Genomic DNA, 72089 nt, shown 5'->3' on the forward strand with positions numbered 1-72089 from the left:
AATTTGGTATTCGTTCGATATTTTGATGAGATGTATGTTGTCTCTCCTCTAGTGGTGTTATGTGAATGTCGACTACATGACACTTCACCATTATTTGGGCCTAGAGGAAGGCATTGGGAAGTAATAAGTAGATGATGGGTTGCTAGAGTGATAGAAGCTTAAACCCTAGTTTATTCGTTGCTTCGTAAGGGGCTGATTTGGATCCATATGTTTCATGCTATGGCTAGGTTTACCTTAATACTTCTTTTGTAGTTGCGGATGCTTGCAATAGGGGTTAATCATAAGTGGGATGCTTGTCCAAGAAAGGGCAGCACCCAAGTGCCGGTCCACCCACATACCAAATTATCAAAGTAACGAACGCGAATCATATGAGCGTGATGAAAACTAGCTTCACAATAATTCCCATGTGTCCTTGGGAGCACTTTTCTCTATATAAGAGTTTGTCCAGGCTTGTCCTTTGCTACAAAAAGGATTGGGCCATCTTGCTGCACCTTGTTTACTTTCATTACTTGTTACCCGTTACAAATTACCTTATCACAAAACTATCTGTTACCGATAATTTCAGTGCTTGCAGAGAGTACCTTGCTGAAAACCGCTTATCATTTCCTTCTGCTCCTCGTTGGGTTCGAACTCTTACTTATTGAAAGGACTACGATAGATCCCCTATACTTGTGGGTCATCAAGACTCTTTTCTGTCACCATTGCCGGGGAGTGAAGCGCCTTTGGTAGGTGGAATTTGGTAAGGAAAAATTTATATAGTGTGCTGTAATTTACTGTCACTTGTTACTATGGAAAGTAATCCTTTGAGGGGCTTGTTCGGGGTATCTTCACCCCGACCAGTAGAGCAAAGAGTTGCTCCTCAACCTATTGAACCTACTGAAAATGTTTACTTTGAAATTCCTTCGGGTATGATAGAGAAACTGCTAGCTAATCCTTTCACAGGTGATGGAACATTGCATCCCGATTTACACCTAATCTATGTGGATGAAGTTTGTGGATTATTTAAGCTTGCAGGTATGACTGAGGATGTTATCAAGAAGAAGGTCTTCCCTTTATATTTGAAGGGAGAGACATTGACATAGTTTAGGCTATGTGATGATATGGGATCATGGAACTACAACCGATTGAAATTGGAATTTCATCAGAAGTTTTATCCTATGCATCTTGTTCATCGTGATCGTAATTATATATATAATTTTTGGCCTCGCGAAGGAGAAATCATCGCTCAAGCTTGGGGGAGGCTTAAGTCAATGTTATATTCATGCCCCAATCATGAGCTCTCAAGAGAAATGATTATTCAAAAAATTTAAGCTCGGCTTTCTCTCAATAATCGCTCCATGCTCGATACTTCTTGTACTGGCTCTTTTATGATGAAGACTATTGAATTCAAATGGGATTTATTGGAAAGAATTAAACACAACTCTGAAGATTGGGATCTCGACGAAGGTAAGGAGTCAGGTATAACACCTAAGTTTGATTGTGTTAAATGTTTTATGGATACCGATGTTTTCCGTGAATTTAGCACTAAATATGGACTTGACTCTGAGATAGTAGCTTCTTTCTGTGAATCATTTGCTACTCATGTTGATCTCCCTAAGGAGAAGTGGTTCAAATATAATCCTCCCATTGAAGTAAAAGTGGTTGCACCTATTAAAGTTGAAGAAAAGACTATCACTTATAATGATCCTATTGTTCCTACTACTTATATTGAGAAACCACCTTTGCATGTTAGAATAAAGGATCATGCTAAAGCTTCAACTGTAGTCAACAAAAGTAATATTAAGACACCCAAACCCCCTGAGCAAATTAAAGTTGAACCTAGTATTGCTATGGTTAAAGATCTCTTGGCTGATAATATTGATGGGCATGTTATTTACTTCTGTGAGGAAACTTCTAGAATTGCTAAACCTGATACTAAAAATAAACATAGACCTGTTGTAGGCATGCCTGTTATTTCTGTTAAAATAGGAGATCGTTGTTATCATGGCTTATGCGATATGGGTGCTAGTGCAAGTGCAATACCTCATTCCTTATACAAAGAAATTATGCATGATATTGCACCTGCTGAGATAGAAGAAATTGATGTTACAATTAAGCTTGCCAATAGAGATACTATTTCACCAGTTGGGATTGTTAGAGATGTTGAAGTATTGTGTGGGAAAGTTAAATATCCTGCTGATTTTCTTGTTCTTGGTTCCCCACAAGATAACTTTTGTCCCATTATATTTGGTAGACCCTTCTTGAATACTGTTAATGCTAGGATAGACTGCGAAAAGGATGTTGTTACTATTGGTTTGGGGGATATGTCTCATGAGTTTAATTTTGCTAAATTTCGTAGACAACCCCGTGACGAGGAATTGCCTAGTAAAGATGAAATTATTGGTCTTGCTTCTATTGTCGTGCCTCCTAATGATCCTTTAGAACAATATTTGCTAGACCATGAAAATGATATGTTTATGAATGAAAGAAGGGAAATAGATGAAGTATTCTTTAAACAAGGACCTATTTTGAAACACAACTTGCCTGTTGAAATCCTAGGGGATTCTCCTCCACCCAAGAGTGATCCCGTGTCTGAGCTTAAACCACTACCTGATACTCTTAAATATGCTTATCTTGATGAAAAGAAGATATATCCTGTTATTATTAGTGCGAACCTTTCAGAGCATGAAGAAAAGAAATTATTGAAAACTCCGAAGAAGCACCATGCTGCTATTGGATATACTCTTGATGATCTTAAGGGCATTAGTCCCACTCTATGCCAGCCCAAATAAAATTGGAGAAAGACGCTAAACCAGTTGTTGATCACCAACGACGGTTAAATCCTAAGATGAAAGAAGTGGTAAGGAAAGAAATACTAAAGCTTCTGGAGGCAGGTATAATTTGTCCCGTTGCTGATAGTCAGTGGGTAAGTCCTGTCCATTATGTCCCCATGAAGGGAGGTATTACTGTTGTTCCTAATGATAAAGATGAATTGATCCCACAAAGAATTATTACAGGTTATAGAATGGTAATTGATTTCCGCAAACTAAATAAAGCTACTAAAAAGGATCTTTACCCTTTACCTTTTATTGATCAAATGCTAGAAAGACTATCCAAACATACACATTTTTGCTTTCTAGATGGTTATTCCGGTTTCTCTCAAATACCCGTGTCAAAAGAGGATCAAGAAAAGACCACTTTTACTTGTCCTTTCGGTACCTTTGCTTATAGACGTATGCCTTCTGGTTTATGTAACACACCTGCTACTTTTCAAAGATGCATGATGGCTATATTCTCTGATTTTTGTGAAAAGATTGTTGAGGTTTTCATGGATGATTTCTCCGTATATGGAACTTCTTTTGATGATTGCTTGAGCAACCTTGATCGAGTTTTGCAGAGATGTGAAGAAACTAATCTTGTCTTGAATTGGGAGAAGTGCCACTTTATGGTTAATGAAGGTATTGTCTTGGGGCATAAAATTTCTGAAAGAGGTATTGAAGTTGACAAAGCTAAAGTTGATGCTATTGAAAGGATGTCGTGTCCCAAGGACATTAAAGGTATAAGAAGTTTCCTTGGTCATGCCGGTTTTTATAGGAGGTTCATTAAGGACTTCTCAAAAATCTCCAGGCCTCTGACTAATCTCTTACAAAAAGATATTCCTTTTGTCTTTGATGATGATTGTGTAGAAGCATTTGAAATACTTAAGAAAGCATTGATTTCTGCACCTATTGTTCAGCCACCTGATTGGAATTTACCCTTTGAAATTATGTGTGATGCTAGTGATTATGATGTAGGTGCTATTCTAGGACAAAGAGTTGATAAGAAATTAAATGTTATCCAATATGCTAGTAAAACTCTAGACAATGCTCAGAGAAATTATGCTACTACTGAAAAAGAATTTTTAGCGGTTGTATTTGCTTGTGATAAGTTCCGACCTTATATTGTTGATTCCAAAGTAACTGTTCACACTGATCATGATGCTATTAAATATATTATGGAAAAGAAAGATGCTAAACCTAGACTCATTAGATGGGTTCTCCTGCTACAAGAATTAGATTTGCATATTATTGATAGAAAGGGAGTTGAGAACCCCATTGCAGACAACTTGTCTAGGTTAGAGAATGTTCTTGATGACCCACTACCTATTGATGATAGCTTTCCTGATGAACAATTGGATGTCATAAATGCTTCTCGCACTGCTCCATGGTATGCTGATTATGCTAATTACACTGTTGCTAAATTTATACCACCTAGTTTCACATACCAGCAAAAGAAAAGGTTTTTCTATGATTTAAGACATTACTTCTGGGATGACCCACATCTTTATAAAGAAGGAGTAGATGGTGTTATTAGACGTTGTATACTTGAGCATGAACATGAACAGATCCTACGCAAGTGTCACTCTGAAGCTTATGGAGGACATCACGCTGGAGATAGAACTGTGCATAAGGTATTGCAATCCGGTTTTTATTGGCCTACTCTCTTCAAAGATGCCCGTAAGTTTGTCTTATCTTGTGATGAATGTCAAAGAATTGGTAATATTAGTAGACGTCAAGAAATGCCTATGAATTATTCAGTCGTTATTGAGCCATTTGATGTCTGGGGCTTTGATTATATGGGACCGTTTCCTTCCTCTAATGGGTATACACATATTTTAGTTGCTATTGATTACGTTACTAAGTGGTTAGAAGCTATTCCAACAAGTAGTGCTGATCATAACACCTCTATTAAGATGATTAAATAAGTTATTTTCCCGAGGTTTGGAGTCCCTAGATATTTAATGACTGATGGTGGTTCACATTTTATTCATGGCGCCTTTCGTAAAATGCTTGCTAAGTATGATGTTAATCATAGAATTGCATCTCCATATCACCCACTGTCTAGTGGTCAAGTAGAATTGAGTAATAGAGAGCTCAAATTAATTTTGCAAAATACTGTTAATAGATCTAGAAAGAATTGGTTCAAGAAACTTGATGATGCATTATGGGCCTATAGAACTGCATACAAAAATCCTATGGGTATGTCTCCGTATAAAATGGTTTATGGAAAAGCATGCCACTTACCTCTCAAACTAGAACATAAGGCATATTGAGCCATTAAGGAGCTCAATTATGATTTCAAACTTGCCGGTGAGAAGAGGCTATTTGACATTAGCTCACTTGATGAATGGAGAACCCAAGCCTATGAGAATGCCAAACTGTTTAAAGAAAAAGTCAAAAGATGGCATGACAAAAGGATACAAAAGAGTGAGTTTAATGTAGGTGATTAGGTGTTGCTATTCAACTCTCGTTTAAGATTTTTTGCAGGAAAACTTCTCTCTAAATGGGAAGGTCCTTACGTTATCGAGGAGGTCTATCGTTCCGGTGCCATAAAAATCAACAACTTCGAAGGCACAAATCCGAAGGTGGTGAATGGTCAAAGAATCAAACGTTATATCTCAGGTAATCCTATAAATGTTGAAACCAATGTTATTGAAACCGTAACCCCGGAGGAATACATAAGGGACACTTTCCAGAACGTTTCAGACTCCGAAAAGGAATAGGTATGTGGTACGGTAAGTAAACCGACTCCAAAACAGTTCTAATGGCAATTTTTCTCCGTTTTGGAATATTTAAGAAAATAGGAAAATAAGAAGTAGTCCGGGAAGGACACGAGGCATCCACGAGGGTGGAGGGCGCGCCCTACCCCCCTGGGCGCGCCCCTGCCTCGTGGGCACCTCGTGTACTCTCCGGACTCCGTTTTCTTGCACGATGCTTCTTTTGGTCGGTAAAAAATCATTATATAATCTCCCGAAGGTTTTGACCACTGTATCATGCAATTATCCTCTGTTCTTGTTTCGAGCTATTTTTCTGACAGATCTAGATCACCATGACGTCTCCAAATGCCCCCAAGGACAAGTTCTTCGAGAAGGTCATCTACCCCTACCTCGCGGAAGTGCTGCAATATCCTCAAACCATTGAGATGCGTGAGGGGTTGCTGCACATCCGCGATGTTGAGGGACCGAGGAGGACCGGAAGCGTGGAGACAAGGCTCAAACAATGGAGCAACAAGTTTTCAAGTGTCAGGAGATGATGGAGCGTGGACTCGACTCCAATCACATAATGATCACGGAGTTCACCAACAACCACAAGATGGACACCAAGGACATTGGGGAGGCCATCTTCAAGCTTCACGAGAAAATCGAGCACCTCCAATCCCAGATCTATGACCTGCAAAACCAAAACTGTGAGTATGAATATAGATTCAAGAGGATGAGTTTGGCTGCAGATTTAAGGATCCCGGAGACTCGATCATCCTTCTATGATGGTGAGCCTATGCCTTGGAAGATGGACGACAAGCCTACATCATCAACAACCCCATCACCACCACTTCCGAGGGAGGAGACATAATCACATGGGTATGGGCACTCCCCTCGGCAACTGCCAAGCTTGGGGGAGGTGCCCCGGTATCGTATCACCATCACACTCCTATCTTTACCGTTTTTTCTTAGTTCGGTCCTTTTGGTATTATCTTGATCTAGTAGAATAAAGTTTTAGCATGATCTAGTTTTGAGCTTTGCCTTATGATCCTTCTATGTAATCGAGTCCGTGAGCTATATATATAATAAAGATTAGTGTTGAGTCAAGGGCTTGATTATTTTGCTATGATCGTGAGGGAATAAAAGAAATAGAAAGAATAAAAAGAAGTAAAGAGATCATATTGATCTTATGGAGAGTAATGACTTCACATATAAAGAGTATGATGAATAAAAGTTGTTGAGAGTTGACAAACATAGTTTTGGTCATCGTTGCAATTAATAGGAAGCAATAAAGAAAGAGAAGTTTTCACATATAAATATACTATCTTGGACATCTTTTATGATTGTGAGCACTCATTAAAATATGACATGCTAAAGAGTTGATGTTGGACAAGGAAGACAACGTAATGCGTTATGTTTTCTTATATCCGAAATGAAGTATATTGTCATGGACCATCCAACATGTTGAGCTTGCCTTTCTCCCTCATGCTAGCCAAATTCTTTGCACCAAGTAGAGATACTACTTGTGCTTCCGAATATCCTTAAACCCAGTTTTGCCATGAGAGTCCACCATATCTACCTATGGATTGAGTAAGATCCTTCAAGTAAGTTGTCATGTTGCGTGCAATAAAAATTGCTTTCTAAATATGTATGATTTATTAGTGTGGAGAAAATAAGCTTTATACGATCTTGTGATGTCGAAGAAATAAAAGCGATGGACTGCATAATAAAGGTCCATATCACAAGTGGCAATATAAAGTGACATTCTTTTGCATTAAGATTTCATGCATCCAACCCTAAAAGCACATGACAACCTCTGCTTCCCTCTGCGAAGGGCCTATCTTTTACTTTTGTCTTATACGTTTTACAAGATTCATGGTGATCTTCAACTTTCCTTTTTACATTTTATCCTTTGGCAAGCACCTTGTGTTGGAAAGATCCTGATGTATATATCCAATTGGATGTAAGTTAGCATGAATTATTATGGTTGACATTACCCTTGAGGTAAAAGGTTGGGAGGCAACACTATAAGCCCCTATCTTTCTCTGTGTCCGATTAAAACTCCATAACCATAAGTATTGTGTGAGTGTTAGCAATTGTGAAAGATTAAATGATAGTTGAGTATGTGGACTTGCTGAAAAGCTCTTATATTGACTCTTTCCAATGTTATGATAAATTGCAATTGCTTCAATGACTGAGATTATAGTTTGTTGGTTTTCAATGAAGTTTCTGATTCATACTTGACATTGTGAATAGATTATTACTTGAGCATAAGAAATCATATGACAATATCCATATATGTTGTTGTTATAAGAATGATCATGATGCCCTCATGTCCGTATTTTATTTTATCGACACCTCTATCTCTAAACATGTGGACATATTTATCGTTATCGGCTTCCGCTTGAGGACAAGCGAGGTCTAAGCTTGGGGGAGTTGATACGTCCATTTTGCATCATGCTTTTATATCGATATTTATCGCATTATGGGCTGTTATTACATGTTATGTCACAATACTTATGCCTATTCTCTCTTATTTTACAAGGTTTACATGAAGAGGGAGAATGCCGGCAGCTGGAATTCTGGGCTGGAAAAGGAGCAAATATTAGAGACCTATTCTGCACAGCTCCAAAAGTCCTGAAACTTCACGGAAGTCATTTTTGGAATTAATAAAAAATACTGAGCGAAGAAAGTACCGAGGGGGCCCACACCCTGACCACGAGGGTACGGGGCGCGCCCTACCACCCTGGGTGCGCCCCCTGCCTCGTGGGCCCCCTGGCAGGCCTCCGGTGCCCATCTTCTGCTATATGAAGTCTTTTACCCTAGAAAAAATCATAAGCAAACTTTCGGGAAGAAACTCCGCCGCCACGAGGCGGAACCTTGGCGGAACCAATCTAGGGCTCCGACAGAGCTGCTCTGCCGGGGAATTGTCCCTCCGGGAGGGGGAAATCATCATCATCGTCATCACCTACGATCCTCTCATCGGGAGGGGGTCAATCTCCATCAACATCTTCACCAGCACCATCTCCTCTCAAACCCTAGTTCATCTCTTGTATCCAATCTTTGTCCCAAAGCCTCAGATTGTTACCTGTGGGTTGCTAGTAGTGTTGATTACTCCTTGTAGTTGATGCTTGCTACCTCCTGAGCACTGCGTTGGTTTTTTCCTTGAAGAGGAAAGGGTGTTGCAGCAAAGTAGCGTAAGTATTTCTCTCAGTTTTTGAGAACCAAGGTATCAATGTAGTAGGAGGCCACACGCAAGTCCCTCGTACCTACACAAACAAATAAGAACCTTGCAACCAACGCGATAAAGGGGTTGTCAATCCCTTCACGGCCACTTGCAAAAGTGAGATCTGATAGAGATGACAAGATAATATTTTTGGTATTTTTATTATAAAGACAAAACGTAAAGAAAGCAAAATAAACAACAACAGAAATAGCTCGTTGATGGGAGATTAATATGATGGAAGATAGACCTGGGGGCCATAGGTTTCAGTAGTGGCTTCTCTCAAGATAGCATAAGTATTACGGTGGGTGAACAAATTACTGTCGAGCAATTGATAGAAAAGTGCATAATTATGAGAATATCTAGGCATGATCATGTATATAGGCATCACGTCCATGACAAGTAGACCGACTCCTGCCTGCATCTACTACTATTACTCCACACATCGACCGCTATACAGCATGCATCTAGAGTATTAAGTTCACAAGAACTGAGTAAAGCATTAGGTAAGATGACATGATGTAGAGGGATAAACTCAAGCAATATGATATAAACCCCATCTTTTTATCCTCGATGGAAACAATACAATACGTGTTGTTTCCCCTACTGTCACTGGGATCGAGCACCGCATGATTGAACCCAAAGCTAAGCACTTCTCCCATTGCAAGAAAGATCAATCTAGTAGGGCAAACCAAACTGATAATTCGAAGAGACTTGCAAAGATAACCAATCATACATAAAAGAATTCAGAGAAGATTCAAATATTGTTCATAGATAATCTTGATCATAAACCCACAATTCATCGAATCTCGACAAACACACCGCAAAAAGAGTTACATCGAATAGATCTCCAAGAAGATCGAGGAGAACTTTGTATTGAGATCCAAAGAGAGAGAAGAAGCCATCTAGCTAATAACTATGGGCACGAAGGTCTGAGGTAAACTACTCACACATCATCGGAGAGGCTATGGTGTTGATGTAGAAGCCCTCCGTGATCGATGCCCCCTCCAGCAGAGCACTGGAAAAGGCCCCAAGATGGGATCTCACCGGTACAGAAGGTTGCGGCGGTGGAATTAGGTTTTCGTGGTGCCCCTCGATGGTTTCAGGGCACGTAGGTATATATAGGAGGAAGAAGTAGGTCGGTGGAGCCACGAGGGGCGCATGAGGGTGGAGGGCGCGCCCACGGGGGGTAGGCACGCCCTGCCTCGTGGCCTCCTCGTTGATTACTTGACGTCCACTCCAAGTCCTCTGGATCACGTTTGTTCTAAAAATCACACTCCCGAAGGTTTCATTCCGTTTGGACTCCGTTTGATATTCCTTTTCTGCGAAACACTGAAATAGGCAAAAAACAACAATTTGCACTAGGCCTTGGGTTAATAGGTTAGTCCCAAAAATAATATGAAAGTGTATAAATAAGCCTATTAAACATCCAAAACAGAATATATAATAGCATGGAGCAATAAAAAATTATAGATACGTTGGAGACGTATCAAGCATCCCCAAGCTTAATTCCTGCTCGTCGTCGAGTAGGTAAATGATAAAAACAGAATTTTTGATGTGGAATGCTACTTAGCATATTTCTCAATGTAATTTTCTTTATTGTGGCATGAATGTTTAGATCCGAAAGATTCAAGATAAAAGCTTAAAATTGACATAAAAATAATAATACTTCAAGCATACTAACAAAGCAATTATGTCTTCTCAAAATAACATGGCCAAAGAAAGTTCATCCCTACAAAATCATATAGTTTGGTCATGCTTCATTTTCGTCACAAAGATGCTCTCATCTTGCACAACCGCGATGACAAGCCAAGCAATTGTTTCATACTTTAGTAATCTCAAACTTTTTTCAACTTTCACGTAATACATGAGCATGAGCCATGGATATAGCACTATGGGTGGAATAGAATATGATGATGGGGGTTGTGTGGAGAAGACAAAAAAGGAGAAAGTCTCACATTGACGCGGCTAATAAACGGGCTAGGGAGATGCCCATCAATTGATCAATGCAAGGAGTAGGGATTGCCATGCAACAGATGCACTAGAGCTATAAATGTATGAAAGCTCAACAAAAGAAACTAAGTGGGTGTGCATCCAACTTGCTTCCTCATGAAGACCTAGGGCATTTGAGGAAGCCCATCGTTGGAATATACAAGCCAAGTTCTATAATGAAAAATTCCCACTAGTATATGAAAGTGACAAAACAAGAGACTCTCTACCATGAAGATCACGGTGCTACTTTGAAGCACAAGTGTGGAAAAAGGATAGTAGCATTGTCCCTTTTTATTTCTCTTCTTTTTTTCCTTTTTTTCTTTTTTGGGCCTTTTTTATTTGGCCTGTCTCCCCCTTTTTTTATTTTTTATTGGGACAATGCTCTATTAATGATGATCATCACACTTCTATTTATTTACAACTCAATGATTACAACTCGATACTTAGAACAAAATATGATTCTATATGAATGCCTCCGACGGTGTACCTGGATGGGCAATGAATCAAGAGTGACATGTATGAAATAATATGCATGGTGGCTTTGCCACAAATACGATATCAACTACATGATCATGCAAGGCAATATGACAATGATGAAGCGTGTCATAATAAACGGAACGGTGGAAAGTTGCATGGCAATATATCTCGGAATGGCTATGGAAATGCCATAATAGGTAGGTATGGTGGCTGTTTTGAGGAAGATATAAGGAGGTTTATGTGTGATAGAGCGTACTGTATCACGGGGTTTGGATGCACCGGCGAAGTTTGCACCAACTCTCAAGGTGAGAAAGGGCAATGCACGGTACCGAAGAGGCTAGCAATGATGGAAGGTTGAGAGTGCGCATAATCCATGGACTCAACATTAGTCATAAAGAACTCACATACTTATTGCAAAAATCTACAAGTCATAAAAAACCAAGCACTACGCGCATGCTCCTAGGGGAATAGATTGGTAGGAAAAGACCATCGCTCGTCCCCGACCGCCACTCATAAGGATGACAATCAAAGAACACCTCATGTTTCAAAAAAATTACACAATGTTTACCATACGTGCATGCTACGGGACTTGCAAACTTCAACACAAGTATTTCTCAAATTCACAACTACTCAACTATCACAACTACTCAACTAGCACAACTTTAATATTACCACCTTTATATCTCAAAACAACTATCAAGTATTAAACTTCTCTTAGTATTCAATGCACTTAAAAGTTTTTATCTTGGATGCCTATCATACTAGGACTAATTTTATAACCAAAGCAAATTACCATGCTGTTCTAAAGGACTCTCAAAATAATATAAGTGAAGCATGAGAGATCAATAATTTCTATAAAATATAACCACTACCGTGCTCTAAAAGATATACGTGAAGCGCTAGAGCAAAATTGTTTAGCTCAAAAGATATAAGTGAAGCACAAAGAGTATTCTAATAAATTCCGAATAATGTGTGTCTCTCTCAAAAGGTGTGTACAGAAAGGATGATTGTGGTGAACTAAAAAGCAAAGACTCAAATCATACAAGACGCTCCAAGCAAAACACATATAATGTGGTGAATAAAAATATAGCTCCAAGTAAAGTTACCGATGGACGAAGACAAAAGAGGGGATGCCTTCCGGGGCATCCCCAAGCTTAGGCTTTTTGGGTTGTCCTTAGATTTTAACTTGGGGTGCCTTGGGCATCCCCAAGCTTAGGCTCTTGCCACTCCTTGTTCTATAATCCATCAAATCTTTACCCAAAACTTGAAAACCTCACAACACAAAACTTAATAGAAAATCTCGTGAGCTCCGTTAGCGAAAGAAAACAAAACACCGCTTCAAGGTACTGTAATGAACTCATTCTTTATTTATATTGGTGTTAAACCTACTGTATTCCAAATTTTCTATGGTTCGTAAACTCCATTACTAGCCATAGATTCATCAAAATAAGCAAACAACACACGAAAAACAGAATCTGTCAAAAACAGAACAGTCTGTAGTAATCTGTACCTAACGCAAACTTCTGGAACTCCAAAAATTCTAAAATAAATTGCTGCACGTGAGGAATTTATCTATTAATCATCTGCAAAAAGAATCAACTAAATATCGCTCTCCAGTAAAAAGTTGAAGCTAATCTCGTGAGCACTAAAGTTTCTGTTTTTTACAGCAAGATCGCAAAGACTTTCCCCAAGTCTTCCCAAAGGTTCTACTTGGCACAAACACTAATTAAAACACAAAACCACATCTAAACAGAAGCTAGATGGATTATTTATTACTAACCATAACCAAAAAGCAAAAAACTAAAATAAAATTGGGTTGCCTCCCAACAAGCGCTATTGTTTAACGCCCCTAGCTAGGCATAAAGGCAAGGATAGATCTAGGTATTATCATCTTTGGTAGGTAATTCTTCAATAAGACACCTATAACCCTTAGGAGTTTCCCCTTTTTTATTAATTATCAAACTCCTAGGCACGAAATCGAAAAAATCATTTGTAGCAAAAGGTTCCTTAAGGATAGCGAGAAAGTTGGGGTGAACACTTATGGATTTGAGATCCGCATTTCCCTTACTAGAAGTTTCACCCTTATTTTTAGGAACATACATCAATTTGGCAATCTTAGCATTAGAAGGTTTTGGAGTGTTTTTCACGGAAGAAAAGGCAGACCCTATGTTGTGGAATTGTCATGTCAGATGTCCTAGTGTCAGGACTTAGTCGCGAGGCCAATGCATCTATGTGGTAGCTTGAGAGGGGTTGAGCGGAATCGAGAGACGCAACACAAGACAAGGATTTAGACAGCTTCGGGCCCCGGGAAACATCATCCGGTAACAACCCTACATGCTGTTTGAGGCTAGGTCTCATTATGATCACGGGAGAGTCGCCGGGAACCGGCTCTCGGTGTCTAGCCCTAGAGACTGTTTCTTGTTCCTTCTTGGGGAGCCCTGCCCCTCCTTATATAAGTTAGAGGGGCGGGTTACATGTGGAGTCCTAGTAGGACTAGGACTAGTCTATCTTCTCTTACAAGTTAATTACAAGTCCGGGTCTTGCTTCCTCGTAAAGGAAATATTCGTCATCCCTTTCCTTTTAATCCGGCCCATCATAACGTGAGCCGGCCTTCTAGGCTTTAGGCCTTGTTGTCCATCTGACCCGCCCGCCGGGTTACTAATGAGTCGCCAAGATCGGGCAGGTTATCTGTGAATCGCCAAGCTCCGGGCGGGTCACCAGTGAGTCGCCAATTCCGGCCGGGTCATACCGCGGGGTATATCCACGACATTAGCCCCCAGTTTAATTTGGATTTATCCATGTTAAACTGATCCTGTAAAATAAATACAAGAAGAACTTGATAGGTTGTGCTCCGGGTTAAATATTTTCCTGAACCGGCACCTGATCTTGTTTAAATCCTTGTCATTTCCTCCTGGATGCATACTCAAGATCTTATAGCAAATCTCCTTTAACAGATATGTCCAAACCTTGCCAATGCAAAAAATCCAGGCACTTCTTCTAAAAATTCCGGGTCAATAGGCCAGCTTCATAACCAATTTGCTGATATTGGCTCTTGTAGAGAAATATTATAAGAAATAATCGATTTGAGTCGGCCTTCAATGCTCTGACTTGACAAAAATATTGGTCTTCAAATATTCAACTGATATTCAACCGGCTTAAAGATGTAGATCTTGCCGATTTATGACTGCCAAAATTGTGGGGTTATAGACAAATGATGCCGGGTCATGTAGCTGATGCCGGGTTAATCTTAAGATGACACCGGGTCATAAACTTTGTAGATTTCTCCGATAATAATATAATACCAGATTTTCTCAAAACTGAGAACTTGAAGTTATTCCTCTCTTATATGCATATCATCTGTAGCCCCCAAGTGCCGGGTTGTCATGCTTGCAGCAACCTGGGACTTGTAATTGCCTTATGCTTATGAAAACTTCAACCAGTGTAGCCCCCAAGGGCCGGGTCATTATGCAATAATGAGCAGGGACTTTGTAGATATAACCATGTAAACTTGAACAGCAACGTGTAGCCCCCAAGGGCCGGCTTAGTAAGATAATACTGAGCTGGGACTTTTAATATAATTTATTGATAATAACATCATATAATACAATCTCCACCGTGGGGCTTGAACCCACGTCCACAAGGTTAAGAGCTTTGTACTCTACCAACTGAATAGTGGACAATTCAATATAATGGATTAATGCTTGTGTACCTTGAACTTTTGACAGGACCAATTGGTAGCCCCCAAGGGTCGGCTCATTTAGAATGTGATGAGTCGGGTCTTCAATAAGTTGAGCAAAAAATGACTTTGCATTAGCCCCCAAGTGCCATGGTACATGCTGGCAGTGACATGGGACTTGCATATTCGATGCAATATCAAATTGAATAATGTAGCCCCCAAGTGCCGGGTCGTAAGCCTGCAGCGACTCGGGACTATTCCTTCCATTGTAGAATAAACCATATAGATTGATAAAATAATAGCCATTGCGCCACAGAGACTTTGAATACCTCATCTGTTGATAATTAACTCCGGAGTTTAAATACCCGGCGGCTCTTGGCTGATGGCGATTTAATACGCCTCCATTGTAAGCCGGAATTTGTACAACCCGGCGGCTTATAGCCTTTGAGAAAATCAAGAATTGATAACCCTTTTGAGACACCAATTTCCATCTTTGATGATGGGCTTGAATTTAATCATTTATGTAAGTCATAGCTCTGTAAATCCTGCAGAGTTTAAACAACATATGCCCTGGCGACTTAACGTTAAAAACCAGGGCGGATAACCACCCAAATGTAGTCTTATCATGCACATAATTAGATCACAAGATCCCTTGGCGGTTTACCGCAGGGCGGGTCATAATATCTCACATATAACCATTGATGTGTAACAAGGAGTCACAGATAAGCCTGTTATGAATCATAACTTTGAAACATAACTATAATAATAATATTATACCTGTGATATTGAATTTTCACTGCCGGTTTATGTGACCTGTGCAGTAAGGGTGATAACCCAATCTTTAGAGATCAAGACTTCCAAATGTTTATGATTGTCATATGATGGCGACTTATCATCCAAAGTCAAACCGGGTTAAATAGCAACCACTCATATACACTTTAGATATGATCAAAAGAGCTTCAAATAAAATCCAAAAATTGTTTGCGAAAAGAGACTTCAAAAAATTTGAGGCTTCTGATTCGAATACGATCAGAAAACCATCCCAAAGGGGTTAAGCTAAGATTCGAATACGATCATATAGCCCCCAGTGGCTTTGGCGTTGCCGATCAAGAGGGTACCGACAGCTATGTTCTCTTTGGTTTGAATACGACCTATGTTTGAACAGGAAGCCCCCAAATGACCTTGAGAGTTGTTTAACGACGCTGATTCGAATACGATCCACGTCGGTTCCCAAAAGGGGTTGAGCTATGATTCGAATACAATCAAGAAGCCCCCTAGTGAGCTCGGCAGTGTGCCGATCAAGAGGGTACCGACAGCTATGTTCTCTTTGGTTCGAATACGACCTATGTTTGAACAGGAAGCCCCCTAGTGATCATGAGAATATTTAACGACTCTGATTCGAATACGATCAGGGTCACACCTAAAGGGTTAAGCTAAATTCGAATACGATCAGCTCCCAATGGTCATTAAAGCAGGGTACCTATGTTTGGGTTGTGCATTGTAACAGGCTCTTTTTGGTCCCTTTAATTTTTCCTAAGAACTCGAACTTTTGCGAGAGATAATTCTTTTTGAACCAGAAAAACCGGATATTGAGAGTTTCAAAGCTTTGTGATAAACAAATTTACCTTGAACCGGATTTGAGAGCTTCAAAACATTGTGGCAAATAAATTTCCCTTGAACCGGATTTTAAACCGGATATTAAGAGCTTCAGTGCTTTGTGGGAGATGTCAAGTCTCTTGAGCCGGATCTAAACCGGAATCCTTCTTCTTAAGCTGGAAATTTGCTGATGGCCTTTAAACTTTTTACCAATACGGCGGTAGCCTCCGGGACCGGGTTATTTTTCCCTCCAATGACCCGGAGTTCTTGAATGCATTGAAACCGACCAATGCTGCCGAGTCATATCATTGTAGCCCCCGAGTCTCAAGACGACTCGAGGAGTTGGCTTTGAGATTCTCCATATTGACCATAGCATAAGGTGTATATCATTGGTGTTGATAGCGCGATGTGAATCCACAGAAGGTTGAGGTGACTACGGCGGGTTATAAATGATCCCGTATGAGCCGTGTCAGCAACTCGGCCAATGGTTCCTTCCAACTGGATGTTTTGAAGTTAACCAAACTGTAGTGGCGGCGACTTGTGCGCCTGCCCATTGAACCATCCAGTGCAGACGGCGGCTGATAATACATGATAATTCGCCTCCAATTTGTTGAAACAAAACCGGGCTTCCCAAGCAGTGACTCGCACATATTCAATAAACAGCTCATGCATACAGGTGCGGCCCAGTGTGTTTATATAGACCAACCCGCGAGAGACGGATGGTAAAGACGATCGTTGCATCAGAGGCGGCACAGACAGATGATCCGGCCGTGGTGTTGTAAGCCGGTCTGGACGGGCGAATCGATCGCCGGCGCGGTAAGCCGCGCGGATGGGCAAGTCAACCACGTTGTGTTGATGTAGTGAACAATTGTCCCGATTCGTCCGGATGAGAGGTGGTCCGTTTTACGAGCAGCCTTTAATATTTGCAACGGCGATTTAGCCCCTCTCTCCTGTCCTTGCAAAAGGGGATTAACCACAGTACTGTAGTCATTATGGACAAAATAATTCCCTTTTCCGGCGTCACACTGTCTTGATGTTGATAACAGCTCCTCTGAACATCTCCAGTAGATACCCTTCCCTGTTAACTGCCATGCAAGTGACTGTCCCATCCAAAACTGCCAACGCACATCTCCCATGCATAAACTCATCCACAGCGGCTCAGCAGCTCATATTCTATTTTTAATATTTTGCACGAACAGTAGCACACATTCACATAGAGCAAAACTAGTACTCCTCGTCAATCAGCATCGGAGGTTCAATAGCTTGACAACGGCTGCGGGGCGGCTCAACGAGATGGGTCTCAGCAAAGGTAACCCAGAGATGGGCCGCACGGTCGGCGAGGCTGAGAAGGCTCCCCCATTGAGGTCTCAAGGGCGGCTCAGGGTCGAGGCATGGTATTTCATCATCGGAGGCGGCTCAGCGCGGAAACGAGACCACGGCGACGGCGAGGCCTCATGGCGACTCAGAAGTCCCCACGGCAACTTGAAACGAGGCAATAACGAGGGTTAGTGCAGTGTTGACCCGACATGCGCGGGAGCTGTGGGCTCAAAGCAAAAGGGCCATGACGACGACTTAGTGGTGTCTTGCAAGGCGGAGTATGGCGGCTCATAGATGGCAGCTCTCAACCTGGCAGCAGGCCGGCTCCTCCTTCGAGTCGCTCTTATGACAGGAGAGGAGACGCGATGGCGATTCAAACGGGAGGCGACGGTGGCCGCTGCAACATTCCGGTTCAAGGGTAAAGCGAGGGTGACCCGGTGAGGCTGGATCCGGCTCAAGGCCGCGCCGGTCGAGGCGACTTAGGGCCGTTGGTGGCTCGGAGGAGTGATAAAGCGTGGCCGCGCCGGTCGAGGCAGGTCATAGTCGGCGCGGACGGGGCAGTGCCAGCGCGAGGCAAGCCGGGTGTAGAAGATGCCGGTGAGCCGGCGGGGCCGAGGCCACGGGAGTGGAGGCGTGGCCGGCTCGGAGGTGCAGGGCCGCGGTAGAGGCGGATTACGCTGCAACGGCGGGTTACTGTCTTATCAGCTTCAAAACGGCAGCGATGGCAGTCGATGGAAGTGGCGCTCGATGACAGCTTCTGTGGCAACAACAGGCGGGTCGTGGCACCCGGCAGCAACTCTCAACAGAGCAAGGTGACTCGGCCAGGGACGGCAGTGGCGGGTCAAAGCGGTCGCGCGAAGACAACTCACCTGGAGCAGCCCGGGGCGGCAAAAATAGGAGAAGGTGACGCCGGCTTGAGGCTCTCCCCAGTCGAGGGCAAGGCGGACGCTGCAACGTCGAACGGCGGAGGCAGAGATGGCGTCCGAGGCGGGGCCCCGGTGGCGGCTCAAGGTGCGTCGGGACGCAGCTGCAGGGGCGACGCTGGCGTAGGCAGCACCGCACAGCCAGGGGCGGTCCGAGGCCTGCTCCGGCAGGGACCACGGCGCCTCTTAGCCATTGGGGGAGGCTGGAACGAGGTTGTAGCGGCTCGGCGCGGCTGCCGCTGCGGAGGCCCGGGACGAGGCAGAGCAAGGTGGCTCATAGCCGACTCGGGGCATCTTTTGATCACCGGGGCGGAGGCGAAATCCGGCGGGCTGAGGAAGTGGAGCCGCGAGGCAGAACGAGGCAAATCCAAATCACGGCTGGCTCCGTTTTCTGGGTCGTGGGCATCTCCCCTTTTTTTATGGGAACTTCCCCCTGAGGACTTGAGTACCCTGTTGACTTCGTGTGATGACTTGTCTTCATCTTGGCCTCCGTCCAGCACGTGAGAAACAACTGATCGATCTCAGATACGTCTTCGATTTGCAACAGAGGCAGTGCACCCGATGCAAACCTAAATTTCCCTTGACCAGGCGGCGGCTCATGGCACAACAGAAGAGGGGTCGGCGGGTCGCTCAGCGGTAGCTGAATAATTACCTCCAGATTTGAGGGATCGCCGGGTCACGTTCATCCACGCATAACCCTAATTTCTCTTGACTTCAAATCTCAAGGATTACAAACCCAAACCGATAAATTTGAAGCTGACTCCGATCTTTCCAAATTGGCTCATCTTCATTGAAAAATTACGAACTTCTCGATCCCTGTGAGAGATCCCTCCAAGAACTCAACACCACCGTGCGCGAGCCCCACGGTGGGCGCCAACTGTCGTGGAATTGTCACATCAGATGTCCTAGTGTCAGGACTTAGTCGCGAGGCCAACGCATCTATGTGGTAGCTTGAGAGGGGTTGAGCGGAATCGAGAGACGCAACACAAGACAAGGATTTAGACAGCTTCGGGCCCCGGGAAACATCATCCGGTAACAACCCTACATGCTGTTTGAGGCTAGGTCTCATTATGATCACGGGAGAGTCGCCGGGAACCGACTCTCGGTGTCTAGCCCTAGAGATTGTTTCTTGTTCCTTCTTGGGGAGCCCTGCCCCTCCTTATATAAGTTAGAGGGGCGGGTTACATGTGGAGTCCTAGTAGGACTAGGACTAGTCTATCTTCTCTTACAAGTTAATTACAAGTCCGGGTCTTGCTTCCTCGTAAAGGAAATATTCGTCATCCCTTTCCTTTTAATCCGGCCCATCATAACGTGAGCCGGCCTTCTGGGCTTTAGGCCTTGTTGTCCATCTGACCCGCCCACCGGGTTACTAATGAGTCGCCAAGATCGGGCAGGTTATCTGTGAATCGCCAAGCTCCGGGCGGGTCACTAGTGAGTCGCCAATTCCGGCCGGGTCATACCGCGGGGTATATCCCCGACACCCTAGGTTGGTAATAATATCCTCAATTTTATCAATTCTAGTGGAATCTTGATCTATCTTTTTGTTGACCATAGGTTCCTTTTCTTTAAAAAATTTAAGAGCAACTCCTACCTTAGATCCGTATTGGGTAATTTGGTTATGGATCTTTCTATCCAAATTTTCAATCAACTCTACGGTGGCAACTTTATTTTCAATAATTTCGAGCCTTTGCATCACATGTTCCAAAGTTAAAATAGTTCCATTAACCAAAAGAGGTGGTGGGCCAAACAAATCTATCATAGCATTATAAGAATCAAAAGTATGGCTACCCAAGAAATTTCCTCCGGTAATGGTATCAAGAATATATCTATTCCAAGGAGTGATGCCTACATAAAAATTGCGAAGAAGAACGGAAGTAGATTGCTTCCTAGTAGATCTATTTTGCGCATTGCAAATTCTGTACCAAGCATCTTTTAGATTTTCTCCCTCCCTTTGTTTTAAATTAAGAACTTCATTCTCAGGAGACAAAAGAGTAGATAAAGGACTAGCCATAACGGCACACGGGACACAAGGGGCAAGCGAAGAAGGGCGAACGGAAAGAGAGGGCGAATAAAACGGCAAGGGTGAAGTGGGGGAGAGGAAAACGAGAGGCAAATGGCAAATAATGTAATGCGAGGGATAAGAGTTTGTGATGGGTACTTGGTATGTCTTGACTTGTGCGTAGACTCCCCGGCAACGGTGCCAGAAATCCTTCTTGCTACCTCGGAGCACTGCGTTGGTTTTTCCCTTGAAGAGGAAAGGGTGATGCAGCAAAGTAGCGTAAGTATTTCCCTCAGTTTTTGAGAACCAAGGTATCAATCCAGTAGGAGGCCACACGCAAGTCCCTCGTACCTACACAAACAAATAAGAACGTTGCAACCAACGCGATAAAGGGGTTGTCAATCCCTTCATGACCACTTGCAAAAGTGAGATCTCATAGAGATGATAAGATAATATTTTTGCTATTTTTATGATAAAGACTAAAAGTAAAGAAAGCAAAATAAACGGTGACAGAAATAGCTCGTTGACGGGAGATTAATATGATGGAAGATAGACCCGGGGGCCATAGGTTTCACTAGTGGCTTCTCTCAAGATAGCATAAGTATTACGGTGGGTGAACAAATTACTATCGAGCAATTGATAGAAAAGTGCATAATTATGAGAATATCTAGGCATGATCATGTATATAGGCATCACGTCCGTGACAAGTAGACCGACTCCTGCCTGCATCTACTACTATTACTCCACACATCGACCGCTATCCAGCATGCATTAGAGTATTAAGTTCATAAGAATAGAGTAACACATTAGGTAAGATGACATGATGTAGAGGGATAAACTCAAGCAATATGATATAAACCCCATCTTTTTATCCTCGATGGCAACAATACAATACGTGTCGTTTCCCCAACTGTCACTGGGATCGAGCACCACATGATTGAACCCAAAGCTAAGCACTTCTCCCATTGCAAGAAAGATCAATCTAGTAGGCCAAACCAAACTGATAATTCGAAGTGACTTCCAAAGATAACCAATCATACATAAAAGAATTCAGAGAAGATTAAAATATTGTTCATAGATAATCTTGATCAGAAACCCACAATTCATTGGATCTCGACAAACACACCGCAAAAAGAGTTACATCGAATAGATCTCCAAGAAGATCGAGGAGAACTTTGTATTGAGATCCAAAGAGAGAGAGAGAAGAAGTCATCTAGCTAATAGCTATGGACCCGAAGGTTTGAGGTAAACTACTCACACATCATCGGAGAGGCTATGGTGTTGATGTAGAAGCCCTCTGTGATCGATGCCCCCTCCGGCAGAGCACCGGAAAAGGCCCCAAGATGGGATCTCACGGGTACAGAAGGTTGCGGCGGTGGAATTAGGTTTTCGTGGTGCCCCCCCCATGGTTTCGGGGTACGTAGGTATATATAGGAGGAAGAAGTAGGTCGGTGGAGCCATGAGGGGCCCACGAGGGTGGAGGGCGCGCCCAGGGGGGTAGGCGCGCCCCCCTGCCTCGTGGCCTCCTCGTTGATTACTTGAGGTCCACTCCAAGTCCTCTAGATCATGTTTGTTCCAAAAATCACGCTCCCGAAGGTTTCATTCCGTTTGGACTCTATTTGATATTCTTTTCTGCGGAACACTGAAATAGGCAAAAAAAACAACAATTTGCACTAGGCCTTGGGTTAATAGGTTAGTCCCAAAAATAATATGAAAGTGTATAAATAAGCCCATTAAACATCCAAAACAGAATATATAATAGCATGGAGCAATAAAAAATTATAGATACGTTGGAGACGTATCAATGCTAGTTGGTTTATTTGGTGGAAGATCATATGTTCAGATCCTTTATGCATATTAATACCGCTCTGATTATGAACTTGAATATGATTTATGAGTAGTTATGTTTGTTCCTGAGGACATGGGAGAAGTCTTGCTATAAGTGGTCATGTGAATTTGGTATTCGTTCGATATATTGATGAGATGTATGTTGTCTCTCCTCTAGTGGTGTTATGTGAACGTCGACTACATGACACTTCACCATTATTTGGGCCTAGAGGAAGTCATTGGGAAGTAATAAGTAGATGATGGGTTGCTAGAGTGACAGAAGCTTAAACCCTAGTTTATGCGTTGCTTCGTAAGGGGCTGATTTGGATCCATATGTTTCATGCTATGGTTAGGTTTACCTTAATACTTCTTTTGTAGTTGCGGATGCTTGCAATAGGGGTCAATCATAAGTGGGATGCTTGTCCAAGAAAGGGCAGCACCCAAGCGCCGGTCCACCCACATACCAAATTATCAAAGTAACGAACGTGAATCATATGAGCGTGATGAAAACTAGCTTGACGATAATTCCCATGTGTCCTCGGGAGCGCTTTTCTCTATATAAGAAATTGTCCATGCTTGTCCTTTGCTACAAAAAGGATTGGGCCATGTAACTGCACCTTGTTTACTTTCATTACTTGTTACCCGTTACAAATTACCTTATCACAAAACTATCTGTTACCGATAATTTCAGTGCTTGCAGAGAGTACCTTGCTGAAAACCGCTTATCATTTCCTTCTGCTCCTCGTTTGGTTCGACACTCTTACTTATCGAAAGGACTACGATAGATCCCCTATACTTGTGGGTCATCACACCTGCGTGGTGACATGCATATCTTCGTGAAGGCTCCACCACCGCGCCAGCCCAGCAGCCAGCCAACGTGGCGCTACGACGCCTCGTCAGCTCGGACGCGTGTCGAAGCCAGGCGAGGTGGCGACAGCTGGGACGAGCTTCCTTGCCGTCCCCGATAAAGCGAGAGGGGCACGTCGGCAGCGCATTAAATGCGTTTGTCCGACAATGCCAGAGGATAGACTCATCTACTGTAGACCTTTCCACCTCCTGTGTGCCACTGTGTGTAACACCCCGGATGTAACTTTCCATATTTGTAACTCCAACTCTTGCCATTTCCGGCTATGTGTTATGATATTCCCTCCGTGGTCGAGTTTTGTCTTTCGTTTTGCATTTTGTTCATGTCATGCATTTCATATCATGTCATCATGTGCATTGCATTTGCATACGTGTTCGTCTCTTGCATCCGAGTATTTTCCCCGTTGTCCGTTTTGCAATCCGGCGCTCCCATCTCCTACGGCGCACCCCTCTTGTTTCCTTTTCGTGAGCGGGTGTCAAACGTTCTCGGAATGGACCGAGGCTTGTCAAGTGGCCTTGGTATAATACCGGGAGACCACCGGTCAAGTTTCGTTCCATTTGGAGGTCGTTTGCTACTCCAACGGTTAACCGGGCATCCGCAAAGTCCTTTTGTGTGTTGCAGCAAAACCCCCCTCATAACCAGCCCAAAACTCCTCTAAGTCACTTCCATGCTGTAGGTCGTTTGATCACGATCGTGTGGGCAAAAACCGCACCTCATTTGGACTCTCCTAGCTCCTTCTAGCTATATATATGCATCCCCTCCCGTATACATTCGCAGATCAAACCCTAAAAATTCTTCCCGCCGCCGCCGGACAAATATCCCATCGAAAGACACGTCCGCCGGCGCAGCCGGCCTCTCCCGCGCTGCCACGTGGCATGCCCGCGCCCACATCGCCGCCGGCCCGCGGAGCCCAGGGAGGGCCCGCGCAAGCCCGTAGCCGCCGCCGCCTCGCCGCGCCTGCCCCGCCGCCTCGCCGCGCCGCCGCCTCCTCCTCCACCTCGCCGCCTCGCCGTCTCCCTCCTCCACGCCGGACACCGGCGCCTGCTCCGGCCGAAGCTCAGGCGATCCCGAGCCGGCGAGCTCCCTAGCCCCGATCTCGATCCGGTTTGACCGAAGGTTGACCCGAGATTCCCCCCGAAATATTCCAAGTCATTTTATTTTCACAGCAAGTGCATCTGTTCATCATGGCCTAACTCTCTGCACATAGCTTCGTTTCGCGCGTGTAATATATCGAATTGTTCGGCTCATGATGCTCTACATTTTGTTCAATTGCACCATGTTCATTAGAGTCTATCTTGATGCCCAAATCTCTGTTGCAAGAGTGCTAGTTGCTGTTATCTACTGGTTCTTAGCAGAACTTGGAGATTTGTTATTTTTGTATCATTTAATCTGTGCATCTTATGGGCATGAGATCTACATGTGTTTTGTTGTATGCCATGCCATCTCTCCAGTGGTGTATGCCATGTATTTTTGTGATCTCCGTGGTGACTAGCACAAGCATGCAAACTAGGCTCCGTAATGTTTCTGATTTCAGGGACTTAGTGATTTCTCAGTCCTTGTCTGCCGTTATTTTGTTGCCATGTAAACTTGATGCTACAGAGAGATCCATGCACATTTTGGTGATGTTCAGTAAGGATGTTTTGTAGATATTGTTGTAATTTCTCCATTCCTTCCCTTGTGTGCATTTATGGAGTGCCATAGCATGCCTCAATCTTGCTCTATGGTTGCTATAAAATATTTCTGGCAGATTGTTAACATGATATTCAATTTTGCCAAGCTTGTTGTAGTTGATCCATACATGATATGCTTTTGTTCTTGCGATGGCTAGCTTCATAAACATGCCATCTTGCTGTAGGTATGGTTCTTTTGTCATGAATTGCTTTGTTCTGAGTGCATGAAGCTCACCAAGATGCCTTCATATTATTGTTTCTGCCATGCTCTGTTTTCTGCAAAGTCTGAAACCTGTTAACGAAACTTGCTATGTTTACATGGTTGCCATCATATCTTCTAGTCCTTTTTGGCTTATGGTCAGTAAGGGACTTTTGTCATATGCATTTAGTAGAATACTGCCATGCCTTGTTTTTCCATGTTAAGTTCCTGTAGCATGTTGATTTCGTGATCTGAATATTGCTAGTTCTTTTGCCATGTTCTGCCAAGTCTGTGATCCTGTTATCTTTTGCGCTTTTGCCATGCTTGTTTGAGCTTGTTATGTTGTGAACTAGCCGTAGCTCAGTGTTCATATTTTGTCAAGCATCTCCTGTAGTTTACTTCCATATGCTTTGTTGCTATGTTGGAGTGTTGTAGCATTGTTACTTGTTGCATTCGAAGTGCTATCATGCTGTTAATCGCAGATTCGTGTCATTCTTGTTTTGCTTGCCATTTGCAAACCGTGCATCCGTTTCCGGTGATCTTTATATTGAGTTCAACCGAAATAATCTTATCTTTCCAGTGGCATGCTTGATTTGCCAAGTTACTTCCTTGTTCATCATTTCCCTTCCGGAGCACGCATATGCATCGCATATCATATCTTGCATATCATACATGTTTTGCATCATGTTGCTTGTGCATTTCTCGTGATTGATTGTGGTTCCATTGCTTGTGTTCTTTTCTTGGGTAGAGCCGAGAGACGAGTTCGTGAACGAGGAACCTGTTGAGTACGCTTACGAGGATCAAGCTTTCGACAACTCTGAGAACCTTGCAGGCAAGATGACCACCCCTCGAAATCACTTCTATCTTTGCTTTGCTAGTTGTTCGTTCTATTGCCATGCTGCGCTACCTACCACTTGCTATATCATGTCTCCCATATTGCCATGTCAGCCCCTAACCATCCTTTCCTAGCAAACCGTTGTTTGGCTAAGTTACCGCTTTTGCTCAGCCCTTCTTATAGCGTTGCTAGTTGCAGGTGAAGTTGAAGTTTGTTCCATGTCGGAACATGGATATGTTGGGATATCACAATATCTCTTATTATATTAATGCATCTATATATTTGGTAAAGGGTGGAAGGCTCGGCCTTATGCCTGGTGTTTTGTTCCACTCTTGCCGCCCTAGATTCTGTCATACCGGTATTATGTTCCTTGAGTTTGCGTTCCTTACGCCGTTGGGTGATTTATGGGACCCCCTTGATAGTTCGCCTTGAATAAAACTCCTCCAGCAGGGCCCAACTTTGGTTTTACCATTTGCCACCTAAGCCTTTCCCCCCGGGTTTTCGCGAGCCCGAGGGTCATCTTTATTTTAACCCCCGGACCAGTGCTCCTTCGAGTGCTGGCCCAAACCGAGCGATGTCCGGCGCCCCCTGGGCAACCAGGGTCTATGCCAACCCGACGTCTGGCTCATCCGTTGTGCCCTGAGAATGAGATATGTGCAGCTCCTATCGGGATTTGTCGGCACATCGGGCGGCTTTGCTGGTCTTGTTTTACCATTGTCGAAATGTCTTGTAAACCGGGATTCCGAGACTGATCGGGTCTTTCCGGGAGAAGGTTTATCCTTCGTTGACTGTGAGAGCTTATGATGGGCTAAGTTGGGACACCCCTGCAGGGTATTATCTTTCGAAAGCCGTGCCCACGGTTATGTGGCAGACGGGAATTTGTTAATGTCCGGTTGTAGAAAACTTGTCACTTGACCCAATTAAAATACATCAACCGTGTGTAGCCGTGATGGTCTCTTCTCGGCGGAGTCCGGGAAGTGAACACGGTTTGAGTTATGAATGACGTAAGTAGGAGTTCAGGATCACTTCTTGGTCATTGCTAGATGAAGACCGTTCCGTTGCTTCTCTTCTCGCTCTCTTTTGCGTATGTTAGCCACCATATATGCTTATTGCCGCTGCAGCTCCACCTCATTTCACCATCCTTTCCTATAAGCTTAAATAGTCTTGATCTCGCGGGTGTGAGATTGCTGAGTCCTCGTGACTCACATATTCTACCAAAACAGTTGCAGGTGCCGACGATGCCAGTGCAGATGATGGGATCGACCTCAAGTGGGAGTTCGACGAGGAACGTGGTCATTACTATGTGTCTTTTCCTGATGATCAGTAGTGGAGCCCAGTTGGGACGATCGGGGATCTAGCATTTGGGGTTATCTTATTTTCATTTGGATTTTGACCGTAGTCGGTCTATGTGTGTATTTTTTTGGATGATGTATGAATTATATTTATGTATTGTGTAAAGTGGCGATTGTAAGCTAACTCTTTATCCCATTCTTTTTCATTACATGGGATTGTGTAAAGATGACCCTTCTTGCGACAAAACCACTATGCGGTTATGCCTCTAAATCGTGCCTCGACACGTGGGAGTTATAGCCGCATCGTGGGCGTTACACTGTGGCAACCCCTTTTGCCTATAAAAGGAGGCCCGAGGTGACCAGGAGAAGGATTCAGATCTTTTGAGCTACCAATGCACCGTAGCTAGCTCAAGAACTCAAGAACACTCAAATACATACACCAACGCAGGACTAGGGTTTTACGCATCCTCTTGGCCCGAACCTGGGTAAACGATCTTTGTGCTTCCTGTCAGACCCGCTCTTTGCACAACCCCGCGCCCGCCAACCGTAGAAGGGATCCCAATGATCCCATAGGTGCCGTTCCACACCAACATCTTTGGGGCGCCAGGTAGGGGGCGGAGGTGTGGAAATCTGGTCTGATCGGAGCAGCGGCTTCATCGTGACCGTCGTTCCAAGGAAGAAGACGACCAAGCTTGATGGCGCCATCTGCAGATGCGGTGGACGCCCGTGCAACGACAGAAAAGCTAAGTCATGCGAAACTTTGAGAAAATTCCCTTTTTATATATAAGGTTATTGTCCTCAAAGGTCCTGCCCTATGTATGGAAAACCTGCACGCAAAGGGACCCTTCCGCTATTGGCAACACCCTTGCTCTGTTTCGAGTCTGCTCAACAGCTCAAGCGGCCGCGTCGAGAACGGCAGGGTAGCCTTTCGCAATTGGCAACGCTCTCAATTCTGACTCGAGTCAAGCTCGACAGTTCGAGCGGCCGCGTTGAGAGCGGTAAGGTGGTTCGCCTGGCAGCAAGCACACCCGGCAGGCCATTGGGGATCCGTCCTCAAGGTGCCGCGGCCTGGGTTTACGCGCCGGCAAGCCTACCCGATTAACGCAGGGTGAACATACAAAGGAAGATCAAACAGGAAGATAACATGCATCATGTTGAAAGTACTTCAGAGTTATATTACATCAGTTGTTGCCGCGGTTCTAACTAAAGATAGGAATTGTCTTGGTCATGAACCTGCAGCGGCAATGAGAAATGGGGTGCCTAATCCCGGCGCTGGCCCTCCACCCTCTGGATTCCGTCGACGCGGCTGATGATGGGCTTGATACGCTCCTTGAGCGCCATGAGGTCAGCATCCTCCGGCAAGCTCTCCAGCGTGGCATCGAAGTCGATGTCGGGGTTCCAGTACGCCACCTTGGTGAGGACCTTGGTCATGGCACCCCGGCAAAGCTTCCGGGCATCATCGCCAGAGAGGCCGCCCTACTGGAGCGAAGATGCTCCAGGGCTCCAAGGACACCCTCGAAGAACAACGTCAGTTTGGCATTGGGGCTCACGTTTGGCTTCGGGACATATCTCACATTTGGCATCCCCATGGTAGCCAGCTGCGTGGTGATCCTGTCGGCGACGCCTTCGAGGCGGCTGATCCAGCGGTTCTCGCCCTCCACAAAATCCTTGTGGTTGGCGGTTTCGTTCTTCTGCAGCTACTTCTTGGCCTCCAGATCTTTGGCCAGGGTCTCCTCCCTTGCATTGGCCTCCGAGAGCATCCCCTCAAGGCCCTCGAGCTTCAGCTTCAGGTCCTTGATGGACTCATTGGCTGTGGAGAGTAGCCCGGCCTTGCTAAGGACTGCGGCCTGCGCGTCAGCCAAGGCGTCGTTGGCCGCGTCCCTCTCCCCCGTCAGCTCCAGGGCCTGCCTATTCAGCTCGTCCCGCTCCACCTCCAGCTCCTTCACCTTGCCGGTGTGGACCTGAGCCTGGGCATTGAGCGCCTCCTCGTGCTTCTGCTCCAGCTCCTGGGTCCGCTGCAGGACAAGCTTCTTGACCTCCTTGTCCATGCCGCGGAGTGTCCCAGCGAGCTTCTCCTCGCGAGCGGCAAGGTCCTCCTCCTGGGAGTTCAGCGCGGCCTGGTGCTGGGACCGAGCGGCCTCGTCCTTGGCGGCCTAGTTCTTCGCCGTCTCCTGGGCCTTCTCGATATCGGCCTGCTTCATGACGAGCTCCACCTTGCGCTTGGCCAGCTTGTCCTGGGCGGTCTTCAGCTCCTCATAGGCCTGGCGGAACCAAGCCTGCGTCTCGATGACGCGCCCCTCGAGGTCCGCCTCCGCCTTGTCCACCGCTGCCATCCCGGACTTGGCCTTGTCCAGGCGGGCGCGGTGGAGCGCCTGGAGCTTTTGAAAGCTAGCGCCCATGGCCTGGAGGAGCCGCTCTTCCTGGGAACCACCGCCGTTGGCGCTCGGCTCGTCAACGACTTCAAGCCCGGCGGTGGCGAGCACCTCCTCGTCGAACACCTCTCCCTCGGTGGGTCCCCTGGTGCTCGCCGTCCCTGGGAGGTGGAGGAACAGGTCGTCGCTCACCTTCAGGTACTTGCCCGAGCCAGAGGTAGCGGAGGAGGAAGGTTGGTCATCAACCACCTCCTCCTCGGCAGCGGCATTGCCGGCCTGCCCGGCAAGTCCCTTGCCGGCCTCCTCGGCAGCAGCCTTGCCAGGCTCCTCGGCAAACCCCTTGGCGGCGTCCTCAGCAGCATCCTTGGCGGCCTCCTCGGTGGCGATCTTCTCGGCCTCCGCCGCGGCGTCCTTGGCGACATCCTCGATGACGGTGTCTATGTCCTCCCGGTCTACCGAGGGAGGATCTGGATATCGAGAAGGGGATGAGGCAAAGCCGAGACCAAGATTCAAAAAGAAAAAGAACAGGGACGGAAGGCGAGTGACTTACCCGTGCCGGGCTGGGAAGAAGTAGCCCCTTCCCCGCCAACATCTGGCGTCGAGGCGAAGCCACCAGCGCCCAAGTCTGCCTCCTCCTCCTCCGTGTGCATGGGCTCGGTGCTTGGCGCCCTTGCCGGGGACTCCCCTGGGGCGGCGTGGTCGATGGGGGCGGCGTGTTGGGCGTAGCCCTTGGTGGCTCCTCCTGCTGCTGTCCTCCTCCTGCAATCATGGCAAGGTCAGTGCCAAGGAATCGTGCCCCCTACACACGTTGACAAGGGGCGAGTGATGAGCCTACGCTGGGGGCTGTGCCGGGGGCTGCTGTCCGGGCTGCTCAACACCACCAGCGGTGTACCGGAAGTGCCTGCCGGGGGCTGGCTGCCCGCCGAAGCCCTGGCCCTCTTCACCCTCTGGGCCAGCGTCTCCGTGTCCCTGAAAGATGAAAACAAATCAAGATAAGCGGCACAGTCCGAGGAGACAGAGATGAAAAAAGAGAGCAAGATACTTACTCATCCTCCACCTCCTCTTCTGTTGCCTTCCTCTTCCTCCTTGGGCCGAGGGACCCAAAATCGAAGACGACCTCCGCGTCGGCATCTGTCGGAGGACGGGAGGAGGGTGGAGTCTGGCCATGCTTGGACGAAGAAGAGGCAGTTGCTTTTTTCTTCGCCACCGCGGCCTTTACCAACTTCCTCGCCGCCGCGGCCCTCGTTTGGTGCAGGACGCATCCTCGGCTTGCCGCGGTTGCACGGCCCTGCCGGGCCAAACCGGCTCGCCAGAGCTGGCCCGCCGCAGGACTGGCCCTCTCCCCATGACCGGAGGGTCGACAGTTTTGACCTCCTCCGACGACGACTCGTCGACCACATCTTCGATGAGAGGGGCCCCGGTGCCGGCACTGCTGGCCTCCCCAGCGGACTCCGCCCACTGGGCGAGCTCGTTTTCCCCCGCGGCCGCCGCGGCCTCGTCCTCCATGCCGCCGGCGCTGCCGGCCTCCGTGGCGAGCTCCGCCTTCGCTGCCCTGGTGGCGATGTAGTCCAGCTCCGCCTGGGTGGTGTCCTGGACGAGTAGCGGCTCGTCGCGGACGTACTTCTGTACCAAGGAATCAAAGAACTCCTGCACTTGATCCGCCGGCGGCTCGGCCCAATTTGGGACGAGGCCGTGCGCGTTGAACTCCGGCATCATGGCAATGATGTCGTTTTGGCGCGAGTTATTGCTCAGCAGGACCACCCCCACCGGCAACCCAAACAAGGGCCCCTTGGCGACCTTGCCGGCCTTGCCGGACCGCTCAACCTTGCCGTCGCAGTCCACGTCGAGCTGGAAGAGCCGCTGGCAAAAGTGGGCGTGCCCCATCATCGTGAGGTTGTGGTCCAAGCCGGGAAGAAGTCTCATGATGTCGGCCGCATTCGTGAAGAGCCAGGTCGGCCTCCCCTTGTGCAGCGGAGCGATTCGGCGGCGGATGAAATCCGCCCTGATCATCTCAAGGGTGAGCCCGGCCTCGGTGAGGCGATGAATCCTGGTGGTGGCGACCGTGAGCTTCCCATCGTCGGCATCGACATCGTTGTCGGTGTCAAAACCGGCGGATCTCGCGTAGGGGGTCCCGAACTATGCGTCTAAGGCAGATGGTAACAGGAGGCGGGGGACACGATGTTTACCCAGGTTCGGGCCCTCTCGATGGAGGTAATACCCTACTTCCTGCTTGATTGATCTTGATGATATGAGTATTACAAGAGTTGATCTACCACGAGATCGTAGAGGCTAAACCCTAGAAGCTAGCCTATGGTATGATTGTTGTTGTCCTACGGACTAAACCCTCCGGTTTATATAGACACCGGAGGGGGCTAGGGTTACACAGAGTCAGTTACAAGGGAGGATATCTACATATCCGTATTGCCAAGCTTGCCTTCCACACCAAGGAGAATCCCATCCGGACACGGGACGAAGTCTTCAATCTTGTATCTTCATAGTCCAACAGTTCGGCTAAAGTATATAGTCCGGCTGTCCGAGGACCCGCTAATCCAGGACTCCCTCAGTAGCCCCCGAACCAAGCTTCAATGACGATGAGTCTGGCGCACAGATTGTCTTCGGCATTGCAAGGCGGGTTCTTCTCCAAATTCTGAGTACCTGTTGAGTAATGTCCGGCTTCTCATAAATGTTGCACTCCTTGGCTTCCGCGCCTAATAATGGCTATCTTCCACGTGTCGAGCGAATGCGAGAAGCCAGGGCATTTTTACACTTGCCACCCTAGCCATGTGAATAACAGTCTATTAAAGAGACGGGGATTCTTAGATCCAGATCACACCATCCTCCCATAGCGAGTATCCATCGGAGCGCGCCTGGCAAAATCCATTCCAACATGGCCGGCCATCGCAGCTCCTCCTCTCGCTCCCGTAGCCCTAAGCCCGGCGATTGGAAGAAGTGTTCCGTCCCTCACAGCCAATTAGTAGAGTTACAGACCCAGGGATTTCTCCCTCCAGTGTATATGGTTCCCGTTCGAGCCGGGCTCGCCACCTATAATGGCGGGGAGCAAGCGGAGAGCTTCCCCCACCCATCCAAGGGGGAGCGGGTATGCCTTGTCCCTTACTTACTAAGGGGACTTGGATTTCCAATCCATCCATTCCTCCGCGGGCTCCTGGAGTTCTACAGCCTCCAGTTGCATAACTTTACCCCCGCTTCCATACTACACATCGCTGGCTACATTGCCCTTTGTGAGCTGTTTCTGGGCTACGAAGCTCATTTCGAGCTATGGCAGAGGCTATTCTGCCTCGTGCCCCGTACACAGAAGGGGTCAATATATCAAGTGGGCGGAGCCGAAATATGGCGCACCGCCGGTACCGGATACCTGTCCGGTACCCCGAAGAAGACATCCGAAGACTGGCCTTTGGAGTGGTTTTATATGGAGGACGTCCCCCTTCCAGATCCTATTCGGATGGGCCTTCCTGAGTTCGACAACGCCCCTTTGAAGAAAAGCCGCAGCTGGCGCCCTCGGAGCCCCAGGAGGAAGATAACGGAGAAGTCCTTTACCTGATGGGACGGATAGAGATGCTGGCCAAATCAGGATTGTCAATAACTGAGGTTATGTCCATATGTATAATGCGGGGGGTGCAGCCACTTCAATATCGGGGACAACCCATGTGGCACTTCAATGGAGAAGACGACGCCACCCGCTGCGGTCGTAAAGGTCCGGACTCCATCGCTGCCCTAGCGAAGATACTGTCCGATTTGTATAAAGGAGAAGAAGAGGAGTTCGCCCGTATTAAGCCACGGGATGGATTCTCCATGTACAACCCCCAAGCTGGGTGAGCTGCTACTTTCTACTCCAGTCCTTTCCGCATTCTTTGTCATAAGCATTTACCTTGTTATTTCATAACAGGAACTGCGAAAAGCCGTGAGGTAGGTCCACAGCCCGTCTCCACAACCAGAGGACCCTGACTGGGCCCTCGACCCCGGACTCGAAGAAGATCCGGACACATTTGTGGAGCTCATCGACATAACATTCTATCAGTTGAGCTGTGACGGTACCTTGGTGGCCATCATAGCCGATTATCCTGGACTGCTCCCCGCATCGCATGTAAGTAAAACCGGAGCCCTAACTTCCAAGAAGGATCCCTTTTCTGCACTTCACCTACCGCACACATATGGTGTATTACAGGGAAGGCCCTCAGGACGCCATGCCGAACCCGCACTGACTCGCCAACAAGGGGCACCGAAGCCGGGTAGGCTTAAAAGGAAGGCGGTCAGGACTGAGACGCCGTCGCAGAGGTACGAAAGAGAACCCTGCTCCGTGGTGGTCGTCTTCTAAAATATAATAACGCCCATGTTTCCTAGTAGGAAAAACGCTCGCCGGACTATATCCGGAGAGGTTGCCGGTCACACCTCCACCAGTCGGGCTCCAGAGCCGGACATAGAGGCGGACGCTAACATGGGGCCAACACCGGATGTTCCTCCTACAGAGGATGCGGATAGGCTATCCGCTACAAATTCCGAAGTGGAGAGCGCCATGAATCACAGGCGTCGCCGGGCCGTACTCCGTGACGCTTGTTTCTCCCAAGAGGCATTCGATGCCTTCAACTCAGGAGACGCGTACATCCGAGCTGCTCAAAATGGTCTTGCCAGAGCCACGGACCAGTATGTAAAAGATATACGGGTAAGGAAATCTAATAATTAGGTATATCAGTAGCCCCTGAGACATGAAAAAGTTGGCACAACTGATTTAAGGATCATTGTTTGCATAGGTTCTTTTGGAGAAGAATACCCAGTTGTCTCTAGAGCTAGAGGAGTGCAAAGCCCAGCTTCAGGCCGCAGTTGCCGCGATGAAGGAGTCCGAGAAGGCCCCATCTGGTAACACTTGTTTTTATTGCAAAGAATGTCATGTACCAGGTAGTATGCGGCATGCGTGCAAATCTAACAATAGATTATGCAGATGGTCCCGGAGTGAATCCGGATGAGCAACATGCTCTACGACAGCTAAAGGCTGGCGAGCGCATGCTTACGCAAGTTAGGCGGGAGAAAAACGATCTCCAAGACGCCAATATCCAGCTGGGCGTGGAACTGAAAGATGTTCGAGCCCAGCTTGCTGACTCCGTCAAGGAGAATAAGAGGCTTCGACGCGGCATTTTAAGTAAGTGATTGAACGAAGTTTTAAAGAGTTCGGCGAAGAAACCTGCTAACAGAGTTATGTCTGAAGGTATACTGACGGGTCGTCCTGCGGAGGAGATCCCGGGTCTGCAGGTGATCTTCTTCCAGAGCTCTTACAACTGCACGAACAAGTTCGGCAGGTGATGCAGGGCATTTCCCAAGCCTTGTGGCCATCCGCCTCCCTGCCAGGAGGCATGGGGGAGCTTGTAGAGAAGCTCAAGGGAGCGCGGCGGCGCTTCCGATTATGGAAGATATTGGCCTGCCGACAAGGCGCGAGGGAAGCCTGGGCCATGGTGAAGACGTGATATACCAAGGCTGGCCCGAACCACATGGCCGAGGTCGGACCTGTGGGGTCCGATGGGAAAGAGATCCCCGTCAATTTGGTGTATGACCAAGTAGAATTAGCCGCAAAGTATTCCCAACAGGATTGTAGGCTAGACAGCCTGTTGGATGGTAAGTGACTGTGTACTTCAAGTGACATGTATTGTCCCTAGCCGGATTGTAAATCATTTGTCATGGCGGACCTTTTCGCTTCGACCTCTGGACCCGACAGTCCGGAGTGTATCCGAATACCCGCTCAGTTATGTAAAAACCGGGGTACGCGTGGAAACCAGGCGTAGGGGTCATAAGTGCTTGAACAGACAAGTACCCAACTAGCTATGTTATATTACATGGATAGTAAGAAACATCTTCCAGGGAGAATAGTTCCGTTAAGGGTTCCTTTCCCTGGATACGCATGCCCTAATGTGCATGTCCGAGCTGCGAAAAGAGACGCGGGATATAAACATCTGGGGGCATGTATTTACAATAAGTAAAGGTCATCTTTTGTTCAACGATCGAGTATTCCCTTAAGAACGCTAGCTTTCGGCTTCACCCAGTATGAGGTACACATCCGGCTGACCCGGCAGTAACGATCGCAGAGGTGCTCCCCTTATGCCCTAGCCGATTTAACGGGAACGTAGGGCATAAACACAAGAGCCAGGCAACCCAGCTTGGCCAAAACTTAAGTCATATCGATGCATATAATGGCAAAAAAGGTACATGTGGAAGAATAACACATGTGTGGGGCATAGAGCCCGGAAGATAGTTATATTAAGCTTCTGTGTAAGAAGCCCCCAGGTATCATGAGCGCAGCTAACGCGTCAAGATTGTGTAGTCAAGACACATTTTAGCCTTTTAAGGCCTTGAAGAAAAAAGGGGAAGAAAGAAATAAAATACAGACAACGCATATACAAAAAATTGACAGAGGTAAGGAGATGAACACCGAGTCCGGCGCTAGGCGTAGAACCTTCGGAGCCTGGCTGCGTTCCATGGGTTTGGCTCAAGTCAATTGTCCGATGCATCCCGCAGACGGTACGCTCCACCGGTCAGAACTTGGTCAATAACGAAGGGACCTTCCCATTTGGGCTTGAGCTTGTTCTTTTTCTTCTCCGGTAGGCGTAGAACGAGTTCACCAACATTATAAGTTTTGGCCCGTACTTCTCTGCTTTGATACCTTCGAGCCTGTTGCTGATAGAATGCGAAATGGGCTTTTGCCACGTCGCGCTCCTCCTCCAGGGCGTCCAAACAGTCCTCCCGATCAAGCGCGGCTTCTTTCTCTTCATACATGCGCACTCTAGGTGAGTCATGAATTATGTCGCAGGGCAATACCGCCTCTGCGCCGTACACCATAAAAAACGGTGTGTATCCGGTAGTGTGATTCGGCGTGGTCCGCAGCCCCCATAGTATGGAGTCGAGCTCCTCTACCCAGTGCGTATCGGATTCCTTCAAGGATCGCACTAATTTGGGTTTAATGCCGCTCATGATGAGACCGTTTGCTTGTTCGACTTGACCGTTAGTCTGCGGGTGATAGACAGAAGCATAATCGAGCTTGATGCCCATGTTGCTGCACCAAAGTTTTACCTCGTCGGCTGTAAAGTTCGAGCCGTTATCGTTGATGATGCTGTGGGGGATGCCATAATGGTGTACAACCCCGGATATGAAGTCTATCACTGGTCCAGATTCGGCCGTTTTAACAGGTTTGGCTTCTATCCATTTGGTGAATTTATCCACCATGACCAATAAGTATTTTTTTCTTATGGCTTCCCCCTTTGAGGGGTCCGACCATATCAAGCCCCCAAACCGCAAAGGGCCAAGTAATGGGGATTGTTTGGAGAGCGGTAGGCGGCATATGGCTTTGGTTTGCAAAAAGCGGGCAACCGACGCAACGTTGAACGAGGTCCTGTCCTGTGCATCTGCTCGGGCCATCGGCCAGTAAAAAACTGTATGGAAGGCCTTGCTTACAAGGGCCCGAGCTGCGGCGTGGTGGCCGCCAAGTCCAGCATGAATTTCTGCCAAAAGTTGCTGCCCTTCTTCTTCGGAGATGCACATTTGAAGGACTCCGGTAGCGCTTTTCTTATAAAGTTCTCCCTCATGGACCTTGTAGGCTTTAGACCGCCGCACAATGCAGCGCGCCTCGTTTGGGTCTTCGGTTAGTTCCTGCCTAGTTAGGTAGGCCAGGAATGGTTCTGTCCACGGGGCCATGACATCCATTATTACGTGGGCGGAATGTGTTATTTCGGTGGCAGAGCCTCCGATTATGTCAGAGTGTTCGGTATCTGTTGTTGTGGCCGGGTCCGGACTATTGTTACCGGTCTCCCCTTCCCATACCACGGATGGCTTAAACAGCCTTTCCAAGAAGATGTTAGGTGGGACAGGGTCGTGCTTAGCGCCGATGCGGCCGAGGATATCCGCCGCCTGATTGTTTTCCCGAGCCACATGGTGGAATTCAAGCCCCACGAACCGAGCTGACATTTTGAGGACGGCGTTGCGATAAGCCGCCATTTTTGGATCCTTGGCGTCGAAGTCTCCATTTATTTGAGATATTGCGAGGTTCGAGTCCCCACGTACCTCCAGGTGTTGAATGCCCATGGAGACTGCCATCCGGAGACCATGTAACAGGGCTTCATATTCTGCCGCGTTGTTGGAGTCTGTGTATAGTATTTGGAGTACGTATTGGACTGTATCTCCGGTGGGGGACGTCAGGACGATGCCAGCCCCCAGACCCGCCAGCATTTTAGAGCCGTCAAAGTGCATAATCCAATTGGAGTACGCGGCGTACTCTTTAGGGAGTTCGGCTTCTGTCCATTCGGCGACGAAATCAGCCAGGACTTGTGACTTAATGGCTCGCCATGGTTTGTATATTATGTCGAACGGGAGGAGCTCAATAGACCATTTAGCAATCCGGCCCGTGGCCTCGCGGTTGTTTATTATGTCGTTGAGTGGCACTTCAGAGGCCACCGTAATTGAACACTCTTGAAAGTAGTGTCGTAGTTTCTGGGATGCCATGAAGACCGCATATGCTATCTTTTGATAATGTGGGTACCGTGATTTGCATGGAGTGAGGACAGTGGATACATAGTATACCGGCTTTTGAAGCGGGAACTTATGTCTGTCCATCTCTCGTTCGACGGCGAGCACTGTGCTTACAACTTGGTGTGTTGCCGCTATATATAGCAGCATTGGTTCACCGACGTTAGGTGTGGCCAAGATTGGGTTCGTGGCTAAGACGGCTTTTATTTCTTCTAATCCGGCCGTGGCCGCATCCATCCACTCGAAGTGTTCGGTGCGTCGCAGAAGGCGATAAAGGGGTAGTGCCTTTTCTCCTAATCGGGAGATAAAGCGGCTTAAGGCAGCCACACATCCAGTTAGTTTCTGGATTTGCTTGAGGTCTGTTGGGATAGCCAACTGTGACAGAGCTCGGATTTTCACCGGGTTTGCTTCAATTCCTCTATTAGAGACGATGAAGCCTAAGAGCTTTCCGGCGGGCACGCCGAAGACGCATTTTTCTGGATTGAGCTTGATGTCGTATGTTCAGAGATTGTCGGACGTGAGCCTCAAGTCGTCTATTAAGGATTCGACGTGTCTGGTTTTAATGACCACATCGTCTACGTATGCCTCCACTATTTTGCCAATCTGTGTCTCCAAGCATGTCTGAATCATGCGTTGATAGGTTGCACCGGCGTTTTTGAGCCTGAAAGGCATGGTGTTAAAACAGAAGGGGCCGTATGGAGTGATAAATGCCATTGCGGCTTGATCGGACTCCGCCATCTTAATTTGATGGTATCCGGAGTATGCATCGAGGAAACACAATGAGTCGTGTCCTGCGGTAGCATCGATAATTTGATCGATGCGAGGGAGGGGGAAGGGATCCTTTGGGCAATCCTTATTAAGGTCCTTGAAGTCGACGCATAGGCGCAAGGATTTGTCCTTGTTTGGTACCATCACCAGGTTTGCTAGCCAGTCCAGATGTTTTATTTCTTGAATGAATCCGGCCTCCAGTAACTTGGCTAGCTCCTCTCCCATGGCTTGTCGCTTAGGCTCAGAGAAGCGCCGAAGAGTTTGCTTGACCGGCTTGAATCCCTTTAGGATGTTAAGGCTATGCTCGGCCAGCCTGCGTGGGATTCCTGGCATGTCTGAAGGATGCCAGGCGAAGATGTCCCAATTCTCGCGCAAGAACTCCCGTAGTGCGGCGTCTACTATGGGGTTTAACTGTGCCCCGATGGATGACATTTTTGTAGGGTCCATTGGATGGACTTGGAATTTGACTATTTCATCCGCTGGTTTAAAAGAGGTGGACTTGGATCTTTTATCGAGTATCACGTCGTCCCTATCCACTGTGGAGCGCAGCGCAGTTAATTCCTTGGCCGCGAGGGCTTCGGATAACGCCTTGAGGGCCAGTGTGGCTGTTTTATTTTCGGCGCAGAGTGCTATGTCCGGATCACTAAGTGATGATTCCATTGGGCCCGGGAATTTTGAACTTCATGTACCCGTAATGGGATATAGCTTGGAAGATCGTAAATGCCTCCCGCCCTAGAAGGGCGTGGTATCTGCGATTGAACGGGGCCACTTGGAATGTGATTTCTTTGGACCTATAATTCTCCGGCGTGCCGAATACCACATCTAGTGTGATTTTGCCAGCACATCGTGCCTCCCGACTAGGGATGATTCCTCTGAAGGTCGTGCTGCTTTGCTCAATGCGGCTCTTGTCTATTTCCATTTTTCGAAGGGTCTCCTCATAGATGAGGTTTAGTCCGCTGCCGCCGTCCATGAGCACTTTAGTAAGCCGGAAGCCGTCCACAATTGGACTAAGGACCAAGGCGGCTGGTGCTCGGGCTGTTCGGAATTTAGGTTCGTCACTGGCATTGAAGGTGATAGCCGTGTCGCTCCATGGATTTATTGCTGCTACGTGGCAGACTTCGGCAAGGCTGCGGAGTGCTCGCTTACGCCTATTATTTGAGGCGAAGGTCTCGAAGACTGTCAATACTGTATTGTTGTTCTCCACGGGATGGTGCTCTGTTGTATTGTTGATGAGGATATCCTCACCGCTCTTGGCCACCTGCCGGAGTACCCAACATGCTCTAAGGCTGTGTGTTGGTATGGTATCCGATGTACTATGAATTTTGCATGGCCCGTTGAGCCATCCCTCCAATACGGTTCCACGCCCTGTAGTGGGCTTTTGTTTCTTTGTAATTGGATCGGGTGATTTATGAGAGTACACCCTTTTAATTCGGACGGGGGGTTTAGTGCGAGCTGGAGGATCCCAGAATTTTGTTTGGGTTTTCCAGGCGCTTTCCATCGCGCAGTACTTCTGTACTATGGCCGCCAAGTCAGCGAAGTGTGCTATGTCACGGTGACTTATGGCGTTGAGGATTCCCTTGTCTGTGCAATTTTTGCAAAAGAATGAAATTGCGTCTTCCTCGCGACAGTCCTTGACCTTGCTCATTACAAGGAGGAATCTGGCCCAATAGTGATGTACTGTCTCTTGGGGCTCTTGTCTAATGTGGGAAAGATCACTTATATCTGGGTGGGTGGGTAGATTTAGGTCCGAACCCTGACCCGATCTGAGACCTAGGAGCGGCGGAGTTTCCGATCTTGAAAGTTCGGGCTCCGGTTTGTTGCCCAATAGGTCTGGCCCGCTGTCTGATTCTAGGTTCAGAGCTTGGGCCATGTCCTCCCGTAGACGGGTATCCGGCTTAGAGAGCTCAGGAATCCGGACATAGCTTGTCCTCAAGATAGAGGAAGAATCGCTGCATTGCTCCTCCACCACCGCTATCTGATGGGTGATCGGCGGGGAGTTAATCTCCCTTTGGTCGGGTGTAAGCCCGATCCGATCATAGTCCGTAGCGACTCCCAAGGCGGCGATGCGATCCAAGAGCTCGTTCAAAGAAGAGAGCTCCATTGGATCCATCTGCTCGGCGAATTCCGAGCCGACGTGGAGACTGTTTTTGATGACCCGAGAAGTCATTGTCGGCGCAGCGGCCGAACGGGCGGTCATGACGAAACCGCCTAGTCAGAGAGTTTGGCCTACAGCCAGGGCTCCCCCAGAGGTGATGTTGTCCTTGACAACGAGACGAGACATCCAGCCTTATGATGACGGCACAGTGGAACTCTCAATGAGAGCACCAATGTCGGCGTCAAAACCGGCGGATCTCGGGTTGGGGGTCCCGAACTGTGCATCTAAGGCGGATGGTAACAGGAGGCGGGGGACACGATGTTTACCCAGGTTTGGGCCCTCTCGATGGAGGTAATACCCTACTTCCTGCTTGATTGATCTTGATGATATGAGTATTACAAGAGTTGATCTACCACGAGATCGTAGAGGCTAAACCCTAGAAGCTAGCCTATGGTATGATTGTTGTTGTCCTATGGACTAAACCCTCCGGTTTATATAGACACTGGAGGGGGCTAGGGTTACTCAGAGTCGGTTACAAGGGAGGAGATCTACATATCCGTATCGCCAAGCTTGCCTTCCACGCCAAGGAGAATCCCATCCGGACACGGGACGAAGTCTTCAATCTTGTATCTTCATAGTCCAACAGTCCGGCTAAAGTATATAGTCCGGCTGTCCGAGGACCCCCTAATCCAGGATTCCCTCAATCGCCCCAGTCATTTCTGCGAAACGGTGGCACTTGGCAAACCTGGCAGAATTCCTGTGGGTCCTCCTCCTCAATCCAGCACCACCGGCCCCGCCACTCCTCCCACCTCTCCTTCTGAGCGCCCTTCGGGTATGTCCCCCTTGGACCTTGGGATCCAGGCGACACAACCAGAGATGGCGCCCCCTTTTGGATTCGATGATAAAAGTAGTGGCGGAAGAGCGCCGTGTTGGGAAGCACTCCGGCAAAGCCCTCGCAGAGATGCGCAAAAAGAGCCATGCACGCCACGACATTTGGGGTAAAATCCAGAAGGTGGAAGCCGTAGGTGTGCATGATATCATTGGAGAAATCAGAGAAGGGGGGGCAGAGGCCGCAGGAAAAGTAGTCGACGAAGAATGGGTACCGATTCGGGCCGGCTTCAGCGAAGGCAGCAGGGATGACGCGCGTGGCCGGATGCCCCGTTGTCCCCCCCCCCCCCCCCGTCTTGCACCCCCAGAGGTGCTTGAAGTAGTCCCGGAGATGAACCGCGTCGACCGTCGTGGGGAAGTAGGTGGACTGCATCTGCCGCGCCGCCAACTCGCTCTCCGGCGGCTCCTTCGCCCCGACGTCCTTGGCCACTCCCTTGCCTTTACTGGTTTTGGGTTGCATGGCGGCTGCGAGAGGCGAAGGGGGAAGGACGACGAAGACGTGGCGGCGGCAAGCAAAGGCAAGAGCTTGAGAGGGAGGAAGAAGGGGAAGGCAGTTCCGAGATTGGAGAAAGTACATAGGGTAAATGAGGAGCGCGCCTGCGGTTATTCCTTTTTATGGGGAAGGCGCGGGCCGCCTCTTTACCATTTATTGTGATGTGACGCATGTGTGTGGGAACCGTCCCATGCATGCCCCCCACGTCACGCACGACCCTCCACGACGCGCATTCAACACGGGTCGTGGGGAAGCGCAAGCGACCGAAGATGTTACCGCGGTAAAATCCCGCCCCGCCTTCCCGCGCACCGTTCTAGGCCCGGCCCAACAACGCGTTGCGCTTATGTGTGGCCCAGGCCCGGGGGCTCCTATCGGTGTACAAAAGTAGGGGCTCTCCTACTTACCCCTTTACTTGTGCACAGGCAGTCGGAGCCACGCCCACGGCCACACTAAGCAGGGCAGAGGAGGGAAGCCGAAGGCACAAGGCGACCAGAGGCAACGCCAAGACCAAGAAACACAATAGAGCAAAGGGGCAAGGTGGACTCCCCCGACAAGACCCTTGCCGGGGCGGCCTCCGCGGCCCCGGCAAGAGCCTTGCCGGGGCAGCTTGCCCAACACTAGCAAAGTGAGCCACCCTTGAGGCCGAGGGTTCCAACGCCGCCAACAACCACATTGGAACCAAGGCTCGGGAGGCACCTTCGTGGTGGCATGCAGATCTTTGTCAAGATCATAAACATATGAGGTCAGATGAGGACCAGAAGACGACGATCCTCGGCGGGATCCTAGCCGAGGAAATCCACGAGACCCACGGCAAGACGCTTGCCGGGGAAGACCATGATGCCACGGCAAGACCCTTGCCGGGGCCCCGGCAAGGCCCTTTCCGGGGCCCCGGCAAGGCCCTTGCCGGAGACAGCTACGGGGCAGCAGCAGGGCCCGCGGCTGCAAGACTCCACTGCCGTCCCCATGTAGCTGCCATCTCAACCAGCTGGGCAGGCACTTGCGTGGCAACGAGCGGCCTCCACGACCGACTCAGCAAGCACCTGCGTGGTGACATGCAGATCTTCGTGAAGGCTCCACCACCACGCCAGCCCAGCAGCCAGCCAACATGGCGCTACGACGCCTTGTCAGCTCGGATGCGTGTCAAAGCCAGGCGAGGCGGCGACAACTGGGACGAGCTTCCTTGTCGTCCCCGATAAAGCGAGAGGGGCACGTCAGTAGCGCATTAAATGCATTTGTCCGACGGTGCCAGTGGATAGACTCATCTACTGTAGACCTTTCCACCTCCTGTGTGCCATTGTGGCAACCCCTTTTGCCTATAAAAGGAGGCCCGAGGCGACCAGGAGAAGGATTCAGATCTTTTGAGCTACCAACGCATCGTAGCTAGCTCAAGAACTCAAGAACACTCAAATACATACACCAAAGCAGGACTAGGGTTTTACGCATCCTCGCGGCCCAAACCTGGGTAAACAATCTTTGTGCTTCCTGTCAGACCCGCTCTTTGCACAACCCCGCGCCCGCCAACCGTAGAAGGGATCGCAGTGATCCCATAGGTGTCGTTCCACACCGACAACACTTGACGAAAAATTGTTGTGGTTTTTGATGCGTAGGTAAGAACGGTTCTTGCTCAGCCCGTAGCGGCCACGTAAAACTTGCAACAACAAAGTAGAGGACGTCTAACTTGTTTTTGCAGGGCATGTTGTGATGTGATATGGTCAAGACATGATGCTAAATTTTATTGTATCAGATGATCATGTTTTGTAACAGAGTTATCGGCAACTGGCAGGAGCCATATGGTTGTCGCTTTATTGTATGAAATGCAATCGCCATGTAATTGCTTTACTTTATCTCTAAGCGGTAGCAATGGTCGTAGAAGCAATAGTTGGCGAGACGACAACGATGCTTCGATGGAGATCAAGGTATCAAGCCGGATGGTGATCATGACGGTGCTTTGGAGATGAAGATCAAAGGCACAAGATGATGATGGCCATATCGTATCACTTATATTGATTGCATGTGATGTTTATCCTTTATGCAGCTTATTTTGCTTAGTTCGACGGTAGCATTATAAGATGATCTCTCACTAAATTTCAAGGTATAAGTGTTCTCCCTGAGTATGCACCGTTGCTACAGTTCGTCGTGCCGAGACACCACGTGATGATCGGGTGTGATAAGCTCTACGTTCACATACAATGGCTGCAAGCCAGTTTTGCACATGCAGAATACTCGGGTTAAACTTGACGAGCCTAGCATATGCAGATATGGCCTCAGAACACTGAGACCGAAAGGTCGAGCGTGAATCATATAGTAGATATGATCAACATAGTGATGTTCACCATTGAAAACTACTCCATCTCACGTGATGATCGGACATGGTTTAGTTGATATGGATCACGCGATCACGTAGATGATTAGAGGGATGTCTATCTAAGTGGGAGTTCTTAAGTAATATGATTAACTGAACTTTAATTTATCATGAACTTAGTACCTGATAGTATTCTGCATGTCTATGTAGTTGTAGATAGATGGCCCATGCTGTTGTTCCGTTGAATTTTAATGCGTTCCTAGAGAAAGCTAAGTTGAAAGATGATGGTAGCAATTACACGGACTGGGTCCGTAACTTGAGGATTATCCTCATTGCTGCACAGAAGAATTACGTCCTGGAAGCACCGCTAGGTGACAAACCCGCTGCAGGAGCAACCCCAAATGTTATGAACATCTGGCAGAGCAAAGCTGATGACTAATCGATAGTTCAGTGTGCCATGCTTTACGGCTTAGAACCGGGACTTCAACGACGTTTTGAACGTCATGGAGCATATGAGATGTTCCAAGAGTTGAAGTTAATATTTCAAGCAAATGCCCGAATCGAGAGATATGAAGTCTCCAATAAGTTCTACAGCTGCAAAATGGAGGAGAATAGTTCTGTCAGTGAACATATACTCAGAATGTCTGGGTACAACAACCACTTGACTCAACTGGGAGTTAATCTTCCTGATGATAGTGTCATTGACAGAGTTCTTCAATCACTGCCACCAAGCAACAAGAGCTTCGTGATGAACTATAATATGCAAGGGATGGATAAGACAATTCCCGAGCTCTTCGCAATGCTAAAGGCTGCGAAGGTAGAAATCAAAAAGGAGCATCAAGTGTTGATGGTCAAAAAGACCACCAGTATCAAGAAAAAGGGTAAAGGGAAGAAGGCGAACTTCAAGAAGAACAAGAAGCAAGTTTCTGCTCAAGTGAAGAAGCCTAAGTCTAGACCTAAGCCTAAGACTGAGTGCTTCTACTGCAAAGGGACTGGTCACTGGAAACGGAACTGCCCCAAGTATTTGGCGGAGAAGAAGGATGGCAAAGTGAAAGGTATATTTGATATACATGTTATTGATGTGTACCTTGCTAATGCTCGCAGTAGCGCCTGGGTATTTGATACTGGTTCTGTTGCTAATATTTGCAACTCGAAACAGGGGCTACGGATTAAGCGAAGATTGGCTAAGGACAAGGTGACGATGCGCGTGGGAAATGGTTCCAAAGTCGATGTGAACACCGTCGGCACGCTACCTCTACATCTACCTTCGGGATTAGTTTTAGACCTAAATAATTGTTATTTGGTGCCAGCGTTGAGCATGAACATTATATCTGGATCTTGTTTGATGCGAGACGGTTATTCATTTAAAATTAGAGAATAATGGTTGTTCTATTTATATGAGTAATATCTTTTATGGTCATGCACCCTTGATGAGTGGTCTATTTTTACTAAATCTTGATAGTAGTGATACACATGTTCATAGTATTGAAGCCAAAAGATACAAGTTTAATAATGATAGTGCAACTTATTTGTGGCACTGTCGTTTAGGTCATATTGGTGTAAAGCGCATGAAGAAACTCCATGCTAATGGGATTTTGGAATCACTTGATGCTTGTGAACCATGCCTCATGGGCAAGATGACTAAGACTCCGTTCTCCAGAACAATGGAGCGAGCAACAGACTTGTTGGAAATAATACATACTGTTGTATGCGGTCCGATGAGTGTTGATGCTCGTGGCAGGTATCATTATTTTCTTACCTTCACAGATGATTTGAGCAGATATGGGTATATCTACTTGATGAAACATAAGTCTGAAACATTTGAAAAGTTCAAAGAATTTTAGAGTGAAGTGGAAAATCATCATAACAAGAAAATAAAGTTTCTACGATCTGATCGTGGAGGAGAATATTTGAGTTACGAGTTTGGTCTTCATTTGAAACAATGCAGAATAGTTTCGCAACTCACGCCACCTGGAACACCACAGCGTAATGGTGTGTCCGAACGTTGTAATCGTACTTTACTAGATATTGTGCGATCTATGATGTCTCTCACTGATTTACCGCTATTATTTTGGGGTTATGCTTTAGAGACGGCTGCATTCACGTTAAATAGGGCACCATCTAAATCCATTGAGACGACACCTTATGAACTGTGGTTTGGCAAGAAACCCAAGTTGTTGTTTCTTAAAGTTTGGGGCTGCGATGCTTATGTGAAGAAGTTTCAACCTGATAAGCTCGAACCCAAATCGGAGAAATGTGTCTTCATAGGATACCCAAAGGAAACTGTTGGGTACACCTTCTATCACAGATCCGAAGGCAAGATATTCGTTGCTAAGAATGGATCCTTTCTAGAGAAGGAGTTTCTCTCGAAAGAAGTGAGTGAGAGGAAAGTAGAACTTGATGGGGTAACAGTACCTACTCCCTTATTGGAAAGTAGTTCATCACAGAAATCAGTTCCAGTGATTCCTACACCAGTAAGTGAGGAAGCTAATGATGATGATCATGAAACTTCTGATCAAGTTACTACTAAACCTCGTAGGTCAACCAGAGTAAGATCTGCACCAGAGTGGTACGGTAATCCTGTTCTGGAAGTCATGTTACTTGACCATGACGAACCTACGAACTATGAGGAAGCGATGATGAGCCCAGATTCCGCAAAATGGCTTGAGGCCATGAAATCTGAGATGGGGTCCATGTATGAGAACAAAGTATGGACTTTGGTTGACTTGCCCGATGATCGGCAAGCCATATAGAATAAATGGATCTTCAAGAAGAAGACTGACGCTGACGGTAATGTTACTGTCTACAAAGCTCGACTTGTTGTGAAAGGTTTTCGACAAGTTCAAGGAGTTGACTACGATGAGACCTTCTCACCCGTAGCGATGCTTAAGTCCATCCGAATCATGTTAGCAATTGCCTCATTTTATGATTATGAAATTTGGCAAATGGATGTCAAAACTGCATTCCTTAATGGATATCTTAAAGAAGAGTTGTATATGATGCAACAAGAAGGTTTTGTCCATCCAAAAGGTGCTAACAAAGTGTGCAAGCTCCAGCGATCCATTTATGGACTGGTGCAAGCCTCTCGGAGTTGGAATATACGATTTGATAGTGTGATCAAAGCATATGGATTTATACAGACTTTTGGAGAAGCCTGTATTTACAAGAAAGTGAGTGGGAGCTCTGTAGCATTTCTGATATTATATGTGGATGACATATTGTTGATCAGAAATGATACTGAATTTCTGAATAGCATAAAAGGATACTTGAATAAGAATTTTTCAATGAAAGACCTCGGTGAAGCTGCTTATATATTGGGCATCAAGATCTATAGAGATAGATCAAGACGCTTAATTGGACTTTCACAAAGCACATACCTTGACAAAGTTTTGAAGAAGTTGATCAAGCGAAGAAAGGGTTCTTGCCTGTGTTACAAGGTGTGAAGTTGAGTCAGACTCAATGCCCGACCACCGCAGAAGATAGAGAGAAAATGAAAGTCATTCCCTATGCTTCAGCCATAGGTTGTACCATGTATGCAATGTTGTGTACCAGACCTGATGTTTGCCTTGCTATTAGTTTAGCACGGAGGTACCAAAGTAATCCAGGAGTGGATCACTGGACAGCGGTCAAGAATATCCTAAAATACCTGAAAAGGACTAAGGATATGTTTCTCGTTTATGGAGGTGACAAAGAGCTCGTCGTAAATGGTTACGTCGATACAAGCTTTGACACTGATCCGGATGACTCTAAGTCACAAACCGGATACGTATTTTATTGAATGGTGGAGCTGTCAGTTGGTGCAGTTCCAAGCAGAGCGTCGTGGCGGGATCTATGTGTGAAGCGGAGTACATAGCTGCTTCGGAAGCAGCGGATGAAGGAGTCTGGATGAAGGAGTTCATATCCGATCTAAGTGTCATACCTAGTGCATCGGGTCCAATGAAAATCTTTTGTGACAATACTGGTGCAATTGCCTTGGCAAAGGAATCCAGATTTCACAAGAGAACCAAGCACATCAAGAGACGCTTCAATTCCATCCGTGATCAAGTCAAGGAAGGAGACATAGAGATTTGCAAGATACATACGGATCTGAATGTTGCAGACCCATTGACTAAGCCTCTCTCACGAGCAAAACATGATCAGCACCAAGACTGCATGGGTGTTAGAATCATTACAATGTAATCTAGATTATTGACTCTAGTGCAAGTGGGAGACTGAAGGAAATATGCCCTAGAGGCAATAATAAAGTTGTTATTTATATTTCCTTATATCATGATAAATGTTTATTATTCATGCTAGAATTGTATTAACCGGAAACTTAGTACATGTGTGAATACATAGATAAACAGAGTGTCACTAGTATGCCTCTACTTGACTAGCTCGTTAATCGAAGATGGTTAAGTTTCCTAGCCATGGACAAAGAGTTGTCATTTGATAAAACGGGATCACATCATTAGAGAATGATGTGATTGACTTGACCCATCCATTAGCTTAGCACGATGATCGTTTAGTTTGTTGCTATTGCTTTATTCATAACTTATGCATGTTCCTATGACTATGAGATTATGCAACTCCCGAATACCGGAGGAACACTTAGTGTGCTATCAAACGTCACAACGTAACTGGGTGATTATAAAGATGCTCTACAGGTCTCCATTGATGTTTGTTGAGTTGGCATAGATCGAGATTAGGATTTGTCACTCCGAGTATCGGAGAGGTATCTCTGGTCCCTCTCGGTAATGCACATCACTATAAGCCTTGCAAGCATTATGACTAATGAGTTAGTTGCGGGATGATGCATTACGGAACGAGTAAAGATACTTGCCGGTACCGAGATTGAACTAGGTATTGAGATGCTGACGATCGAATCTCGGGCAAGTAACATACCGATGACAAAGGTAACTACCTATGTTGTTGTGCGGTTTGACTGATAAAGATCTTCGTAGAATATGTAGGAACCAATATGAGCATCCATGTTCCGCTATTGGTTATTGACCGGAGACAAGTCTCGATCATGTCTACATAGTTCTCGAACCCGTAGGGTCCGCACGCTTAACGTTCGGTGACGATCGGTATTATGAGTTTATGTGTTTTGATGTACCGAAGGTTGTTCAGAGTCCTTGATATGATCATGGACATGATGAGGAGTCTCGAAATGGTCGAGACATAAAGATCGATATATTGGATGACTATTTTTGGACATCGGAATGGTTCCAGGTGAGTTCGGTCATTTACCGGAGTACCGGGGGGTTACCGGAACCCCCCGGGGAGTATATGGGCCCTAATGGGCTTTAGTGGAGAGAGAGAGAGGGGTGGCTAGGGCAGGCTGCACGCCCCCTTCCCCTTGGGTCCGAATTGGACTAGGGAAGGGGGGGCGGCGCCCCCTTTCCTTCTCCCTCTCTCCTCCTTCCTTCTCTCCTACTCCAACTAGGGAAAGGGGGAATCCTACTCCCGGTGGGAGTAGGACTCCTCCCAGGGCGCGCCATAGAGGGCCGGCCCTCCCCCTCCTCCACTCCTTTATATACGGGGGAGGGGGGCACCCCATAGACACACAAGTTGACAGTTGTCTTAGCCGTGTGCGGTGCCCCCCTCCACAGATTCCACCTCGTTCATACCGTTGTACTGCTTAGGCGAAGCCCTGCGTCGGTACCTTCATCATCACCGTCATCACGCCGTCGTGCTGATGAAGCTCTCCCTCGACACTCAGCTAGATCGAGAGTTCGTGGGACATCACCGAGCCGAACGTGTGCAGATCGCGGAGGTGCCGTACTTTTGGTACTAGGATCGGTCGGATCGTGAAGACGTACGACTACATCAACCGCGTTGTCATAACGCTTCCGCTTACGGTCTATGAGGGTACATGGACTACACTCTCCCCTCTCATTGCTATGCATCACCATGATAGATCTTGTGTGTGCGTAGGAATTTTTTTGAAATTACTGCGTTTCCCAACAGTTGCCTCCCAACAAGCGGTATTGTTTAACGCCCTTAGCTAGGCATAAAACGTGAATAGATCTAGGTATTGTCATCTTTGGCATGCAATTATTCAATTGTACACTTGTAACCCTTAGGAGATTCTTTGGTTTTATCGATGATCAAACTCCTAGGCAGGAAATCAAGAAATTCACTTGTGGCAATTGGTTCCTTTGTAATATTGAAAAAATTGGGGTGAATACTTATTGTTTTGAGATCTTCATTTTCTTTACTAGAAGATTCACCCTTATTCTTAGGAACGTAAATAAACTTAGCAGTCTTAGTAGGAGGAAGATTTTGAGTTGTTTAACGAAGGAAAAAGCGGAACCCAAGATGGTAATAATATCCTCTAGTTTGCCAATTCTAGTAGAATCTTGATCTATCCTTTCGTTAACTATGGGTTCCTTTTCTCTAAGATTCTTTAAGGTAACTCCTAATTTAGATCCATATTGAGTAATCTGATTATGAATCTTTTTATCCAAATTTTCAATCAACTCAATGGTAGCAATTTTATTCTCAATAACATCAAGCCTTTACATAACATGTTCCAAGGTTAAAACAGTTCCATTGATCAAAAGAGATGGTGGGCCTAACATATCTATCATGGCATTGTAAGAATCAAAAGTATGGCTCCCCAAGAAATTCCCTCCGGTAATGGTATCTAGAACATATCTATTCCAAGGAGTAACACCCACATAAAAATTGTGAAGAAGAACAACAGTAGATTGCTTTCGAGTAGATCTATTTTGAGCATTGGAAATTCTATATCAAGCATCTTTTAAATTTTCACCCTCCCTTTGTTTAAAATTGAGGACTTGATTATCGGGAGTGCTAACAATTATGGGAGGACTAGCCATGAAGGCAAGACGAACGATCTTAACACATAAGCAAACAAAAAGCAAAAGAAGAAGATGAACGGAAGAGGGGCGAAGAAAAGGCAAATCTTTTCAAAAATCGTTTTAGAAGTGGGGGAGAGGAAAATGAGAGGCGAATGTCGGATAATGTAATGCAAGAGATGAGAGTTTATGATGGGTACTTGGTATGGCTTGACTTGACGTAGATCTCCCTGGCAACGGCGCCAGAAATTCTTCCTGCTACTTCTTGAGCTTGCGTTGGTTTTTCCCTTGAAGAGGAAAGGCTGATCCTACAAAGTAGAGATAAGTATTTCCCTCAGTTTGAGAACCAAGGTATCAATCCAGTAGGAGACAATGCACAAGTCACCGAATACCTGCACAAACAATCAAACAACTTGCACCCAACGCGATAAAGGGGTTTTCATTCCCTTCACAGTCACTCGCAAAAGTGAGACCTGATAGAGATGGATAAAAGTAAACAAACGGTAAATAAATATTTTTGGTTTTTTGGGTTTATAGATCAGAAAGTAAATGGTTGCAAAATAGTAGATCAGAAACTTATATGATGGAAAATAGGCCCGGGGGCCGTAGGTTTTACTAGAGGCTTCTCTCAAGATAAAAAATAATATGGTGGGTGAACAAATTACTGCCGAGCAATTGATAGAAAAGCGCAAAGTTATGACGATATCTAAGGCAATGATCATGAATATAGGCATCACGCCCGTGTCAAGTAGACCGAACGATTCTGCATCTACTACTATTACTCCACACATCGACCGCTATCCAGCATGCATCTAGAGTATTAAGTTCATAAATAACGGAGTAACGCATTAAGCAAGATGACATGATGTAGAGGAATTAACTCAAGCAATATGATGAAAACCCCATCTTTTTATCTTCGATGGCAAGAATACAATACGTGCCTTGCTACCCCTGCTGTCACTGGGAAAGGACACCGCAAGATTGAACCCAAAGCTAAGCACTTCTCCCATTGCAAGAAAAACCAATCTAGTTGGCCAAACCAAACCGATAGTTCGAAGAGAATTACAAAGCTATCAAATCATGCACAAAAGAATTCAGAGAAGATTCAAATAATATTCATAGATAAGCTGATCATAAATGCATAATTCATCGGATCTCGGCAAACACACCGCAAAAAAGTATTACATCAAATAGATCTCCAAGAACATCGAGAAGAACATGATATTGAGAATCAAAGAGAGAGAAGAAGCCATCTAGCTACTAGCCATGGACACGTAGGTCTGTGGTAAACTACTCGCGCTTCATCGGAAGGGCAATAGAGTTGATGTAGAAGCCCTCCGTGATCGAATCCCCCTCCGGCAGGGTGCCAGAAAAGGTCCCTAGATGGGATCTCACGGGTACAAAAGGTTGCGGCGGTGGAAAAGTGTTTTGTGGATGCCTCTGTTGGTTTGGGGATATATGGGAATATATAGGCGACAGAATTAGGTCAGGAGGTGCACGAGGGGCCCACAAGGGTTGGGGGCGCGCCCTACCCCCTGGGCGCGCCCTCTGTCCTTGTGGCCGCCTCGTGGCTCCTCCGACTTCATCTCCAAGTCTCCTGGTTGTCTTCTGGTCCAAGAAAAATCATCGCGAAGGTTTTATTCCGTTTGGACTCCATTTGGTATTCCTTTTCTGCGAAACTCAAAAACAGGGAAAATAAGAACTGGCACTGGGCTCTAGGTTAATAGGTTAGTCCCAAAAATAATATAAAATAGCATATTAATGCATATAAAACATCCAAAACAGATAATATAATAGCATGGAACAATCAAAAATTATAGATACGTTGGAGACATATCACATGACAAGAGTATGAGCATCGAAAAGAGTAAAGCATGCTAATTGCAAGAAAGTAAAGGGATGGGATTAGAGTGTGCAAAAGCAATGAAGACACGGAGGTTTTTGGCGTGGTTCTGATAGGTGGTGTTATCGTACATCCACGTTGATGGAGACTTCAACCCACGAATGGTAACGGTTGTGCGAGTCCACGGAGGGCTCCACCCATGAAGGGTGCATGAAGAAGCAACCTTGTTTATCCCACCATGGCCATCGCCCACTAAGGACTTGCCTCACTTGGGTAGATCTTCACAAAGTAGGCGATCTCCTTGCCCTTACAAACTTCTTGGTTCAACTCCACAATCTTGTCGGAGGCTCCCAAGCGACACCTAACCAATCAGGAGACACCACTCTCCAAAAGGTAATAGATGTTGTCTTGATGATGAACTCCTTGCTCTTGTGCATCAAATGATAGACTCCCCAATACTCAATTCTCTCTCACAGATTTGGATATGCCAGAAAGATGATTTGAGTGGAAAGCAACTTGGGGAAGGCTAGAAATCAAGATTCTTGTGGTAGGATTGGTATATCTTGGTCTCAACACATGAGTAGGTGGTTCTCTCTCAGAAAATGAATGCTGGAAGTGTAGGCACGTTCTGATGGCTCTCTCACATATGGAGAATGGGGTGGAGGGGTATATATAGCCTCCATCCAACCGTTACACACATTTGACCCAACTCGGTCAGACCGAATAGAAGAACTCGGTGAGACCGAATAGAAGAACTCGGTGAGACCAATTCAGTTCAAAATGTGAACATTAGGAATCTCGGTGGGACCGACTGGAACAACTCGGTGGGACCGATGTGCTAGGACTTAGGGAAAAGATCAACTCGGTGGCACCGATTGCATCAAATCGGTGAGACCAAAGTGAAGCAATAGGGCAACAGAGAAGATGTCAAGCCAACTCGGTGTGACCGGTCATAATTTCGGTGAGACCGAAATAATTGCAACAGCCAACAGAGAGTTTGCAAGGCCATCTTGGTGAGACCGAGATCCATATCGGTATGACCGAACTGTTAGGGTTTCTGGCAATGGCTATGTCATATGAACTCGGTGGCGCTGGATAGGAGATATCGGTGGGCCGAGTTTGACTTTGGGTTTTGGACATATTTGGAATGAGAAAGTGGTTGATGGCTTTGGAGCAATATCACTAAGCATTTTGAGCAAGTAGACCATTAAGCAACACCTCATCCCCTTTTAATAGTATTGGCTTTCCTATGAACTCAATGTGATCTAGGATCATTAAAATAGAAATGAATAGTCTTGAGTTTTAGCCAATGCATGTCCTTGACACCTTGAAGGGGTTCCACATCCTCTTATCCTTACCATGCCATTGTTGAACTTGTGTGAAATACACTAGATAAAAGAATTAGTCTAGCAAGAGATATGTTGACATTAATTACCAAAATCACCCAGGGAGCACTTGTGCTTTCAATCTCCCCCTTTTTGGTAATTGATGACAACATACATCAAAGCTTTAGGTAAAACATATAAAGGGCAGCAAGTAAAGCTTTGGAGAGACATGTAACATGCATAAGCTCCCCCTACATGTATGCAATCATGTGAAGATAGAATATAAGAACATGTGAATGCATAGTCATGACAGAGCAAGCAGAGAGTTACATGTATCATGGCAATATGCATCAGAGCAAATGATGTGGTTAAGAAGTGTACCTCCATGTTTATGAATCCCTCTTGCAAACAATATGTACATCAGCAAGAGATCATCATGCACATGAGTGTGATGCATATACTTACCTTGTCGTCTTGAGCTGACTTTGGAAAGAGTGGACTTGAGAAAACAGGGTTAGATAACACAAGAACACTCCTAATAAAGCAATTTCAGAAAACCACAAAGATACCAAGACTGGGATGACATGTAATGAGTGAGTACTTAGTACTTCCTTTAAATATAGACATGTCCCCAAAGATTTAAAGATGTGCAACGAATTCCAAAGATTTTTCTCCCCTTAAACTTGGACTCTTTTCTCCCCCTGAATATGATATTGGATAATGGGAGAAGGTTGGGTAGGGTGAGATAAAATCAGATCACAAAATAGGGTAATATCAACTAAAATCAGAGCAACAAGGATTTTTAATAGCAATAGCTAAGATCAAACATGTTGACATGTCTTTCCCCTCTTAAAGACATGTGACTTCTCTCCTCTTTGTTGCCAAGCATCTGGAAGAGCTTAGATGTGCTCATATGATAATCTTTGATGTGCTCTCTCTCTCTCCTCCTTTGACATTAATTTCCAAGAAGGGCACTTCTGGAGCATGAGTCAACTAGGTGTGGTCCTTGAGAGACACTACAAAGTAGTAGGTACTTCATGATGCTTATAGAGGAAAGAATCATTGAGTGGAGCTGAAGAAAATAGACAGTAAGAAATGCCAAAACATTTTCTCAGAGTTGAAATCGGTGACGCCGATGCATTTTCCATCGGTGGCTCCAAAATGACAGAGTCACAGAAGGTATCGATACGTCCATTTTGCATCATGCTTTCTTACTATTATTTATAATGTTTTTATGCATAATAATGCTTTTGGGAGTAATTCTAATGCCTTTTCTCTCATAATATGCAAGGTTTACACAACGAGGGAGAATACCGGCAGCTGGAATTCTGGACCTGGAAAAGCTACGTTAGAGTTACCTATTCTGCACATCTCCAAATGAGCTGAAAATTAAAGGAGAATTGTTTTGGAATATATGAAGAATATTGGATCAAATAACCACCAGAGGGGCCCACTAGGTGGGCACAACCCACCTGGGCGCGCTAGGGAGCCTAGGCGCACCCTGTGGGTTGTGCCCTCCTCCGCCCACCTCCGGTGCCCCTCTTATGGTATATAAGTCATTTTGACCTAGAAAAAATAAGGACAGGACTTTCGGGACGAAGCACCATCGTCTCGAGGCGAAACTTGGGCAGGAGCACTTTTGCCCTCCGCCGAAGTGATTCCGCCGGGGGAACTTCCATCCCAAAGGGGGAAATCATCGCCATCGTCATCACCAGCAACTCTCCCATCTTTGGGAGGGCCATCTCCATTAACATCTTCAACAGCACCATCTCCTCTCAAACCCTAGTTCATGTCTTGTGTTCAATCTTTGTACCGGAACCTTAGATTGGTGCTTGTGGGTGACTAGTAGTGTTGATTACATCTTGTAGTTGATTACTGTATGGTTTATTTGGTGGAAGATTATATGTTCAGATCCATTATGCTATTTAATACCCCTCTGATCTTGAGCATGATTATTATTTGTGAGTACTTACTTTTGTTCTTGAGAACACGGGAGAAATCATGTTCCAAGTAATCATGTGAACTTGATATGTGTTTGATATTTTGATGATATGTATGTTGTGATTCCTTGGTGGTGTCATGTGAACGTCGACTACATGGGACTTCACCATATTTGGGACTAAGGGGATGCATTGTGGAGCAGTTATTATATGATGGGTTGCTAGAGTGACAGAACCTTAAACCCTAGTTTATGCGCTATTTCATAAGGGACTGATTTGGATCCAAAAGTTTAATTCTATGGTTAGATTTTATCTTAATACTTTTCTCATAGTTGCGGATGCTTGCGAGGGGGTTAATCATAAGTAGGAGGTTTGTTCAAGTAAGAACAACACCTAAGCACCGGTCCACCCACATATCAAATTATCAAAGTAACGAACACAAATCAAACCAACATGATGAAAGTGATATGATGAAATTCCCGTGTACCCTCAAGAATGCTTTGCTTATCATAAGAGACCGTTTGGCCTGTCCTTTGCCACAAAAGGATTGGGCTACCTTGCTGCACATTATTTACCGTTACCGTTACTTGCTCGTTACAAATTATCTTGCTATCAAACTACTTGTTACCGACTATTTCAGTGCTTGCAGAAAATACCTTGCTGAGAACCACTTGTCATTTTCGTCTGCTCCTCGTTAGATTCAACACTCTTACTTATCGAAAGGACTACGATTGATCCCCTATACTTGTGGGTCATCAGGTACTTATCGGTGCGACCGAGTTAGTCCATGTCGGTTGTACCGATGAACTATTCACAAGGAGACCTTGTATTTCGGTCTGGCTGATAGGTTTGAATCGGAGGGACCGAGTTCAACACAGAGTAAAGATTTTGTCAACTCAGCTTGGCAAATGAAATCTCACAAGAATTTGCAAGGAATTGGCAGAAAGATTTGCAATGAATTAAACACAGAATAAAGACAGAAAAGAATTCTAGATGAAGTTTTTTTAGAGGGAGACAAATTAGCAAGAAACATATGCAAGAACACAAATCAAATGAGCAAAGGAACACACGAGAACTTCATCTAGAAGGGGTCGGCGACAAAGTCACCTACGTTGGAGTATATTTACTGAGGAGTCAAGTGATAGCACTTGATCGTAGGTCATACTCATCGTTTAAGCTCAAAATGGGGTTACCATTTTTCGTTCAAGCATTTTGATGTATTCACATCTTGTTGAGTTGCTTTGGCTCATGACTTGGGGCAAAGCTTCTCTAAGATGGAATGGCATACCTTGGGTTGTGGTGTCAATCTTGATCATGCAGTCGAACTTGTGTTGGATGCTCAAGGTTGATGTAGTTCATCAAGAGTTGGGTGCACCACTAGTAGTTTGAGTTCATATTCCTACATGGGTTAGTATTGCAAGGAAGAGCACTTGTGCATCCAAAATGACAATCATGAAACTTGATACCAAATGAAATTTGATATATTTAAATTGTCAAAGGATATGTTGAGTGAGTTCATGCTTCCTTGTATTTAACAACCATATCATAAGGACTTGGTGATGTAGAGATTGCTCAAAATGTGAGTGAATTGCAATCCCATAGATTTGGGCTCATCCAAGTAACTACAAGGGTTAGATAACATGCAAGGGTACAAGTAGAGATCCAAGACATATGATCATCATCATTAGAGAAATCAAGGATTAGTCATAAAAGGCTCATGCCTTGCATGTATCCAAATGGAGCTTCTACTCCAAGTTTGAGGCATCAATGATATTCAATTCACCTCTCAAACGGCAAAATACTTTCTCATCAAGCGGATTGGTGAATATATCCGCCAATTGCTTATCGGTACGAACATGCTTAAGATTGATGTCCCCTTTAGCAACATGACCTCGAATGAAATGATGACGAACTTCAATATGCTTAGTTCGAGAATGTTGCATGGGATTGTGAGCAACCTTAATAGCACTTTCATTGTCACAAAGCAATGGAACATGTCTCACATATATCCCATAAGCCTTAAGGGTTTGGGTCATCCAAAATAATTGAGCACAACATGTTCCAGCGACAATGTATTCCGCTTCGGTAGTAGATAAGGATACCGAGTTTTGTTTCTTGGAGACCAAGACACAAGTGATCTACCAAGAAATTGAGAAGTACCCGAAGTGGACTATCTATCAACCTTGTAACCGGCATAGTCCGAATTGGAGTAGCCAACAAGATCAAAAGATGACCTCTTTGGATACCAAATGCCAAAGTTTGGTGTATGAATTAAGTATCTCACTATCCTTTTCACGGCCTTAAGATGACATTCCTTAGGGGCCGCTTGATATCGTGCACACATGCAAACACTTAGCACAATATCGAGACGGGAGGCACATAGATGTAACAATGAACCAATCATAGAGCGGTAAACCTTTTGGTCAACCGATTTTCCATCCTTAGTCAAGTCAAGATGTCCACTAGCAGGCATGGGTGTTTTCATACCTTTGCTTTCTTGCATGTTGAACTTCTTGAAAATATCCTTGGTATACTTTGTTTGAGAAACAAAGGTACCTTCCTTCGTTTGCTAGATTTGTAGACCAAGGAAAAAATTGAGTTCACTCATCATAGACATCTCAAACTTCTCCGACATTAGTCTTCCAAACTTTTCAATAAAAGGGGGTTTAGTAGAACCAAATATGATATAATCCACATAAATTTGGCACACAAATAATTCACCATTAACCCTTTTATTAAAAAGTGTAGAATCAGTTTTCCCAATTTCAAAGCCTTTCTTAATAAGAAACTTGGTCAAGCATTTATACCATGCTCTAGGAGCTTGTTTAAGACCATAAAGAGCTTTATGAAGTTTGTAGACATGGTTAGGTTTCTTGGGATTAACAAAACCGGGAGGTTGTTTAACATAGACTTCCTCCTCAATTTCTCCATTTCGTCACATGATATGTGTTTTGCTTGGAGCGTCTTGTATGATATGTGTCTTTGCTTGTTTTATTTTGTGTTTTAAGTCATCAATCCTTGATGGACACACCTATTTGAGAGAGCCAAAATTATATCATGACTTGTTAGAATTGCTCTCTATGCTTCACTTAAATCTTTTATGAGCTAGGACTTGCTCTAGTGCTTCACATATATCTTTTTGAGCACGGTGTGCTTTGTTATTTTTGAAGAAATGCTCTCTTGCTTCACTTAGATTTATTTGAGAGTTAGTAAAATTTTGAAGAAATTCTCTCTTGCTTCACTTAAATTATTTTGCGAGAAAGAAAATTTGTTATGCTCATGATCTTCACTTATATTTATTCGAGCTTATGAAAAGCAACACATGAAAATTAGTCCCAAAGTGATAGATATCCAAGAAGGATAAAGTAAATAAAAAGAAAGTGTCATGAAGATCATTGGACAAAATAAACTTGATTCTTAGTAATAGTTTTGAGATATGATGATGTGATATGTGAGTGATGTTGATGAGTAATTGTGCTCTAGTAAGAATATTGGTGTTAAGGTTTGTGATTCCCTATGCGTGCACGAAAGTCAATAATCATGCAATGAAAATTATATCCTACTTGTGGTGCATTATTCGGTGTTAATTATGCTTAATGCTTGCTTATGAGATTATTCGTTTCTTGGTTGGTCACCTCAATCTTTTGCTAGCCTTCATTTTGCACTAAGTATGACCTCTACTTGTGCATCCAAAATCCTTTAAACCAGTTTTGCCACATGAGTCCACTATATCTACCTATATGCGGTATTCTTTTGCCGTTCTAAGCAAATTTGCATGTGCCATCTCTAATTTTCAAAATAAGCTTCTCTTTTGTGTGTTTGTTTCGCTCGCGGAACGGTAACGGGTGGCTAATATTTTCCATGCTGGATGTTGATACGTCTTTTTAATATCTTTCGTGAAAATGATGGAAAGGAAAATTGTGCTCAAGTACTAGAAGAAGAATTACGTATAATGCTTGGCATAAAATATGTGAATGATGAGCATGACTACAATGTTGTTAGTATGAATTCTTTGAATACCAATGATGCTAAGGATATGCAAAGCCACAAGCTTGGGGAAGCTATGTTTGATGAAGATGATATTTTTTGTCCCCCAAGCTTTGATGAGCAAATTTACTATGATGAAAGCATGACTCCTATCTATGATGATTATTGTGATGATATGTATGCTTTAAAGAGTAATGATAACCATGAAACTTGTCGTCTTGATCTTAATTTTCAATCACATGATAGTTATTTTGTTGAGTTTGCTCCCACTACTATTGATGAGAATAAATTTGCTTACGTGGAGAGTAGATCATGAAAAGAATGCTTTATGTGATGGTTATATTGTTGAATTCATTCATGATGCTACTGGAAATTATTATGAGGGAGGAACATATGCTTGTAGGAATTGCAATAATATCAAGTTTCCTGTCTATATGCTTAAAGTTTTGAAGTTATGCTTGTTTTGCCTTCCTATGCTAGTTGATTATTGTTCCCATAAGTTGTTTGCTCACAAAGTCCCTATGCATAGTAAGTGGGTTAGAATTAAATGTGCTTTCCATGTGTTTCATGATGCTCTCCTTATGTTTCAACTCTTATCTTTTATGTGAGCATCATTGAAACCATCATGCCTAGCTAGGGGCGTTAAACATTAGCGCTTGTTGGGAGGCAACCCAATTTTATTTTTGTTTCTTACTTTTTTGTTATGTTTAGAAATAAATATTTGATCTAGCCTCTGGTTAGATGTATTTTCATGTTTTAATTAGTGCTTGTGCCAAGTAGAACCTATAGGATCTTCTTGGATGATAATTATTTGATCTTGCTGAAAAAGACAGAAACTTTCTGCTCAGGAAAAAAATTGTTAAAAATCACCATAAAGTGATAAAATACTGATTCCAATTGCATAATATCAATAATCAAATTATCTAGGTCCTATTTTGGTAGAATTTTTTGAGTTCCAGAAGTTTGCATTAGTTACAGATTACTACAGACTGTTCTGTTTTTGACAGATTCTGTTTTTCGTGTGTTGTTTGCTTATTTTGATGAATCTATGGCTAGTAAAATAGTTTATAAACCATAGAGAAGTTGGAATACAGTAGATTTAACACCAATATAAATAAAGAATGAGTTCATTACAGTACCTTGAAGTGGTGTTTTGTTTTCTTTCGCTAACGGAGCTCACGAGGTTTTCTGTTAAGTTTTGTGTTGTGAAGTTTTCAAGTTTTGGGTAAAGATTCGATGGACTATGGAATAAGGAGTGGCAAGAGCCTAAGCTTGGGGATGCCCAAGGCACCCCAAGGTAATATCCAAGGACAACCAAGAGCCTAAGCTTGGGGATGCCCCGGATGGCATCCCCTCTTTCGTCTTCGTTCGTCGGTAACTTTACTTGGAGCTATATTTTTATTCACCACATGATATGTGTTTTGCTTGGAGCGTCATTTTATTTTGTTAGTATTTGCTTTCTGTTACTTAGAATAATGTTTTGCATCTCTAGTTTCAATAAAAATGTCAAGGATAGCTTTTACCATGCTTATTTTGCAAGTATAAATGTTGCTGTTTCAAAACAGAAAGTTTACCGCTGTTGCAAAAAATTCCCTAGAAAAGTAAGAATGTGATAAAATGTTGAAACCTTTTGCATAATAAGTTCTGATAAATTTACTACAGTGGGAATTTTCTTTCATAATTTTTGGAGTTAGGGAAGTATGATGAATCTTGCATTCTTTACAGACTGTACTGTTTTGGCAGATTGCTGTTATGTTTGCATTGTTTGCATATGTTTGCTTGTTTAATGATTCTATTTGAGGATAGGAGTATTAAATATGCAGAGGCATTTAGTATGCAATTTTGAATAATTTTAGTGATTTGTTACAGTAGAAAATGATAAGGTTTTTGCATCGGTTTATACTAACTTATCTCACAAGTCCTTCTTGAGTTTTCTGTGGATGAAGCTTTTGAGATTTAGGGAGACCGTGATATGAGAGGAATTAAGGAGACACAAAAGCTAAAGCTTGGGGATGCCCAAGGCACCCCAAGATAGTATTTCAAGAAGTCTCAAGCGTCTAAGCTTGGGGATGCCCCGGTAGGCATCCCACCTTTTCTTCTTCAACAATTATCGGTTAGTATCGGTTGAGCCTAAGTTAATGCTTCTTCAAATGATGAGGCCTATCCTTGAAATGTCGTTTTATTTTGGTTTGATTGCTGTTTAAATAAAATACCAAGATCTGAAATTCTTAAATGAGAGAGAGTCTTCACATAGCTACATAATTACTTAACTACTCATTGATCTTCACTTATATCTTTTTGGAGTAGTTTGCCATTTACTCGTGTGCCTCACTTATATCCTATGAGTAAATGGTTGAATGAATTGAATATCATAAATCTGAAATTATATATGTTTCATATGCTTATCCCATGGGGAGTAATGACTTTACATATAAGAAGTAGAGGTGGTAAATTTATTGAAGGTTAGCAAACATTGTATTGGTCACTTGAACAATTCATGAAAGAATATTGAAGGAAGAGAGATTTCACATATAAATATACTATCTCGGACATCTTTTGTAATTGTGAGCACTCATTAAAATATGACATGATAAAAGGTTGATGTTGGACAAGGAAGACAACATAATGGGTTATGTTTTCTTATATCCGAAATAAAGTATATTGTCATGGATCGCCCAACACGTTGGGCTTGCCTTTCCACCTCATGCTAGCCAAATTCCTTGCACCAAGTAGAGATACTACTTGTGCTTCCAAACATCCCTTAAACCAGTATTGCCATGAGAGTCCACCATACCTACCTATGGATTGAGTAAGATCCTTCAAGTAAGTTGTCATCGGTGCATGCAATAAAAAATTGCTCTCTAAATATGTATGATCTTTTAGTGTGGACAAAATAAGCTTTATACGATCTTGTGATATGGAAGAAATAAAAGTGACGGACTGCATAATAAAGGTCCCTATCACAAGTGGCAATATAAAGTGACGTTCCCTCGTATTAAGATTTTGTGCATCCAACTATAAAAGCGCATCGCAACCTCTGCTTCCCTCTACAAAGGGCCTATCTTTTACTTTTATGCAAGAGTCATGGTGATCTTCACCTTTTCTTTTTTCATTTTATCCTTTGGCAAGCACCTCGTGTTGGAAAGATTCTGATATATATATCCAATTGGATGTAAGGCATCATGAACTATTATTGTTGACATTACCCTTGAGGTAAAAGGTTGGGAGGCGAATCTATAAGCCCCTATCTTTCTCTGTGTCTGACTGAAACTTTGAACCCATAAATATCGCGTGAGTGTTAGCAATTGTGAAAGAATAAATGATAGTTGGGTATGTGGAGTTTGCTAAATGAAAGCTCTGAGATAGACTCTTCCTAAAAATAAGATGAATTGTAATTGTTTGATGACTGATAACACGGTTTGTTAGTTTTCAAGAGAGTTTATGATCTATACTTTAACATGTGAATAGTTTGTTACTTGATCATGCAAAGTTCTATGAGTTGAGCTACTATTATGACATATAATGATGCTAGAAAAGGTGATTGAAATTAGGATTGATCAAACGTATACACCTGCTAGCATTCACACTTCATAAATTCTTTCTTTTATCATTACCTACTCGAGGACGAGCAGGAATTAAGCTTGGGGATGCTGATACGTCTCCAACGTATCTATAATTTATGAAGTATTCATGCTAATATATTATCCATCTTGGGTGTTTAATGGGCTTTACTATGCACTTTTATATTACTTTTGGGACTAACCTATTGACCCAGAGCCCAGTGTCAGTTTCTGTTTTTCCCTTGTTTCAGTGTTTCGCGGAAAAGGAATATCAAACGGAGTCCAAACGGAATGAAACGTTCGGAAAAGTTATTTTTGGAAAGAAAGCAATACAGGAGACATGGAGTGCACGTCAGGAGAACAACGAGGAGAGCACGAGGCAGGGGGGCGCGCCCACCCCCCCAGGCGCGCACTCCACCCTCGTGGGCCCCTCTTGGCCCCCCTTACCGACTTCTTTCGCCTATATATATCTCCATATACCCTAAAACCATCGGGGAACAGAAGAGATCGGGAGTTCCGCCGCCGCAAGCCTCTGTAGCACCAAAAACCAATCGGGACCCTGTTCCGGCACCCTGCCGGAGGGGGGGATCCTTCACCGGTGGCCATCTTCATCATCCCGGCGCTCTCCATGACGAGGAGGGAGTAGTTCACCCTCGGGGCTGAGGGTATGTACCAGTAGCTATGTGTTTGATCTCTCTCTCTCTCTCATGTTCTTGAGGTGATACGATCTTGATGTATCGCGAGCTTTGCTATTATAGTTGGATCTTATGATGTTTCTCCCCCTCTACTCTCTTGTAATGGATTGAGTTTTCCCTTTGAAGTTATCTTATCGGATTGAGTCTTTAAAGATTTGAGAACACTTGATGTATGTCTTGCCGTGCTTATCTGTGGTGACAATGGGATATCACGTGATCCACTTGATGTATGTTTTGGTGATCAACTTGCGGGTTCCGCCCATGAACCTATGCATAGGGGTTGGCACACGTTTTCGTCTTGACTCTCCGGTAGAAACTTTGGGGCACTCTTTGAAGTACTTTGTGTTGGTTTGAATAGATGAATCTGAGATTGTGTGATGCATATCGTATAATCATGCCCATGGATACTTGAGGTGACAATGGAGTATCTAGGTGACATTAGGGTTTTGGTTGATTTGTGTCTTAAGGTGTTATTCTAGTACGAACTCTTGAATAGATCGATTCAAAAGAATAACTTTGAGGTGGTTTCGTACCCTACCATAATATCTTCGTTTGTTCTCCACTATTAGTGACTTTGGAGTGACTCTTTGTTGCATGTTGAGGGATAGTTATATGATCCAATTATGTTATTATTGTTGAGATAACTTGCACTAGTGAAAGTATGAACCCTAGGCCTTGTTTCCTAGCATTGCAATACCGTTTACGCTCACTTTTATCGCTTGCTACCTTGCTGTTTTTATATTTTCAGATTACAAATACTCACATCTACCATCCATATTGCACTTGTATCACCATCTCTTCGCCGAACTAGTGCACCTATACAATTTACCATTGTATTGGGTGTGTTGGGGACACAAGAGACTCTTTGTTATTTGGTTGCAGGGTTGTTCGAGAGAGACCATCTTCATCCTACGCCTCCCACGGATTGATAAACCTTAGGTCATCCACTTGAGGGAAATTTGCTACTGTCCTACAAACCTCTGCACTTGGAGGCCCAACAACGTCTACAAGAAGAAGGTTGTGTAGTAGACATCAGTGAGCATCATGAAATTGGTGATGGAGGAAGGTTGATGATGATGATGGCGACGGATTCCCCTCTCCGGAGCCCCGAACGGACTCCAGATCAGCCCTCCTGAGAGAGATTAGGGCTTGGCGGTGGCTCCGTATCGTAAAACACGATGAATCCTTCTCTCTGATTTTTTCTCCCCGAACGTGAATATATAGAGTTGGAGTTGAGGTCGGTTGAGCTCCAGGGGGCCCACGAGGCAGGGGGCGCGCCCACGGGGGTAGGCGCGCCCCACCCTCGTGGACAGGGTGTGGCCCCCCTGGCCTTGATTCTTTCGCCAATATTTTTTATTAATTCCAAAAATATTCTCCGTGAAGTTTCAGGTCATTCCGAGAACTTTTATTTCTTCACAAAAATAACACGATGGCAATTCTGCTGAAAATAGCGTCAGTCCGGGTTAGTTCCATTCAAATCATGCAAGTTAGAGTTCAAAACAAGGGCAAAAGTGTTTGGAAAAGTAGATACGACAGAGACGTATCAACTCCCCCAAGCTTAAACCTTTTCTTGTCCTCAAGCAATTCAGTTGATAAACTGAAAGTGATAAAGAAAAACTTTTACAAACACTGTTTGCTCTTGTTGTTGTAAATATGTAAAGCCAACATTCAAGTTTTCAGCAAAGATTATGAACTAACCATATTCAGAATAACATTTAGGTCTCATATTTACTCATATCAATGGCACAATCAACTAGCGAGCAATAATAATAAATCTCGGATGACAACACTTTCTCAAAACAATCATAATATGATATAAAAAGATGGTATCTCGCTAGCCCTTTCTGAGACCGCAAAACATAAATGCAGAGCACCTCTGAAGATCAAGGACTGACTAAACATTGTAATTCATGGTAAAAGAGATCCAGTCATAGTTATACTCAATATAAATTAATAGTAATGGATGAAAATGACAGCGGTGCCCTCCAACTGGTGCTTTTTAATAAGAGGATGATGACTCAACATAAAAGTAAATAGATAGGCCCTTCGTAGAGGGAAGCAAGGATTTGTAGAGGTGCCAGAGCTCGATTTTGAAATAGAGATGAATAATATTTTGAGCGGCATACTTTCATTGTAACACAACAACCGAGAGATCTCGATATCTTCCATGCTACACACATTATAGGCGGTTCCAAACAGAATGGTAAATTTATACTCCCCCACCACCAACAAGCATCAATCCATGGCTGGCTCGAAACAACGAGTGCCTCCAACTAGCAACAGCCCTAGGGGAGTTTTGTTTGCAATTATTTTGATTTGATTTGCTTAGAGCATGGGACTGGGCATCCCGGTGACCAGCCATTTTCTCGTGAGTGAGGAGCGGAGTCCACTCATCTTGAGAATAACCCGCCTAGCATGGAGGATACAGACAGCCCTAGTTGATACATGAGCTATTCAAGCATGCAAAACAGAATTTCTTTTGAAGGTTTAGAGTTTGGCACATACAAATTTACTTGGAACGGCAGGTAGATACTGCATATAGGAAGGTATGGTGGACTCATATGGAATAACTTTGGGGTTTATGGAAGTGGATGCACAAGCAGTATTCCCGCTTAGTACAAGTGAAGGCTAGAAAAAGACTGGGAAGCGACCAACTAGAGAGCGACAATAGTCACGAACATGCATTAAAATTAATAAACATTGAGTACAAGCATGAGTAGGATATAATCCACCATGAGCATAAATATCGTGGAGGCTATGTTGATTTTGTTTCAACTACATGTGTGAACATGAGCCAAGTCAAGTCACACGAATCATTCAAAGGAGGATACCACCCTATCATACCACATCACAACCATTTTAATAGCATGTTGGCACGCAAGGTAAACCATTATAAACTCCTAGAAAATTAAGCATGGCATAAGCAACTATAATCTCTAATTGTCATTGCAAACATGTTCATTCATAATAGGCAGAATCAGGAACGATGAACTAATCATATTTACAAAAACAAGAGAGGTCGAGTTCATACCAGCTTCCCTTACCTCAATCAGTCCATCATATATCGTCATTATTGCCTTTCACTTGCACGACCGAATGGTGTGAATAATAATAATAGTGCAGGTGCATTGGACTAAGCTGGAATCTGCAGGCATTCAATACAAAGGAGAAGACAAGATAATATGGGCTCTTGGTTAAATCAACAATAATGCATATCAGAGCCACTTCAACATTTTCATTATGGTCTTCTCCTCCTCTCGACCCGCAAAGAAAAGAAATAAAACTATTTACACAGGAAAGCTCCCAACAAGCAAAAGAAGAACAAGAAATCTTTTTGGGTTTTCTTTTAATTATTACTACTATAGGCATGGAAAGGAAACTAGCTAAAAGCTACAACTAATTTTTTTTGTTTTTCTTAAGGTTTTTCAAACACACAAGAAGAATGCGAGAAAAAGAAAATAAACTAGCATGGATATTACAATGAAAAAGTATGAGCACCGACAACTAGAATGAATGTGTGAACATGAATGTAATGTCGGTGAGAGATACGTACTCCCCAAGCTTAGGCTTTTGGCCTAAGTTGGTCTATGGCCACGGCTGGCCTGGCGAATATCCAAAGTTGTAGCTGGGGTCATACTGAGATGCAGCAGCTATTGCCTCATGAGCTGCAGCTTGGAGGCGAGCTGCCTCCGTCCTCCTCTTATACTCGTTCGCCTCCTCCCTGGTTATAATATATCTCCCTTTTGCCTGAAAGTCAAAGAAAGTAGGAGTAAGGAGAGCAACATGGAAAGTTCGGCGCTTGTCAAACATTAGTCGGTACTGGAGAGGCTGTTCATTCCTCTCAATAAACTGATGGCGAACCATAGCATCATAATCTAGATAAATGGGGGGCAATTCCATATCATTTTCATGTATGGGTATCTCAAGAAAATTAGCCACACGGGTTGCATAAATTCCACCAAACAAGTCTCCACTTAAACCATTATTATGCAACCTTCGTGCAACAATGGCCCCCAAATTATATTGTTTATCTCCTAAAACAGCACTCTTGAGAACACTAAGGTCAGGAACACACATGTGGCATGCCTCATCCTTACCGTTTATGCATCTACCTATAAAGAGAGAAAAATAATGTATAGCAGGAAAATGAATGCTCCCTATAGTTGCTTGTGTTATTTCTCTAGATTCCCCCACAGTGATACTAGCAAGAAAATCTTTAAACTCAGATTTGCGAGGTTCACTAGCACTACCCCATTGTGGAAGTTTGCAAGCAGTATTAAAATCCTCTAAGTCCATAGTATAAGATTTACCATAGATATGAAATAGGACAGTGTGAGAATTACGTGAAGATGAGAATTTGAACCTTCTCACAAAGGAATCAGTTAGGTGATAATACTGAGGGCACTTATCTAGCATGAAGCCCTCGAGTTCAGCATTACGCACATATGCGTCAAATTCCCCCTTAATTCCTGCTTGGACCATGAAATCTTCTGACGGCCATTCACAAGGCCCCACTTGAGCTTCTCTGGGTAGTTCATGGTCCGGCTCACGCATTGCGGGCCTGGGTCCTTGCTTCCTTGAAGAACCACCTTGGTACAATTTCCTAAACATATTTCTTCCTCTGAATTTTTTTTGAAAATTTTAGTAACTCAAAATAAAAGTGAACCAAACTCAACGAAATTGATAGTAACTACTCCCACAAGTGCCTAGAGACTATATCATGCATTATAACTACTTGGGACCATATAAATTTGACATGCAAGCTCAAGAACAGGGTCACCCAGGCAGCAAAAATTTGCAATGAATAAAGCACTAGAACAAAAACTAATTGGACCATTGGAGGAGTCACATACCAAAGAACAATCCCCCAAAGCAGTTTTGTGAGTGGAGCTTTGAGCAAGGAGATCGAAAATCGCAGCAAGATGAGCTAGAACTCGTGCTTGAGCTGGTTGGTGATTTTTTTTGGGAGGAAGAAGGAGTGTGTGGTGGCTGGAATAAGTGGAGGGGGCCACCGGGGGCCCACGAGGCAGGGGGCGCGCCCAGGGGGTGGGCGTGCCCTGGACCCTCGTGGCCAGGTGCTTGCTCCCCCTGATGTGTTCTCAGTGCCAAATATTCTCAAATATTCTAGAAAAAATCACATTTCATTTTTAGGGCATTTGGAGAACTTTTATTTTTGGGGTATTTTTTTATTGCACGGATAATTCAGAAAACAGACAGAAAATACTATTTTTGCTTTATTTAATCTAAATAATAGGAAGTAAAATGAGGGTACAGAAGGTTGTGCTTTCTAACTTCATCCATCTCATGCTCATCAAAAGTAATCCACTAACAAGGTTGATCAAGTGTTGTTAACAAACTCATTCCGAATCGCATGAAACCGAAGAATTTTCGAATAGCACTATGTTACCTCAACGGGGATATGCACATCCCCAACAATAAGAATATCATATTTCTTCTTGGCAGTAGGAAGAGGAAATTCAAAACCTCCAATAATAATCGATGGAATTTTTCCAATAGAATTGATACTGTGGACTTGAGGTTGTTTCCTCGGAAAGTGTACCGTATGAGCAGACTAAGGCATAGCCTAGTGGTGGGAAGGGGTTGATGCCTTCCCACCCACCCAGGTTCAAGGCATGGTACTTGCAATTTGGGTTTGTTGCACCCATTATACTGTAGGGGGTTCCCTTACAGTCTTTTTGTCAAAAAAAGTGTACCATATGCACATTACCATTAACATGAAAAGTGACATTGCCTTTGTTGCAATCAATAACAGCCTCTGCAGTATTCAAAAAGGGTCTACCAAGGATAATCGACATATATCGTCCTCGGGAATATCAAGAATAACAAAGTCTGTTAAAATAGTAACGTTTGCAACCACAACACGCACATTCTCACAAATACCGACATGTATAGTGGTTGCTTTATCGGCCATTTGCAAAGATATTTCAGTAGGTGTCAACTTATTCAAATCAAGTCTACGATATAAAGAGAGAGGCATAACACTAACACCGGCGCCAAGATCACATAAAGCAGTTCTAACATAGTTTCTTTTAATGGAGCATGGTATAGTTGGTACTCCTCGATCTCCAAGTTTCTTTGGTATTCCACCCTTAAAAGTATAATTAGCAAGCATGGTGGAAATTTAAGCTTCCGGTATCTTTCTCTTATTTGTGACAACATCTTTCATGTACTTAGCATAAGGATTCATTTTAAGCATATCAGTAAAATGCATATGCAAAAAGATAGGTCTAATCATTTCAGCAAAGCGCTCAAAATCCTCATCATCCTTTTTCTTGGATGGTTTGGGAGGAAAGGGCATGGGTTTCTGAACCCATGGTTCTCTTTCTTTAGCGTGCTTCCTAGCAATGAAGTCTCTCTTATCATAACGTTGATTCTTTGATTGTGGGTTATCAAGATCAACAGCAGGTTCAATCTCTACATCATTGTCATTACTAGGTTGAGCATCAACATGAACATCATCATTAACATTATCATTAGGTTCATGTTCATCACCAGATTGTGTTTCAGCATCAGAAATAGAAATATCATTGGGATTCTCAGGTGTGTCAACAACAGGTTCACTAGAAGCATGCAAAGTCCTATCATTTTTCTTTTTATTCTTTTTAGAAGGACTAGGTGCATCAATATTAGTTCTCTGAGAATCTTGCTCAATTCTCATAGGGTGGCCCTCAGGATACAAAGGTTCCTGAGTCATTTTACCCCCTCTAGTCATAACTCTAACAGCATTATCATTTTTCTTATTATTTAATTCATTGAGCAAATCATTTTGAGCTTTAAGCACTTGTTCTACTTGAGTGGTAACCATAGAAGCATGTTTACTAATGAGTTTAAGTTCACCTTTAACACTAGACATATAATCACTCAAGTGTTCAATCATATAAGCATTTTGTTTCAATTGTCTACCAACATAAGCGTTGAAGTTTTCTTGTTTAATAATAAAATTATCAAACTCATCTAAGCATTGGCTAGCAGACTTATAACGAGGAATATCACCTTCATCAAATCTATAGAGAGAATTTACCTTTACTACCTGCGTCGGGTTATCATGACCATGTATTTCTTCAAGAGGCGGCAAATTAAGACCAT

This window comes from Aegilops tauschii, chromosome 7, assembly GCF_002575655.3.
Source record: "Aegilops tauschii subsp. strangulata cultivar AL8/78 chromosome 7, Aet v6.0, whole genome shotgun sequence".
Taxonomy (NCBI): Eukaryota; Viridiplantae; Streptophyta; class Magnoliopsida; order Poales; family Poaceae; genus Aegilops; species Aegilops tauschii.